Below are 72,089 nucleotides of genomic sequence, written 5' to 3'. Positions count from 1 at the left end.
ATTTCTTCTTGGTGTAGCAATTTTAATGGTCAGTAGTGTAAAAGGCAGCTCTCGGATTAAGTTGAGTTGCGCTGCACGTTTCTAAATCGGCTGAGGATGGGTGTCCCTGGTCCGGTGGACGCAACGTTGGCCGAGGCTCGGTGCCTCCGCGGCGGCAGATGGAGACCTCGGCGGGCGCGGACTGCAAGGCGCTGGGAGCCGAGCCGGCGTATTGATCAGGCGGGCGAGACTGCCGGCCCGCGCCCAACAAGTCCCACGGCTCCCCAGTTAGCCGCAGAGTCCGCCTACAGCCGGCACTCCGCCACTCGGCCAACAGGCCAGCCAACGGCATCGCCGCCAGACACGGCGGCGCCGCCTCCTGTGCCAACAGCCGTCCGTCGACGTTACACCAAGTGCGGGTAGACTCGCTATAACCGAAAGACTGTGTTTGAAAGGCACTTCCGCCACCCCTGTTTTTGAACAAAAACACTAGTTAATGGCTGAGACCTCGCGCGCAGCACGGACCTCTGGCTGTGGTTATGCGAAGGACGAACAATAAGAAATACCTCAAGTCCATGGCTAAAGCCCAAGTCCAACTGGGAGGTGAGTGAGTATCAGTGGTGTTGAGAAACCAAACGAAGCTATATGGTTCCAGAGACCTTGTCAATCCTCAGAAACCTATTGTGTGTACGTGCAGACTGAAGAGACAAATGAAAATTTGTACCAGGACCGGGATTCAAACCCGGGTCTCCTGCTCACTAAGCTGATTCACTAACTGCTACACCACCCTGGCATAGTGAATTTGCACAACTGCACGGACAACCATAGCGTGCTTCGCTCCTTAATCCAAATTCTCATTGATGCCACAGTCCATTTCGTATTCTTCTTAAACCCGAACGGCATTCCAGAGGCTCTCCAACTATATTGAAACAGCACCTCAGTATCGAACGAAACGGTGGATCCCGCTTGAAACCCAGGCATAGATGCTTCAGTCAAATGACACTACCTGGTTCCAGTGATTTTTTCAACTCACAAACATCTATGATGTATTTATGCAGACAGAAGCGACGAATGAAAAATTGTACCTAGGCTGAGATTCGAATCTAGGTCCTCTGAAATGCTATTCGAGTTTAGGGGGGACACCAGCTAGACTGAGGTGCAAATGGGAATTTGCATTGAGGAAAGAGGCGTGCGAGGGTAGGCCATCCAGTTGCGCAAAGATATTATGCCAAAGTGGCGTAGAGCGTGGTTAGAGCATCTGACTATTCAGCAGGAGACAAAGTTTCCAATCCTAGCCTTGGTACAAAATTTCATTCCTCGCTTCAGTATGCATATTCACTTCGTCTTGAGGAACAGCTGAAATCGTTAAAATTGAACAAAGCTTCAGGGTCAGATCGAATCTCTATCAGATTCTATACTGAATCTGCGGCTGAGTTAGACTCTCTTCTAAGTGTAATCAGTCACAGGTTCCTCGAATAAAGAACGGTGCCCAGTAGTTGGAAGAATACATAAGTCACACGCTTTTACCATAAGCGTACTAGAAGTGATACACAAAACTACCATCCAATACCTTTGACATCGATTTGTGATAGTACCTTAGAACATAATCTGAGCTGAAACATAATGAGGTATCTTGAACAGGATGACTCTGTCCATACTAACCAGCGTGGATTCAGAAAACATCGACCATGCCAAGCACAACTCACATTAGTCAATGTTGGAAACGGTCAACTCATAAAATTCCCTGAGAATAACATTTTGTAGCGATATAAAACGGAATGATCACAAAGGCTTAGTCTTGGGTAAAGCGGGAGGTAGACGTCGGTTTACTGGGGAAATGGAATTTACAATAGGCATTGCCTACAAATAACTCGTGCGATCGAGTCTAAAATTTTGCCCCATACCAAATAGGACTACCACGGTGATATTGATAGAGAAGAGCAACACGAATGGTCACACGTGTGTTTGACCTGTGGGAGAGAGTCAGGAAAATGCTGAAGAAACTAATCTGTCACACTCTTGAAGATAGCGTACGTCTATCCTCAGAAAGTCTACGTTCAAGAAGCGGCTTGAACTGACGACTCTAGGATCAATTACAACACGCACAGACGCATTTAAGCTATTATCTTCCCGCGTTCCTTATGTGAACGAAGTGGAAGAAATCCTAATAATGGTACAATGAAGCGTACCCTCTGCCATACATTTCACTGTGGTTTGCAGAGTATAGATGTTATTGTAGATGTAGAAGTTGTCGAACTGCTTTAAGAACTCCAGTTAAAAGTCAAGCACCAAACGTAGTTCAACGTGATAGCATAGGTTATTAAAAAGAGTACAGCAGCCGTGTATGTTATAAGCATAAAGGCTGAATGTGACACTGGCTTGTTGTCAGTGTGCGGGCAGCTTTATTCCGCTCCGGTGACCACGGAGTCACGCCACGTGACGTAACATGGCGTAGGAGAGCGTGCCTGGCCCGTTGCGGTGTGCTCACTGACTGCTGCTCGTCTGAGGCGCCGCCGCTTGCGAGAGCGCCGTAAGTCATGCTACTTGAGTCGCTGGCTATAGAAAACTGCATGTCTCGATCTCTTCATTTTGGCGGGCTTGCAACGAGCAGTTTCCGAATGCCGTAATGTCAGGCACTCATAACGAAACAGAGTTTTGCAGTGCTCGAACAATTCAGTATTCATATTCTGATACCACGACCCTGGATAAGGCAGTCTGAAAACGAAGTTATATTTGTTATACCCACTGATACCACGACCCTGGATAAGGCAGTCTGAAAACGAAGTTATATTTGTTATACCCACTAGCAGCCCCTGAAGACTAGGCGATGTTGACTGGCCCCGGTGTCATCCTCTGATATGTGATGTCATGCGGATGCTGTATGGAGGCGCAAGGACTCACCACACTACTCTTCAGGCCTTTTCGACTTTACAGACCTTTGAGTCACTGTTCTTCATTCCTGTAGTTCCTCAGTTGGCGTTGCGAGGCTGAGTTCAACGTGCAATGTCTGCACTACGTTGCAAGTCTCAGTCGTCTCCAAAATACACTCCTGGAAATGGAAAAAAGAACACATTGACACCGGTGTGTCAGACCCACCATACTTGCTCCGGACACTGCGAGAGGGCTGTACAAGCAATGATCACACGCACGGCACAGCGGACACACCAGGAACCGCGGTATTGGCCGTCGAATGGCGCTAGCTGCGCAGCATTTGTGCACCGCCGCCGTCAGTGTCAGCCAGTTTGCCGTGGCATACGGAGCTCCATCGCAGTCTTGAACACTGGTAGCATGCCGCGACAGCGTGGACGTGAACCGTATGTGCAGTTGACGGACTTTGAGCGAGGGCGTATAGTGGGCATGCGGGAGGCCGGGTGGACGTACCGCCGAATTGCTCAACACGTGGGGCGTGAGGTCTCCACAGTACATCGATGTTGTCGCCAGTGGTCGGCGGAAGGTGCACGTGCCCGTCGACCTGGGACCGAACCGCAGCGACGCACGGATGCACGCCAAGACCGTAGGATCCTACGCAGTGCCGTAAGAGACCGCACCGCCACTTCCCAGCAAAGTAGGGACACTGTTGCTCCTGGGGTATCGGCGAGGACCATTCGCAACCGTCTCCATGAAGCTGGGCTACGGTCCCGCACACCGTTAGGCCGTCTTCCGCTCACGCCCCAACATCGTGCAGCCCGCCTCCAGAGGTGTCGCGACAGGCGTGAATGGAGGGACGAATGGAGACGTGTCGTCTTCAGCGATGAGAGTCGCTTCTGCCTTGGTGCCAATGATGGTCGTATGCGTGTTTGGCGCCGTGCAGGTGAGCGCCACAATCAGGACTGCATACGACCGAGGCACACAGGGCCAACACCCGGCATCATGGTGTGGGGAGCGATCTCCTACACTGGCCGTACACCACTGGTGATCGTCGAGGGGACACTGAATAGTGCACAGTACATCCAAACCGTCATCGAACCCATCGTTCTACCATTCCTAGACCGGCAAGGGAACTTGCTGTTCCAACAGGACAATGCACGTCCGCATGTATCCCGTGCCACCCAACGTGCTCTAGAAGGTGTAAGTCAACTACCCTGGCCAGCAAGATCTCCGGATCTGTCCCCCATTGAGCATGTTTGGGACTGGATGAAGCGTCGTCTCACGCGGTCTGCACGTCCAGCACGAACGCTGGTCCAACTGAGGCGCCAGGTGGAAATGGCATGGCAAGCCGTTCCACAGGACTACATCCAGCATCTCTACGATCGTCTCCATGGGAGAATAGCAGCCTGCATTGCTGCGAAAGGTGGAGATACACTGTACTAGTGCCGACATTGTGCATGCTCTGTTGCCTGTGTCTACGTGCCTGTGGTTCTGTCAGTGTGATCATGTGATGTATCTGACCCCAGGAATGTGTCAATAAAGTTTCCCCTTCCTGGGACAATGAATTCACGGTGTTCTTATTTCAATTTCCAGGAGTGTAGTTCAAATGGCTCTAAGCACTATGGGACTTAACATCTGAGGTCATCAGTCCCCTACACTTAGAATTACTTGTCCGCAGCTCGTGGTCGTGCGATAGCGTTCTCGCTTACCGCGCCCGCGTTCCCGGGTTCGATTCCCGGCGGGGTCAGGGATTTTCTCTGCCTCGTGATGACTGGGTGTTGTGTGATGTCCTTAGGTTAGTTAGATTTAAGCAATTCTAGGGGACTGATGACCATAGATGTTAAGTCCCATAGTGCTCAGAGCCATTTGCACCATTTTTTTTTTTTTAGAATTACTTAAACTTAACTAACCTAGGGACATCACACACATCCACGCCCCAGGCAGGATTCGAACCTGCGACCGTAGCAGTAACGCGGTTCCGGACTGAAACGCCTAGAACCGCTCGGCCACAGCGGCCGGCAATCGTCTTCAGTACAGTGTTCTGTGTATTTGTGACGTGGGATCTAAGTGAATTCGAACGTGGGCAAATTGTTGGTGTTCGTATGGTGGGTGCTGCCGTAACCAAGGGAGGCGATGCGTTTGGTGTTTCTAGAGGCGCCGTATCAAAGATTTATACCGAATACAAAGAAAGCGGGAATACATAATCCGCTAAGTCACAAAGCGAACGAAAGTGTGTGTTGAGTGATCGTGACAGACGGGCTGTGACAAGAAATAAGAGGACGATAGCTGCAAAAGTCACTGGAGAACTAAACGTCACACTCTTGAACCCCGCCAGCAACAACCCAACACGAAGGCAGCTCCTTAAACGGAGACTTGCAGGTCGAGCTGCAATTCTAAAACCACTCGTCAGTGTAACCGAAAAACCGATTAAGCCATAAAACCTGGGCTATGAAGCAATGGAAAAACGTCATTTGATCGGATGAATCTTCTTTCACTCTGTTTTCAGCATTTAATGTGAAAATTTGCAAGTAAAACTCAGTATTCAATAAATTAATAACTTGTATTTCACTGAGTTTCATTTCGGTATATTCACTGCGGCATACGCACGCGCGGCTAACAATCTTGCGGCACTGCGAAGAGACTTTTTGAACATCCCGTATTTATCCATTCCTACACCCTATTAGGCATGGTAAAGTGTTGTGTTTTTGGTGTTTTCATATTTTTATGCACCCCCTGTAAACCTTTCACAGAAGTTACGAGGGGCGTTCAATAAGTAGTGTAACACTTTTTTTTCTGAAAGCAGTTTGGTTTTATTCAGGATTCAAATACACGATATTATTCCTCACTCTTTTGCCTAAAAAAGCATAATTTTCAACATAATCTCCTTTCAAAGTGACGGCCTTACTTCACCTTACTTTTTTTAATTTAATCGTATGGCTAGGGCCCCCCGTCGGGCAGATCGATCTTTCAATTTGATGTCACTTCGGCGACCTGCAGTCGATGAGGATGATGGGATGATGATGAGGACAGCACAACACCCAGTCCCTGGGCGGAGAAAATTCCCCAACCCAGCCGGGAATCGAACCCGAGCCCAGACGATTGACAATCCGTCACGCTGACCATTCAGCAACCGGGGACGGACTCAACCTTACTGGGAGGGCCTGAATGCCTGCACGGTGCCACTCTACTTATCGAAGTCTGATCCAACGTCGTGCTGCATCAATAACCTCCCTTTAATCCACGAACTGCTTCCCGCGGATCCTTCATTGGGCCAGGCAGATGTAAATCGGAAGGCGCGAGATCGGGGCTGTAGGGTGGTTGAGGAAGAATTGTTCAGTGAAGTTTTCTAAGCTGCTCTCGGGTGGGTAGACTTGCGTGAGGCCTCGCGTTGTCATGGAGAAGGAGAAGTTCATTTGCATTTTTGTGGCGACGAACACGTTCAAACCTTGCAGGAGTCACAGCTGTGTGCGGCCGTCCGGACAGGTTTGCCCAACCTCGTTGCGATGATGAGAGCCACCTCGCCAACGACCCGACGTGCTTTTGTTCACTGGAAGGTCTACGTAGACATTCTGCAAGCGATTATGAAAATCTGTGGTGCTCGAGTTTTGGATCGCACTTCCGTTGCCATTTCTAGGACTAAGTATAGTGCGGCTACTTGTCGGAACTTCATGGAAGTATAGGGGCTGAAGCGGGAGTATTTCACGATGACCACAACAAATTTATAAGGTGTACAACTTCGCTTCCGCCGTTTGCCGACAGGTGCCGACCACGGCAAGCAGCGGTCGAAAGAAACAGATTGCACACGTCAAGCACTTAGCTTGGACCTCGGTCAATATAACCTCATTCAAACATTAGTCGATTTGTGCCTGCATCATAAAGTTGTTCTTGATTGAAAATGTCAGTTTACGAGCCTAATTCTCGTCATTTGCTGGAGGTGTTACTGTTTTGTGTCAATATGAAGAAAACAGCGGCTGAGTCTCATCGAATGCTCTCAAGTACGTACGGTAAGGACGCTATTAGTGAAAGAACGTGTCGTGAGTAGTTTCAACGCTTCAAGAAGGTGATTTTAACGTCGTAGACCGGCATAGTGGTGGAAGAGAGAATGTTTTCGCAGATGCAGAATTGGAGACACTGCTGAGTGAAGACTCGCGTCAAACTCAAGACGAATTAGCACGATTAGTGGGAGTGACACAGCAAGCCATTTCAAAACGTCTCAAGGCTATGGGCATGACTCAGAAAGCAAGAACTTGGGTCCTGTGTGAGCTGAAACCAAGAGACGTTAAACAGCGTTTGTGTGTTTGTGAACAGTTGCTTCAGAGGCAGAAACGGAAGTGATTTCTGCATCGCATTGTGACCGAGGACGAAAAATGGGTTAATTACGATAACCCTAAACGCAAAACATCATTGGGGTATCCCGGCCATGCTTCCACGTCGACGGCCAAACCGAATATTCACGACTCCAAGATGATGCTCTCCATTTGGTGGGACCAGTTCGGCGTCGTGTACTATGAGATGTTAAAACCAAGTGAAATAATCACAGGTGCTCGTTATCGAACGCAATTAATGCGTTTGAGCAGAGCATTAAAAGACAAACGGCCGCAATACAGCGAGAGGCACGATAAAGTGATTCAGCAGCACGACAACGCTCGACCCCAAGTTGCAAAATAGGTCGAAACGTACTTGAAACGTTAAAATTGGAAGTCCTACCCCACCCGCCGTATTCTCCAGACATTGCTCCCTCTATCACCTGTTTAGATCAATGGCGCATGTCCTGGATGACCAACACTTCCGATCTCATGAAGTCACAAATTGGATCGATTCGTGGATCGCTTCAAAAGATGAACAAATTTTTCTGTGCGGGATTCGTACAACGCCCGAAAGATGGGAGAAAGTAGTGACCAGCGATGGAAAATACTTTGAATGATACGTGTGTAACTAATTTGGTTCATTAAAGCCTCAAGTGTTGGGGAGAAAACGGCGGAAGCGAAGTTGTACATCTGGTAACATTTTTCAACCGAAATGAACCGAAAAAGATTTGTTGTATTGCGTATTGAACGCGCCTCGTACTTTCGAGTGATCCCCGACTATAAACTAAATCTCGTGGAAGTGGGTGAGTCTCGGGGTCTGGCCTCACCCCTTCATTAATGGAAGCAGGGCTGCGCGGTCGCGTGGCCCGCTCGCGCTCGCGCTGTCGGCCGGCGGCCCGCGCCCTTATCTTTGCTGCCTGTTGTGTACAGACGTTCCGCCCGCCCTAATGGGCTTCGATCCCCGCCGCGCCGAGCCACACTGTCTCGCCCACACACCGCCCACCTGTCTCCTGCCAGCTGACGCGCGCACGAAAAGCTGACCGAAAAGTCGAGAACCAAATGCGGCCACGATAGAAGACGCTGTTCACACTGCGCGGAACGGCCAACCCTTCGTTCTCTCGTCTCTTATTTATTTGCTTCATTTTTTTATTGGCGTTTGTTCTAAGTAACACCAGCTGGTGAATTATTACGTAACTACTACATCTCATGATTTAAAAAAGTGTAGGAACAAAATAATTACGAATTATGCCAAACAAAACACGTCGCATTCATAATTTGGAGCAGTGGGCGGTGTACCATAGGGTTCTGTTACGAATCCTATGTTATTCCTTGTATGGACTGCTCCCTCTCTCTCTCTCTCTCTCTCTTCGTCTCTCTCTCTCTCTCTCTCTCTCTCTCTCTCTCTGCTAACTTTAGTTTCTAGCACTCAGCAACTGGAAAGTATTCAGGATAGATCAACATATTTCGTTCTATTTTCGTTGAGTTAATTTCATCAATCACGTCGCTGAGAGCTTGTTAACCCGTATATAGTACTAGTTTCGCATATGCTATCTGATCAAAAGTGTTTGGTTCAAAATGGCTCTGAGCACTATGAAACTTAACTGCTGTGGTCATCAGTCCCCTAGAACTTAGAACTACTTAAACCTAACTAACCTAAGGACAGCACACACATCCATGCCCGAGGCCGGATTCGAAACTGCGACCGTAGCGGTCGCGCGGTTCCAGATTGTAGCGCCTAGAACCGCTTGGCGACTCCGGCCGGCCAAAAGTGTTTGGACATACCTACGTAATCCGCAATTATTACGAAATAATAATTATGAATTATGCCCAAAAAACGCACATAATTTGGCGCAATGGGTGATGTACCGCAGGGTTCTGATATGGATCCTATATTCTCTCTGGTATAAACTGGTCTCTCTCTCTCTCTCTCTCTCTCTCTCTCTCTCTCTCTCTCTCTGATCACTTAAGTTTCTAGCAATCAGCAACTGGAAAGCATTCAGGATCGGTCAACATATTTCGTTCTATGTTCAGTGAGTTACTTCCATCAATCACCTCGCCGAGGGATTGTTCACGCATATGTAGTTCTAGTTTCACTTATGTTATCTGATCAATAGTGTCTGGACATCCCTATGTAATCCGGAATTGATCACCAGACGTCACGATAGTCGGACATGGGAGTATAAAAGGAAGCGGGAATATAGTGTTGTCAGTTGAGATGTACACTATGTGATCAAAAGTATCCGGACACTCCCTAAAACATACGTTTTTCACATTAGGTACATTGGGCTGACAACTACTTCTAGGCACTCCATATCAGCGGCCTCAGTAGTCGTTAGACATCGTGAGATAGCAGAATGGGGCGCTCCGCGGAACTCACGGACTTCGAACGTGGTCAGGTGACTGGGTGTCAGCTGTGTCATACGGCTGTACGCGAGATTATCACACTCCTAAACATCCCTAGCTGCACTATTTCCGATGTTACAGTGAAGCGGAAACGTGAAGGGACACGTACAGCACAAAAGCGCACAGGCCGAGCTCGTGTGTTGACTGTCAGAGACCGCCAACAGTTGCAGATGGTTGTAATGTTTAATAAGCAGACATGTATCCAGTCCACCACACCGGAATTCCAAACTGCGTCAGGATCCACTTCAAGTAGTATGACAGTTAGGCGGGAGGTGAGAAAACTTGGATTTCATGGTCGAGTGGCTGCTCAAAGCCACACATCACGCCGGTAAATGCCAAACGACGCCTCGCTTGGTGTAAGGAGCGTAAACATTGCACGATTGAACAGCGGAAAAACGTTGTGTGGAGTAACGAATCACAGTACACAGTCTGGCGATCCGATGGCAGGGTGTGGGTATGGCGAACACCCGGTGAACGTCATCTGACAGTGTGTGTAGTGGCAACAGTAAAATTCGACGGAGGTGTTGTTATGGTGTGGTCGTGTTTTTCATGGAGGGAGCATGCACCCCTTGTTGTTTTGCGTGGCACTATCACAGCACAGGCCTACATTTATGTTTTAAGGATCTTCGTGCTTCCCACTACTGAAGAGCAGTTCGGGGCTGGCGAATGTATCTTTCAACACGATAGAGCACCTGTTCATAATTCATGGCGTATGGCGGAGTGGTTACACGACGATAACATCCTTGTAATGTACTGGCCTGCACAGTGTCCTGACCTGAATCCTACAGAACACACATGGGATGTTGCGGAACGCCGATTTCGTGCCACACCTCACCGACGGACATCGATACCTTTCCTCAGTGCAGAGCTCCGTGAACAGTGGGCTGCCATTCCCCAAGTTACCTTCCAGCACTTGACGGAACGTATGCCTGCGAGAATGGAAGCTGTCATCAAGGCTAAGCGTGGGCCTGCACTATATTGAATTACACAGTTACCGATCGAAGGCGCCACGAACTTGTAAGTCATTTTAGCCAGGTGTACGGATACTTTTCATCACATAGTGTAGTAACTGCGTAATGGATCGCTCACGAGAGCTCACTGCCGTCGAAAGTGGACTACTCATTGGATATCAGCTGAATTATAAATCCATCAGTTACATTCAACCCTTCTAAAGCTTGATTGGAATTGCATTCGTAGTTGCGAGTACAGACACCCTCCAACTGTAGAATGGAAGGACGACATTGAAAATTAGCGCCGTACGAGAAATCGAACCCGGATTTCCTACTTGACGGGAGCGGCCGCCTTAACAGTTTCGGCTACCCATGCACATTTCACGGTTGGACACAATCTTCCATATGTCGTCGTCCATTATCCTAAACTCATACACTTATTTTAATTCCCATACATGCATGCATGTCTGAAAAAGCACTACGTCCTACTTCTTACAGACCCAGGCACTGCACTATCGTACCTTCTAACGCTGCCCAATTTGGCTGTTGATTATGTGATTGTATGTGGAAACGCGAAGGTACTCCAAATCACTCGATTCCAATCGTTAACTATCCAATGGCGTCACTCTTTGTGTAACGTGAAGTTACAACACAACATAAAAATTAATTTTTGGAGTATACAACACGACATCGCAGCTATGAAAGCTAATTAGGGATATGGTAATTGAATCCTTTAGCAAAATATTATAAGTTGTACAACAAAGTTTGCAAGGAGTAGTTTCATATATTACGTTACAAAATAGGCAAGTAGGAATCAATTGGCCCCACGTACCACATACGGTATGCGATAAGGAACCTTCATATTGAATACAAATACATGATCTCCACGAAAGCAGCACAATATGAATTTATTGACACTTAATTTCCTTGTTTTAAAATTATTTCATTTCTCTAAATTTTGCTGCCTGTTTCTTAAGATAGTCAAACAGCGTGCAACTGCCTTTAAGTGAACAGATGCAACTGAGAACAAGACATAATTAACAAGAGTGTAGCATAGTAAAATGAATCGTTTCCACAGCACAGAAATTGTTGCATTATTCTTCTTTCCATAAGCTGACATGATAACAGAAAATTCACGTAACAGATACAACACAAAGAATGCTTCCTCGAATGGATTAACAGATACATTAATTTCTGCTAAAGATGGCTGCTGCTGAATCATTGAAAACAACCACAAGTTAATAATGTTCTGCCGAGTAGATGTACAAAATTAGTAGTGTTTTCAATACGCCTATTACCACTAGTCCCAGGTCGGACACATCATTAAACACCAGTGCCACTTAGTGTTTCGCACTGCAGTCTACAGAAATTAATATTGGGTGCCGCTCATTACAAGCATGAAAAATTCTAGAGGAATATATTTAGCAGCAGTTGCGAGAATATAGACATGTTGTAAACAACGTGACGGCTATAATGTCGTATCAGTGGAGATCTCTTTGAAACATAAGAAACACTAGGGTGACCAGACGTCCGGATTAATCCGGACATGTCCTCCTTTTTAGCTCTTTGTCTGGGGTCCGGGAGGATTTTTACAGTGTCCGGCTTTTTCGCTAAGTTGAGCGTAATACAGTTAAATTCACAATTCGTCCCGTTCCATTGCTCTTTTCTTAAAGTATCAATAATTGTTAAGGAATGTATGTATGTTATGTCTATAAATAATAAACTGATTTATAAAAATTGAACGTATGTTTGATGGGGAATACTGCAGATGAGGATACCACCCGTCAGCTTTGGACAAGTCACATGAAAGTAACCAATAGGAGTGACGTTTAGGCAGCCGTCTTTGTTAAATCTTAAATCTACGCGTAAATATAAAAACAATTGATGCCACACTGTCACCACAATCAATGTTTTTAATTTAAAATAAAAAATATTGCTCTGGGACCTGACCACCAGTAACAATTAAGTACTAGTTTTACTGGCAATTCCCGGCAGTCACGTGACTTGTCCAAAGCTGGCGGGTGGTATCCTCATCTGCAGCTGACCCGTTTGGTGTGTCCTCTTTTTTTCTTCCTTTGTCCTCCTTTTTGAATCTGTTTGTCCTCCTTTTTATACAATTGCATCTGGTCACCCTAAGAAACACTGTCAGTTTCCCCTTCGAGAATTTACTGCAGCGCGAAACAAATACTTCGAATTACAACTATTATTATTAATCGCACATAAATAAGAGACACGTGTCTGTGAAAGAAAATGAATGGATGGAACCATTTATTTGAATCACGCTCACCGTTAGTACGCACTTGAGAGCAATCTGTGGCGAGTTTCCAAATCTAGTGCAACATGGTTGGGGAGAAAGACAGCGTAGAGGCCAACGCCTGAACAGAAAGAGCCTTGCTTGTCTTGTTGTAGGACAGATTTCTTTTGGTAGTTGGGGTACACGCAGCGGCATACAGTTGCATTCATATTATATGAATAAAGCCATAAATATGTTGTTCTAATTAAATCTTATTTCTCAACTACGTCAATTTGCACGTGACTATATAGCCCCATTATTTCATGATTAAAGACAGAGAAAGAAAAACACAAGAAGAAAATATAAACTAATTAGTTAAGGAGAGATCGAAGGAATAAAGGATAATATGATTCTTCAGATTAAACAGCTTTCGTAAGAAAAATATTTCAAAGAGAACATTTGAATTTAAAAGTGATATAGCGTTCTTTTGCTAAGTTGTAACTGTAGAGTAATATTAAAAGAAAGATATTGTTTGGATAGGGTGCCACTTCTCATATTCGAGAAAAATGAGTATAAGAAAAGGAACTCAATCTTTTCTCACAGAAGAAAGCAAAAGTAAAGAAAGAAAATATTTACTTGACCTAATACGTCCTTCTAAAGAAACACGAATGCTATATCACTGACTTTACCACTAGGCAGATCTTTAATAATTATTTGACACTATAATAGCGAAGCCCTAGTCACAGTACATAATTTTTTTCCATTAAAAAGGGTTATATTACCGGTTTCAACGAACTACGTCGTCATTTTCAAATGTAAAACATTAGTTGGAGAATATATAATGGGAATTATGACCATACGTCTGACAACAATTACTGGAAGTAAGGAGACCAGGCCACCAAGGCAATGCTGGCACAACCAAGTCGCTACAAGCCATGCCCATGCTTGCACAGCCTTTCATTCCATGTCCTAATGTGGACTATCTGTGTATCTGAAGGAGAGAGAATCGAATATCGTACAATAGCTCTACAGCTGTAGCGGAAAACACAGAATTAATTAAAAATATGTTTAATGCAAATAAATCGACTCTCATATCGAAAACACAATTATAGATAATTACAAATATTGCAAGTAACGGCTGTCACACAAGAACGTTAACTGTTTATCAGAATGAAAACGAACCGGTATCGTAAGACAACACTTCGGCTGTAATGGAGACCACAATAAACAGTATAAATTAAAAAAAATATATTTGCGGAAAGAAAACAAGACCGATAAATCGACTAAATATTGTTATTCGCTCCGGAACAGAATAGACAATATTTTGTTTCTCATAAACAGCAAAAATTAAAAATATAATTTCTCTCATAACCTAAAGTTATCACAACAAATCGCTCTTTAAACAATTCCAAATCAAAATGTGCACTAGGAAGTGACGTCATAGCAGCGGTTACCATTAGATCACTGCTCAAACTCAACTGTTAGTATAGCAAATTTTTCTTCACCAGCAACACCTCATAGTGTAGTCGTGTTTTAGTGTCCCTCAGCTAGTTTCCACAGATGCTCACACCAGCAGCACGTGAATAGCCGACTAGCTTCGACGTTTCCGAGATGCTCGTTTCCAGGCCCTGAGACATATCAGCCTGCCTTTGCAAAGTCGCTTATGTAAGTGGAATTCACCGTATGCGGCTCGTATCGTCGCAAAGAATGATTCTCTATTTGTCTCTGATCCGTTTATACAGGGTGTTACAAAAAGGTACGGCCAAACTTTCAGGAAACATTCCTCACACACAAATAAAGAAAAGATGTTATGTGGACATGTGTCCGGAAACGCTTAATTTCCATGTTAGAGCTCATTTTAGTTTCGTCATTCCAACGTGATCAAATTGTAAATTTTCGCAATCAATATATGTGGGCTGACGAGAATCCGCACGCAATTGTGCAATCACGTCATCAACACAGATTTTCTGTGAACGTTTGGGCAGGAATTGTTGGTGATCTCTTGATTGGACCCCATGTTCTTCCACCTACGCTCAATGGAGCACGTTATCATGATTTCATACAGGATACTCTACCTGTGCTGCTAGAACATGTGCCTTTACAAGTACGACACAACATGTGGTTCATGCACGATGGAGTTCCTGCACGTTTCAGTCGAAGTGTTCGTACGTTTCTCAGCAACAGATTCGGTGACCGATGGATTGGTAGAGGCGGACCAATTCCATGGCCTCCACGCTCTCTTGACCTCAACCCTCTTGACTTTCATTTATGGGGGCATTTGAAAGCTCTTGTCTTTGCAACCCCGGTACCAAATGCAGAGACTCTTCGTGCTCATATTGTGGACGGCTGTGATACAATACGCCATTCTCCAGGGCTGCATCAGCGCATCATGGATTCCATGCGACGGACGGTGGATGCATGTTTCCTCGCTAACGGAGGACATTTTGAACATTTCCTGTAACAAAGTGTTTGAAGTCACGCTGGTACGTTCTGTTGTTGTGTGTTTCCATTCCATGATTAATGTGATTTGAAGAGAAGTGATAAAATGAGCTCTAACAGGGAAAGTAAGCGTTTCCGGACACATGTCCACATAACACATTTTCTTTCTTTGTGTGTGAGGAATGTTTCCTGAAAGTTTGGCCGTACCTTTTTGTAACACCCTGTATAGTTTCCTTACCACGTCGCGAGACCGTGAGGTCACCATGTGGCATTTAGTCTCGCGGTGGGCAGTGGTCGCAATGTTTTGGTTCATCGATGTATATAGTGAATGAAAAATGAAGTCATATGAGACTAGCAAAGATCCTATAAGAGCGTGTATGGGCGCAAGTCTATGTAATTAAACACTTGTGATATCACCAGTGAAGATACTGGAGAGAGAAGAAGCTACCTGAAGCCATAATTTATATGGGGGTGTTCCACATAAAACTGGTACATCTCACGTACCAGTTAATCATCTCTAGTTGGAATTGCTTGTGATGTGACAACACAGTCTCTGAAGTTGGCAACACTGTCTTTGAAGTTGGCAACACTCTCTCGAAAGTTGGCTACACTATTTCAAAAGTGGGCAACAGTGTCTTTTTAAGTTGGCAACGCTATTTCGAAAGTTGGAAGCACTGTTTCGAAAGTTGGCTACATTGAATTTATTTGAACGTTGAGTGCAGCTGTGTGTTCATGTGTCAGTTGTTAAACGCTCATACTGTTGGGTTGGTACGGAAATGGGGCAGTTTGCTTTAGAATAGCGGATTGATATTGTGGAGCGTTACATTAAGATAGGCTCCATCAAGGACCGTAAAGAAATGTTTCAAGTAAAGTATCCTGGTTGGAAACTCCCCATGTTGAGAATGTGCAGAGGAATAACCAATCGACAGTGAGGATCCCTGAAACTACAGGTAGAATTTACATGGACTTTACGTGAAGTCCCCGCAAGTCGGTAAGGAAGTTATCACAGCAGATTGGTGTATCACATACATAAGATACTAAAAGATATGAAATTAAAAACCTCTCGTGTGAGTGTGATGCAAGAGTTGAAATTTGAGGACCAGGAAACAAAGAGTTCATTATTGTATCTGACAGTTAACATCAGTTTCTAAGAGTTACTTGGATCTCTTGCATTACTTCGCGTCATATGATGCCTGGTTTCATTTGTCAGGTTATGTAAACTCCCAGAACTGCAGATACTGGTCGCAGGACAACCCATATACTCAGCACTAAGAACCTCTCCCCTCAAAGAAGATAGGTGTATGGTACGCGTTTTGTGGCATGCACATTATTGGCCCCATATTTTTCAATTAGACCATAAACAGTGTCAGATCTCTAGTGATCTTTGACTCTTTCTATGCACAATTAACAGATGCAGAGAACCTCTATGCAGTATTCCAAAAAGATGGAGCAACCGCTCATACGTCCAACCAAACTACAGCCTTTATGACCAACATGTTCCCTGAAGACAGACATGTCAGCAGGGCCTCTGGCTCCCAGGTCCCCAGAATTAACATGTGTGATTTTTAATTATGAGCACAGTAAAAACCAAAGTGATGCTGACAGTCCTCGCACAGTAGACGATCTTACGGAATGTTACTAGAGACATTAACATCAAGACTGTACAATTACAAGATGTTGCTGGTAATGTCATCACATGAACTCAGTGATGCCTGGATGCCCATGGCCACCACTTCCAACATCTCTTATAAACAGGTAACTACATGTTTCTAACTTTTCTATTATCAGTTAGTTCATTGTTACTTGAATTTCAGGAGTTAAGTGTACCAATTTTATGTGGGACAACCTGCATAAGAAATTAATCTTGCACCGGCAGCTTCACCTGTGTATGTGTACGGCACTATATTAAACACAACTCTTCCTCCCGCTCTCTTTCTCCGTCTGTCTGTCCACCTAATCCTCACACCTTTACCTGTCTGTCTCCTCCCCTTCCCACTCTCTCTCTCTCTCTCTCTCTCTCTCTCTCTCTCTCTCTCTCTCTCTCTCTCTCCATCTCCATCTACATCTCCTCTTCCCCCTCTATTTGTCCATCTCCTCCACTCTTTCTTTCTGATCATATGTTGCTCCCCCCCCTCTCTTTCCACCTCTCCCTTTTCCTTTCCAACTGCGCACCACCCCTTTAAACCTTCCACCTGGCTCATACACCTCCCCTCTCTCTATCCATTTTCTCCTCCCCCTCACTCTGTCCATCCCCTCATCTACCCAGCTCATCTTGTCGACAACCATGCTCCACATGTAGCTCCTGCAGTACACTGCAATAAACTGGCTGACAACTTACCTCTCATGCAGGGCAGGCTACACATCATGGGCTTGAAAAACATTCTTTTGCCCCTGATGTACAGACAGCTATGCAAAGTAGGACGACAAAGCAGGCTGATAATACTCCAACACAACATGCCTAACATACAGAGTAGCCTACATATTGGGTCCCAGAAACTGTATCCCCACAACATGCCTGTTGCACAGAGCAATCTACATGCCAGGAACTGGGAAATACCTTTTTGGCTGTATCTCCACTCTTATTGGAGCTAGAGCTTATAAACCCAATCTGATGATACTCAAGAGGCCTGCTGTTTTTGTGTCAACTTTGGCTGAAATCGATCCAGGGGTTCGGCAGGAGATGGCAAAATTTTCGATTTGTTGATTTTACACCTTAAGTTGTAGTCCAGGCAAAAAGTGGTTGCATTGATCATACGCTATAACGTGCACTCTATTTTAATGTTTTATTTTATGATTAAAATTCTGAAAGTAACCCAGAGCCCTCTTGAAAGCTCGTCCTGACTCTAAGATGCCTGCTATGAAGTTTACGAGAGCCTGCGCCAGAGAGGCGTGCGCGTTCGCGGTTAGCACGGCGCGCCCACCAATCATTCCGGGCGAGTAACGCGCCTGAAAGCGCCCGTAATTGGTGGCGCTAATTCCACCTGGCGATAACTGCCGCCAGGGGCGGGCGGCGGCGCTTGCTCTCACAGTCGATATCCGACCTGGGGCAGAGTCGACTGAAAACAGGCGAGCGCCGCGTCGGGGTCTTAGCCCACAGGCAAGTGCCTACCTACTGGCCCACAATTCCTCTCCCTCTTCACTCATGCTGTACTTACAATTAACGAATCAGACTATATAAAATTTAAATGATATAATACTGGCAACTGGTACTTTCTGTGACTTGTCAAAAGCGTTCAGTATACTCTAGAGAAGCTCAAATACAAGGTCCATTCAATAAATGACAGAAGAAGCTGTATAAAAAATACTAAACTTCGACAAAGTTTGTGCTTCTTTATTATTATTTGCTGGTGTCCTAGAACTTTCATCAAATGGGACTTGCAGTCCTGCCTGGCGAATGGGATGTTGGGAATCAGTGAAACAAGTTGGAGGTACCGAAGCAGGTTTGCACCAATGTGGAGTGTCATTAGATTTCTGTTAGCTGAAGGGTTGAAACCAATCGAAATTCACCAATGGTTGGCAGTGCACGATGACAAAAATTGTTAGAGTCGATCATGGGTACCACTGGGCAGACAAGTTCAAACGGTTTGTAACAATTGTTGAACGTTCGCCACGCCCAGGACGCTCTAACTGTGGTGTCATGGAGAACAATATTGGGTGAGTTCATACGGTAAAACTGGCTTGATGCAGTGAATGATATTGCAGTGGCGATCAACATGTGCTAGATCCGCCAATCACTTTGTTCGTGATGCACTGACGTTCAAGCATGTTTGTGTGAGGTGGTTTCCAAAATAATTTTCAAGAGAAATGAAAGAAAGGCGCATGGATGTGTGCAGGGAGACATAAAGTCCGTCTGCTTACCGCCCTCCCGCCCCTCAATCCCGCCCCGAATTCCCCAGATCTGGCTCCTTCAGATTATCACATTTTTTTATCCCACTGGATGAATCTGTTAGTATCTGAAGTTTCGCTGATGAAGTCCAGCCAGCAGTGTGTAATTGGTTACGCAGTTCACGCGCGCACACACACACACACACACCGCCCCACCCCGCCCCCACCCCCCCAAGCATTCTTTGCACATGGAATGTGGAACTGAAGAGCTCGTCCAGCGCTGGCATCAGTACGTAGGATGTTAGGAGGGTTATCTTGAAAAAAAAAAAAAATTCGCGTTTTTTTTTTTTTTTTTTTTTAGTGATACTTGTACTATGGGATCAGATCTTCCTGGTAACAAGTTTTCATCCTATAGATCTAGATTGGTGAAGAGTGTCGCATTACGAAATCGCAAAGAGTGTACATGACGCACATCGTAGAAATTATCCGAATGGGTTGGAAATCGGACTATGTGACGTACATGAACAGACAAACAAATGATTTCAATCTCAGAAAACTGGACGATTTATTCAACAAGTTAAATGACCATATGGCATTGATGGCTGGGTTTCGAGTCTTTTCAGTTGACGCCACAATGGGCGACTTGCTTGTCGATGATGATGATTAAATTATGAATAGGACAAACCAACGCCCAAGTCACCGAGTGAAGAAAACTCTGACACTACTGAGAATGGAACCTGGGCCCACTGCAAGACGCGCAGACCACTCAGCTGAGGGGATGGACATTCATTCAAGAGAAAGAGCTCCACAAATTGAGCAAATCAATAACGCGCTGTTCCTCATTTCGCCCTTATGCGAGCAGTTATTAGACTTGCCACTGAGTGACAGAGTTGTTGGAGGTCCTCCTGAGGGAAATCGTGCCAGATTATGTCCAATTTGCGCGTTAGATCATCAAATTCCCGAAATGATTGGGGAGACATGCCCATAATGCTCCAAACATTGACAGCTGGGGAGAGATTCAGCAACCTGACAGGTCGAGGTAGGGTTTGACAAGCACGTAGACGAATAGTAGAAACTCTCGCCATGTGCAGGTGGGCAATTATTTTACTAAAATGTAATCCTAGGATGGCTTGCACGAAGGGCGACAAACTGGGGCGTAGACCATCGTCGATGTAGCGCTGTGCTGTAAGGGTGCCACATATGGCTGCCAAAGAAGTCCTACGATCAAAAGAAATGCCATTCCGGACCATTGCTCCTTGCTGTCTGGCCACATGGAGGGCGAGAATCCGGTTGGCATCCCATAGCTGTTGGGAAGACTCCAGATACGTCTTCACTGGTCATAGGGAGTCAGTCAAAGTGGAACTCATCACTGAAGACAATTCTACTCCAGTCAATGAGAGTCTAGGCAGAAGACTTGTCTGAAGACGCCCCAGACTGCAGTGGGATACCACATGACTGTTGCCCGCCACATGGCTCGACATCCAGCGGTACGTCGACGATATGTCGTGGTCCGTTGTGTTGCCCTTTATGGCACGCCATCCTGAGATCACTTCAGCAAGATAATGTCCAGCCCCACAAGGCGAGAGTTTCTACTGCTTGTCTTTGTGCTTCCTAAACCCTGCGTTGCCTAGCAAGGTGCACATCTAACAACTCTATCAAGCCGAATAACTGCTCGCACAAGGGCCAGAGTTGGACCAATTCATTGTTGACTTGCTGCATTTTGGATGAAACATCCAGTTTTTATGAAACCGTAATCATTTGTTTGTGTGGACGTTTACATTCATGTACATTACATCTACCGATATCCATCTCGTTCGGTGCTGCGTTTATTACTTTTTTTTATTTTTTTTGTCCTAGAGTGTACTTCAAGTTAATAGAAAACGTCAGTACGATAACCGAAGTTTCTTCACAGCATATTAACCTTAACACGGCTACACAACTCCACTCGAATTAGCCGTTGTTTTCTGTGTCGGTCTGGTCACCGTAAAATATTTTATGTTGTTTCATTTGACACCAAACTAACGTGAATAAACGATGTTATGTCATTGTCTACTTTCCGCACTCCGATGCGAGATTGTCCAAACCGCGCTCGTCTCCGACTCGTTCCATAGACTTGTAGCAAAGCAGGTTCGGACCCACTCCCATTTTGTTTTGTTATTCGCCTCCTTAAATGATGATTTTTTTGTGTCCTTAATTATCATTGGTGTTAATGAGAGATGTCCCATAAGATAAAGCTGTCATTCTGTAATTCCTAGTATAAGACCAGACTCAACTTTGCTAAATTACATTAGTCAGAATAATTTCCTAATTAATTTGGATAATTTCAAGTATCTAGTTTTGCTAAAGCTCACTTCAATTAACTAACAGCAATTATTTCCCATGCCAGTTACACTATTGACATGTAAACAGATTTAGTTACTATATTACTGATAAAGGAAGGAAAATAACCGATAGAAATACTTAAAATATTGACGTAGCCAACTTCCAGAACATGATAAGAACATCAGCACTTAATTAGTTTCCGGTTTATTATCACTTATATGTATGTTATTGTTTATTTACGTATGTTTGCAGATTGCGTCACCAAGAAGGCTTATTTCAGTCGAAATTCGTATTGTAACATAAAGTTCAGAGAAAAAGCAATTTTTCCGCGATATTCACCAATTTTAGACGTAAAATTCGAATTGTAAATTATCCATATTAACAATGTTAAACTTTAGTAGCCATTTTTGCAAAACTATATAAGCACTGGGCCTGAAGCCATTTTTACAGTCCGTCTGTTCAGAGATTTGGAGCGTGGAACCAGGGTCAGACGAAACAGCAATAACGCAATGGTGCCATGATTTGTTGTGAATAAGAAGACGGACCATGAAGAAGGACAATTAACAAAGATTGCTGATTAATTTTAATATGAAAGTGCCACACGTATCGTTCATCTGGATGAGACTCTTCTGCGTTGGTTAGGTTGTACTGCACAGTGGCCATTGTGATACAATCAGAAGGTCCAGTGTGTGCATTCCTAGTAAATGAGACTTAATTGTGTAATTAAGGCATGGACTGGCCATGACTGATTGGGTGAAGTCTGAAGTTTATGGAAGTAAAACCTGTGAAACCAAATGTGTGTGTCGACCACATCATTGGGTGTAGATAGTGTTGTACGCAGCCATATTCACAGCCAATTTTTCGCAGTGATCGCTGCCAAGAACTACAAGCTGACGTATGACTAGGTATATCACAGACTCTCTGTTACCAAGTGCAACGCAACAAATCGGCAGATACCAACCAAAGCCGTTCCCGTACTTGGATGACGGGGCATCCCGCGCCACCTGTGGGCTATGGTCTAGCAGAGATGAATAAGGGCCAGATCACGTAGAACCTATATCGATACATGCGCCCTTACAAATACCTCGGGAAAATTAAAATCATGGGTTCAACCTCAAAGAGTGCAGACCAAAGATAGGACGAGGCTTAGACCCAGGAAATAATGGCAGTGTAGTTTCAAATTACTTTAGCTATGTCGAGAAAAAACCGGGCTCCAAGTGATCATAGAAAACACTGAAACAGAAGTTATTACAGGTGCCGAAAGCTGGCTAAAGACCCGCCTGGACAGCTAAAAAATGGCTCTGAGCACTATGGGACTTATCAGCTGAGGCCATCAGTCCCCTAGAACTTAGAACTACTTAAACCTAACTAACCTAAGGACATCACACACATCTATGCCCGAGGCAGGATTCGAACCTCCGACCGTAGCGGTCGCGCGGTTCCAGACTGAAGCGCCACTTTGGCCGGCCTGGACAGCTAAGCGCGTTAGCAAGCCGCTTCCGGGATTCGGAGAGGTGCACCGACCCAAGATCGAATCCGCCCAGAGGATTAACGACGAGTACCTGTGGATGGCCAGCCTGGCTGTGGTTTTTAGGCGGTTTCCCACATCCGACTAAGTAAATACTGGGGTGGTACCCACATCCTGCATTAGTTACACGATTCGCAAACATTTCTAATACGTTCTCACATTTTCAGAGGGGACCACACTAGACACAGACAGGTGGGGTACACAAATTGCATCCCCCACAAATAATACCACATCGAGAGTAACGAACTAAACCCTTGATGATACGGGTAGATCAAGGATGAAACCTGGCTTAAGACAGGGAAAAGTTCAGCCAGATATTTTACTATGGACCTAATGGTGTTCAGAAAGGATAGATTAAATGCAGGTGGTGGTAGCGTGTTTGTTCCTGTTACAAGTACTTCATATTGTAATAAAATTGAAATAGATAGCTGCTGTTAGTGTGGGTAAGGGTTACACACGCCAACGGATATAATTGGTTCATTTTGCCGACTCTTCGACTCAGAGAATAGAGCTGCTGAAAGCTTCAAGGAAAATTTGAGTGTCATTTGCAGTCCGTACCCGACTCATATAATTATAGTTACTGGTGACATCAATATAACCTCAATATGACAGCATAACCACGTGTTTAAAATCGGTGGTGGGCATAAAACATCGTGAGGAATTGGACTAAATACTTTCTTCAAAAAATTACGCGGGTAAGTCACATTAGTGTGCCATAGGCCTGAACAACCACGTCTTTCAGCGCTGACGTGCAGGAAGAGAGTCTGTGAGATTCTAGAATGTGGCGACAGGGATGTGGAGCCATGCTACGGTGCAGCGAGTAAGTATGCAGATGTTTTCAGACGTGCTAATGGTGACTGTGTGTTGAAAATGGTTCAAAGAACACATATTGATGACGTTATGAGGAACAGAATACTAGGGCGACTGGAGGCTGTCAAACACAGCAGGCCGTAGCACGGGCCATCTGTATGTCACAAAGTGTGATCTCACGATTATTGCAACGATTCCAGCAGACAGGAAACGTGTCAAGGCGCTACAGTACGGGACGTCCACGGTGTACAACACCACAAGAAGACCGATGTCTCACCATCAGTGCCCGCAGACGGACACGGAGTACTGCAGGTAGCCTTGCTCCAGCCATTGGAACAGTTGTTTCCAGACACACAAACGACTGAACAGACCTGGTTTATTCTCCTGGAGACCTGCAAGGTGCATTCCACTGACTCCTGGTCACAGAATAGCCCATAAAGCCTGGTGTCAAGAACAAGTACATGGTAATTGGAACTGCGGTCCCAGGTTATGTTCACGGACGAGTCCAGGTATGGTCTGAACAGTGATTCTCGCCGGGTTTTCATCTGGCGTGAACCAGGAACAAGATACCAACCCCTTAATGTCCCTGAAAGGGACCTGTTTGGATGTCGTGGTTTGATGGTGTGGGGTGGGATTATGATTGGTGCACGTACACCCCTGCATGTCTCTGACAGAGGAACTGTAACAGGTCAGGTGTATCGGGACGTCATTTTGCACCAGTATGTCGGCCTTTTCAGGGGTGCAGTGGATCCCACCTTCCTCCTAATGGATGATAACACGTGGCCCCACCGACCTGCCATTGTGCAGGAGTACCTTGAAACAGAAGATACAAGGCGAATGGAATGGCCTGCCACTTCTCCAGGCCTGAACCCCGTCGATCACGTCTTGGATGCTCTCAGTCGACGTAGCGCTGCACGTATTCAAACCCCCTGCGACACTTCAGGAGCTCCGACAGGCACTGGTGCAAGAATAGGAGGCTATACCCCATCAGCTGCTCGACCATCTGACCCAGAGTATGTCAACCAGTTGTGCGGCCTGTGTACGTGTGCATGGTTATCATATCCTATATTGATGTCGGAGTACATGCACAGGAAACAGTGGCGTTTTGTAGCACATGTGTTTCGGGACGGTTTTATCAACTTATCACCAATACCGTGGACAAATCTGCGTCGTGTGTGTTCCCTCTGTCCCTATGCTATTAGCCACGTTGTATGGCACCACATTCTGCAATTATGAGCATGAGTGTAGTAAACTCATCCTTGCACTCTTCGAACCACGAACGCCCGCTGTGAGGAGTGAGACACGTTGCATTGTCCTGTTGGTAGTGCAGAGGAAAAAACAAACTGCATGTATGGGTTGGCATGGTGTTGGTACATCGTGCCTTCCAAAATGACGAGGTCACCCAGGGAATGCCACGGAAACATTCCTCAGATCATAACGTTCGCTCCGACAGTCTAGACCTTTACGACCACGGCAGTATCTGAATAGTTTACAAACTCACCCGTTTCGGAAATGCTTTCATCCCCGGCCGGAAAGACAATCATCATGTCCCTTTCTGACGTCAGGTATATCGCTTCGTTTCTGCGTTAAGACGACTGCACTGTTTTCCGCGTCCTCCGACACGCTTTATATACCCTCCACTGTTAGAGCTACCACCTGCCAACTGTGAGCGGTTATTGAACGTTGATGTCGAACATAGGTGGAGGTCATGAAGTGTAAATGGTTGTGATAAGATACTAGACGTTCTGCGTTAAAGAGGGGGGTAACACTTGCTAACAAGCCAGTCATTTTTATTGCTTTCTGCATCATAACGTATCTTATAAACTTGTTTCATGTCCATGTTTAAAAAATGTAATCAATTTCGTGGTACGAGCGACTGTCTAATAAGATATACTATCTTTGCAACGCTGTTTGTTATGGTAAGATGTCTTATGAACGTTTGGGGGGTATGCCAGTTTCCGTTGCTTGATTGCAAGAGATTTCGAACTTCACTTTCTTCTTTATATTTATGACAATACTAGCTACTAATTGTTTAGTTCTTGTTGATTACGTAACTCCACAGAAATCCTACGTAGGATACCAAAAGATCAAACCATGAGCATTTTGGAAGAACTGGAAATTTATGCCCAGACAAATAGAAATCCAAAACACATCCTAAACGAACAGACCGATCTCAAACATAAAAATTATCTCGGAACACTTACAGAAATAACAGGAAAAGAAAAGTGATAAACACAAAACGACAAACGAGAAACAATAGAAAACATGTAGATCGCACTTCTATAGGAAGTAAAAACGTGGCTTATATTAACAATATAGTATATAAAAGAACTTACATTCCAAGGTGATTTATCGACGTAACTTCATCGGAGGTAACTACACTATAAGAGAACACTCATGGTACTGTTACATTCAATCAGGGCAACTTTTTACCAGTCAGGGTGTCTTAGCAACACCACTTTTGTTTCAAATGACTGCTGCTCGTCTACTTGGATTATTTTGCACTATAAGTAACAGTTTTATACCTTCTTGATTTCTAGCTAGTATTTCAGTTGTTTTCCAACTTCCTACAAGCTCTTGCTCTGGTGTGTGTGTGTGTGTGTTGGGGTTTATGGGCGCTCAACATCGAGGTCATCAGCGCCCTGACACACAGTAGAAGGAACGAATGTGGAGAGACCTAATAAAACTGAAAAACACACTCAAAGCAGGAAAAGAGGGAAAATACGACCTGAGAAGGTAAAACCTAAGGTAAGGGATAACATAGCGACAAGAATGACACAGGAAATCGTCATTGTCTGGCCACTTACATAAAATATGGGCGAGCTTGTCACACAGGAAACAAGTTAAAATCCCCTCCCTAAAATCTTTGTAAAAACATTCGACATGGCACAGAACTTTAAAACTTTAACCACATTCGTCCGAGTGTTGCCTAAAAGAGTTGGCAGGTCCGCTGGCAAGGCAGCCGCGGCCCGCTGATCAGAAAATAAAACGCAATCCAATAAAACGTGGCGCACAGTGACCTGGACGCCGCAAGCACCACACATTGGAGGGTCCTCTCGCCGGAGCAGGAAGCCATGCGTCATAGGGCTGTGGCCTATTCGAAGCTGAGTGAGGAGAACCTCGTCCCGTCGATGGGGCTGAAAGGAAGTACACCACACACGCGTTGTGGGCTTGACTAGACGGAGCTTATTGTCAGTCACTTCCAGCCACTCATCCTCCCACCGACACATGACTCGGGAGCTCAACAGCGAGGTGAGTGCGTGCAAGGGGATAGCACACTGAGATACGTGTGGATCAAGACACGCTTCCTTGGCTGCGAGATCTGCCCCTTCATTCCCAGCAATGCCAACATGCCCCGGAACCCAGCAGAAAGCTACAACCTTCCCCAGTCGCTGTAGTCGGAGGAGGGCATCCTGGATGGTCTGGACTACTTTAACTGCCGGATACAAATGGTGCAATGATTGAAGGGCACTGAGGGAATCGGAACAGACAAGAAATTTAGGAGAGGAAGAATGTCTCATCTGCTCCAGCGCCCGCAAGATCGCAGACAATTCTGCATCAAAGACCGTGAAAGGCGGAGGCAGTCGGACCTTAAGGACACGATCCGGAAAAACAACGGAGCAGCCAACGGAATCCCCTTGTTTCGACCCATCCGTAAAAACCGCTACATAGTCGTGGTGCTCAGATAAAACAGCAGAAAATGCTGCATGAAAAACGGTGCTGGTGATTATCCTTTATTTGTGTTGTCTGTGAACAGAGCATCTGTCGACATTGATTTAATTTGAACAACGCCAGGTAGATAAAACTATATCTTCATATTTCAAAGTAAACCTGCAGTGTTTAAGTAAAACTCTTTGATTTCACATCTTAGTAACACCTGATTTCCTACTGGCACGATGTAAATTTATCCAGAACACTATATATGGAAGAAATTCTTTGTTTTTTAATAGTGGTCTAAACTTATCCTGAATGACAGTGTAACTTTGTAACAGGATTAAAATTGACATTTTACTCTAATAGGGCGTAGTTAGTACACATTTTCACTTTTTCAAACACTAAGTAACTATAGAAGTAAAATGTTACAGTGTATAATTTGTGTCCATTATTTAAAAAAAAACAGTAAAAAATGGTACAAATTTACCCCGATTGACTATACATAGACGTAGAATAAAATGACGTACAAATGTAATGTCACAAGTGACACTTGATAATGGCATATACGCCGAAGCAAAGTGAGGTGAACATATGTAGTTCATGTCGACATTATTTAAATTAAGTAGCAAATCAAACCCATTTAAATTGGGAAGGAAATTAGATGACTGTGGAGTCGCACAATGTTCTTCATATTTCATCTTTACTAGGTCGAGAATGTTAACAAGAGTAGGAATCGGATTCCATATGACTACAGCGAGTAGATCTCTATAAAGTAGACCTCATAAAGATTCAAAGCCCATTTGTACTAAAACAGATACAACGTTTCCTTTAAAAGAATGCATTGTTTCGCGGCGATACGTACTGATAAAATTCTCTCCAGCTTCCAGCCGCGTTGATTGGTTTAAAATCTACGAACTTTCGGTCGAATACTCCTCGGTCATTGTCAAGAAGTGACCGTCTTTTGGTTGCTGCGAGGAGTACTCGGCCGAAAGGTCGTGGATTTTAAACCACCTAAAGCGGGTGAAAGCTCGAGAGAATTTCATAAAGGTTATCCTTGTAAACTAAGGTGATACTTCTGATATCATTTTGTGATTAATCTGTGGATGAATAAACAACTAACGAACTATCTATTTGTACACGATAAACACTAAAGTCAAAATTAAATGGTAAATATAAATGATTTGCTCTGCAAGGAACTTGCGCACTTGGATGAGCTGCGAGGATGAATAGCTGCGTTAGAAAAATAACCAACAGATTAACCAAAGTATAGTTGTCAGATCACGCTGCATATTTGCTGAGATACCACTGTGCCAACTAACTGCCAGGCAAGGTTCTACGTCAGACATATCTCGGAATCTCCACCCTGCTAGGTGTTGATATTTCATTACGAAGTTGATAAACTACAAGACTGGTCACCTTGAAAACTTAAAAAAAGAAAAACAAGAAACCTTATTTCATCTCAGCAACTGAAATTATGATAGTAAATTTCAATGGGGATAAATTATGAGAGGTTAGTTTCGAATCTACATTAGTATTCAGCAGCCACCTCTCGCTAGTTTAAAAACTGTTTCTCTACAGGATAGTGTAAGACTGAGCATCTGTATTGTTCATTTAATTCGTTGTGCATACAGCATATATTCTACATACACCTTTCGAACTGTGCTCTTAAGCCAAGTGTCAGATGAAATGCTAGTCAACACCGCACTGTGCGTGGCGGAAGGTAACTCGTCCCAGTGTTAGCGGCTTTTTGTTCTATTCCATTTATGTATTGACTCAGGAAGAAGTAACTGTATAAATGCCTCTGTTTCCACCCTTCACCATCTTATCGTATTCTCATAGTCTCCACGCGAATTACACAGGATATCCATAAAGTCCCACCATCATTTCAAAAAATACTAACTTGGAAACTATTGGAGACAGAGCAGTGTCGCATGCTGTAAAACGTTTACCAGCTGTCAGAGTTCGTTTTCTGTTGCGCGAGAATTTCAGAGTATGTCTCATTCGACACTCGTAGAACATCAACAGCTCTGATCGCTTCACTGCTACACGAAAGGTAGCAATGTCACTGACTAGTACTGCGTACACGCAAATCTTGACGTAATCACACATGAAAAAGTATAATTGCGTGACATCGGAAGAATGCGGGTCCAGAGCGAAGGGACTATCACGACCTAACCACCTGTCAGGAATTGTGTCATTCAGCACATCCCGCGCGTATGTGGGTGCACCCTCTTGGTTTGAAGATCCTCTGCTCCTTCATCCCTCAAAGCTTTCCATTCTTCTGCTACTGCATTTCTTTCCCCCATTCTAGTCAATTGTTCCTTTATGTTCTTCCTGAAACTCTCTACAACCTCTGGTTCTTTCAGTTTATCCAGGTCCCATTTCCTCAAATTCCCACCTTTTTGCAGTTTCTTCAGTTTTAATCTACAGTTCATAACCAATAGATTGTGGTCAGTGTCCACATCTGCCCCTGGAAATGTCTTACAATTTAAAACCTGGTTCCTAAATCTCTGTCTTACCATTATATAATCTATCTGATATCTTCTTGTATCTCCAGGGTTCTTCCATGTATACAACCTTCCTTCATGATTCTTGAACCAAGTGTTAGCTATGATTAAGTTATGCTCTGCGCAAAATTCTACCAGACGGCTTCCTCTTTCGTTTCTTAGCCCCAATCCATATTCACCTACTATGTTTCCTTCTCTCCCTTTTCCTACTCTCGAATTCCAATCACCCATGACTATTAAATTTTCGTCTCCCTTCACTACCTGAATAATTTCTTTTATCTCATCATACATTTCATCAATTTCTTCGTCATCTGCAGAGCTAGTTGGCATATAAACTTGTACTACTGTTGTATGCGTGGGCTTCGTGACTATCTTGGCCACAATAATGCGTTCACTATGTTGTTTGTAGTAGCTTACCCGCACTCCTATTTTTTTATTCATTATTAAACCTACTCCTGCATTACCCCTATTTGATTTTGTATTTATAACCCTGTATTCACCTGACCAAAAGTCTTGTTCCTCCTGCCACCGAACTTCGCTAATTCCCACTATATCTAACTTTAACCTATCCATTTCCCTTTTTAAATTTTCTAATCTACCTGCCCAATTAAGGGATCTGACATTCCACGCTCCGATCCGTAGAACGCCAGTTTTCTTTCTCCTGATAACGACGTCCTCCTGGGTAGTCCCCGCCCGGAGATCCGAATGGGGGACTATTTTACCTCCGGAATACTTTACCCAAGAGGACGCCATCATCATTTATCCATACAGTAAAGCTGCATGCCCTCGGGAAAAATTACGGCCGTAGTTTCCCCTTGCTTTCAGCCGTTTGCAGTATCAGCACAGCAAGGCCGTTTTGGTTAGTATTATAAGGCCAGATCAGTCAATCATCCAGACTGTTGCCCCTGAAACTACTGAAAAGGCTGCTGCCCCTCTTCAGGAACCATACGTTTGTCTGGCCTCTCAACAGATACCCCTCCGTTGTGGTTGCACCTACGGTACGGCTATCTGTGTCGCTGAGGCACGCAAGCCTCCCCACCAACGGCAAGGTCTATGGTTCATGAGGGGGGATTCACATGTATAGAAATGTAGAAAGTTGCTTTATCTGAAAAGAGGCACTTTTTGAAGATAGTCATTATTGGCACCTAAGGGGGGAGGGGGGGGGGGGGGGGGAGGGCAGCATGGAAAGCGCGAATTCGCAACACAGAAGACAATTGTTTGGCTGCAGTGCTTCGTCCATTAGCGCTTTGTGCGTAAAAAGGCGTGCTAACCGCTTATGTAACACTTTATGGACAGTTGAACTTGCTTCCCACATTTCACGTGATGCACTACGGACAGACCTTTGATGGCTGTGTTGAAATGCAACTTGTACTCCGTCAACTCGTGCTTCAGACACAGGCTGACATCCACTTTGAGGGAAGACTTTGACACTGCCTGTCTCTTTAAAGTATTTGAACGACCTAATTATGCCTTGTTTTTGCCGGTGGTACCCTCCCGCATTGGCGTCAATAATGGCGCTATACCGTTGTTACAGACTTGGACTCTGCATACCGTTGACTGGAGTTGTAAAACGACCGTAGACTGCTGTAGACTAATACAAGTAAGTGTAGTACGGCAGTTTTCCAAGTATCTTTGGTCAGTTAAGGTCACACTCGCATTATCTTTACATTAGATGTGTTGCATACCTACCAGACGTTATTGGTCGCTTTCTTTACATAAGCGGTCAGTCTCTTAATAGTTTCCCCTAGAAACCAAAAGTGATTAATTGTCTCTGAGTACGGACATATAATGGGCAAAAATGGTCTATGGAAAATTATTGTTCATAGATAATCTCCTGTCTGTTACTTAAAAATAAAGAGAATTTATAGCAAAACGGAAATTGTCAGTGTTTAATTCAGGTTTTACCCTAAACTTGTTTATTTCTAATGTGAAACAGAGAGATCTTGTAGTAAAAACAACAAAAAAACAAAAAAACGATTATCATGTAGCACTAGAAAACCCAATTTTTTCACAAAAGGGCAAAATTTAAAATACGCAAAACAAAAACATGTAAAATATCGCCTCAGTACTTCGTTGAACTTATATAAAACGTGTTTCTGTTAGGATAAATAACTTTCGCCTTTATCAATATCAACACGAAGTTATTGCCTTTCATCATGTTGAAGACAGTTTTATTGAGTGCAAAATAACAACGGTAATTATGTAGATTTTTTATGGTTGTGCACGTAAACTTGCATTAAATGTAATTGCTTTGATTACATTAAAGCGCAGAAGCTACGTGATGAACTACTTTTCATTACTTATAAAATGCACTTTATATTTTGTACGGATATAAAATACACAGTGGGCTAACAATGAATGATGTTAAGTTCTACTTACGTGTAAAAAGACAAGCAGATAAATAAACAAACGAAGACAAGTCGTCAGCTCCCAGTTTCTCTCTTACATAACCATTTATGTTTCTTTCCCTACCAATGCTATCAATACTACCGGTAATCCTACCATTAGACCGAGCGAGGTGGCGCAGTGGTTAGACACTGGACTCGCATTCGGAAGGACGACGGTTCAATCCCGCGTCCGGCCATCCTGATTTAGGTTTTCCGTGATTTCCCTAAATCACTCCAGGCAAATGCCGGGATGGTTCCTCTGAAAGGGCACGGCCGACTTCCTTCCCCATCCTTCCCTATTCCGATGAGACCGATGACCACGCTGTCTGGTCTCCTTCCCCAAAACCAACCAACCAACCTACCATTAATTGCGTCGTTTATGAACTGTACCAAAACTACCGAACCCTAGTTTTGGTAGAGTGCAACTCTACCACTGACACATCACGCCTTCTCCTGGTCAAATCTGCAACAAAGAACGAAGGAAAAATAACTTTGAGGGCTGTTAAACGTTTTATAACAAACCACGATTCTCAATCTCTAATACACTCCTGGAAATGGAAAAAAGAACACATTGACACCGGTGTGTCAGACCCACCAGACTTGCTCCGGACACTGCGAGAGGGCTGTACAAGCAATGATCACACGCACGGCACAGCGGACACACCAGGAACCGCGGTGTTGGCCGTCGAATGGCGCTAGCTGCGCAGCATTTGTGCACCGCCGCCGTCAGTGTCAGCCAGTTTGCCGTGGCATACGGAGCTCCATCGCAGTCTTGAACACTGGTAGCATGCCGCGACAGCGTGGACGTGAACCGTATGTGCAGTTGACGGACTTTGAGCGAGGGCGTATAGTGGGCATGCGGGAGGCCGGGTAGACGTACCGCCGAATTGCTCAACACGTGGGGCGTGAGGTCTCCACAGTACATCGATGTTGTCGCCAGTGGTCGGCGGAAGGTGCACGTGCCCGTCGACCTGGGACCGAACCGCAGCGACGCACGGATGCACGCCAAGACCGTAGGATCCTACGCAATGCCGTAGGGGACCGCACCGCCACTTCCCAGCAAAGTAGGGACACTGTTGCTCCTGGGGTATCGGCGAGGACCATTCGCAACCGTCTCCATGAAGCTGGGCTACGGTCCCGCACACCGTTAGGCCGTCTTCCGCTCACGCCCCAACATCGTGCAGCCCGCCTCCAGTGGTGTCGCGACAGGCGTGAATGGAGGGACGAATGGAGACGTGTCGTCTTCAGCGATGAGAGTCGCTTCTGCCTTGGTGCCAATGATGGTCGTATGCGTGTTTGGCGCCGTGCAGGTGAGCGCCACAATCAGGACTGCATACGACCGAGGCACACAGGGCCAACACCCGGCATCATGGTGTGGGGAGCGATCTCCTACACTGGCCGTACACCACTGGTGATCGTCGAGGGGACACTGAATAGTGCACGGTATATCAAACCGTCATCGAACCCATCGTTCTACCATTCCTAGACCGGCAAGGGAACTTGCTGTTCCAACAGGACAATGCACGTCCGCATGTATCCCGTGCCACCCAACGTGCTCTAGAAGGTGTAAGTCAACTACCCTGGCCAGCAAGATCTCCGGATCTGTCCCCCATTGAGAATGTTTGGGACTGGATGAAGCGTCGTCTCACGCGGTCTGCACGTCCAGCACGAACGCTGGTCCAACTGAGGCGCCAGGTGGAAATGGCATGGCAAGCCGTTCCACAGGACTACATCCAGCATCTCTACGATCGTCTCCATGGGAGAATAGCAGCCTGCATTGCTGCGAAAGGTGGATATACACTGTACTAGTGCCGACATTGTGCATGCTCTGTTGCCTGTGTCTATGTGCCTGTGGTTCTGTCAGTGTGATCATGTGATGTATCTGACCCCAGGAATGTGTCAATAAAGTTTCCCCTTCCTGGGACAATGAATTCACGGTGTTCTTATTTCAATTTCCAGGAGTGTAGTTTTCAACTTATGCTTCTATGGACAATGGAAATGAGCGTTTGGCGTCATTGGTCGGGAGGCCCCTTGCGGGGCAATGATTCTATGAAATGATAGCGTGACATCATGATTCCCAATACGCTGGTAATGGCACAACTCTCGCAGAGACTTCCCCAAATACCGATTCTCTAAATTCACCCAACAGAGCTTCGCGAGAACAACACCTCCTTTCTTTTGCAAGATTGCCTTTTAAGTTCGCCTATCATCTCTGTTACACTTCCGAATGGACTTACGATCATAGCCGCACATCTTCAGAGTTGATGGCGCTAGCGTCTGGTACATCGTTCCCCTTACAGAAGCGCTGCACTGTTGCAGAACCCTTTTATAATATCTAACTCCTCCATTCGGCTTACCTATTACACGTTTTTCGTGTTCAACTCATTTCAGACCGCTCCTCAGTATTACCTCTACGTACAGTGCCGGCAAAAAAGTGAAGCACGTAGAAGAGTGGGGGAAAAGATATGTAACTTCACTGTTTGAGAGTTATTGTAGTTATTACAAAATCCCGAGTCAAATTTATGAAGTACTTGGCGGTATGAGCCCACTTATCAGTAAGACTTCCTCCCCCCTGGCCCAGATACATGCACTGATTCGGTTGGAATGTGTGTTGAAAAGCCGTTGTATCATCTCCTGATGCAAGCTGGCCCATAACAGTTGGAACCGATCCTTGAAATCCCGGCAATTGGGATGGAGTTGAAGTTCGAGCTGGTTCCAAATATGTTCTGTCGAGGACAGACATGGAGCTCTTGATGGCTTTGGAAGTACCTCAACATCACACAGACATGAAACTTCCTGGCAGATTAAAACTGTGTGCCCGACCGAGACTCGAACTCGGGACCTTTGCCTTTCGCGGGCAAGTGCTCTACCAACTGAGCTACCGAAGCACGACTCACGCCCGGTACTCACAGCTTTACTTCTGCCAGTACATCGTCTCCTACCTTCCAAACTTTACAGAAGCTCTCCTGCGAAACTTGCAGAACTAGCACTCCTGAAAGAAAGGATATTGCGGAGACATGGCTTAGCCACAGCCTGGGGGATGTTTCCAGAATGAGATTTTCACTCTGCAGCGGAGTGTGCGCTGATATGAAACTTCCTGGCAGATTAAAACTGTGTGCCCGACCGAGACTCGATCTCGGGACCTTTGCCTTTCGCGGGCAAGTGCTCTACCAACTGAGCTACCGAAGCACGACTCACGCCCGGTACTCACAGCTTTACTTCTGCCAGTACATCGTCTCCTACCTTCCAAACTTTACAGAAGCTCTCCTGCGAAACTTGCAGAACTAGCACTCCTGAAAGAAAGGATATTGCGGAGACATGGCTTAGCCACAGCCTGGGGGATGTTTCCAGAATGAGATTTTCACTCTGCAGCGGAGTGTGCGCTGATATGAAACTTCCTGGCAGATTAAAACTGTGTGCCCGACCGAGACTCGAACTCGGGACCTTTGCCTTTCGCGGGCAAGTGCTCTACCAACTGAGCTACCGAAGCACGACTCACGCCCGCTACTCACAGCTTTACTTCTGCCAGTACATCGTCTCCTACCTTCCAAACTTTACAGAAGCTCTTCTGCGAAACTTGCAGAACTAGCACTCCTGAAAGTTTCATATCAGCGCACACTCCGCTGCAGAGTGAAAATCTCATTCTGGAAACATCCCCCAGGCTGTGGCTAAGCCATGTCTCCGCAATATCCTTTCTTTCAGGAGTGCTAGTTCTGCAAGTTTCGCAGGAGAGCTTCTGTAAAGTTTGGAAGGTAGGAGACGATGTACTGGCAGAAGTAAAGCTGTGAGTACCGGGCGTGAGTCGTGCTTTGGTAGCTCAGTTGGTAGAGCACTTGCCCGCGAAAGGCAAAGGTCCCGAGTTCGAGTCTCGGTCGGGCACACAGTTTTAATCTGCCAGGAAGTTTCATATCAGCGTACACTCCGCTGCAGAGTGAAAATCTCATTCTGGATCACACAGACAGTTCATAGAGATACATGCCACGTGTAGACGACATTGTGTTGTTGAAAAATGGTACCACGACCCTGTTGCTTTAGAGTTAACACAAGAGGGTGCAGGATAACTGAGGCGTACTAGTGCTGTGAGAGTTCCGTAAGTCCCTACGAGCCATGATCTGAAGTCATACCCGATGGCTCCCCACACCGTCGCTCCAGGAGTGACACCACTGTGCCCCTCCAAAACATTGGAAGAGTGGGACATCTTCCCACATCACCGCTATACTTATGGTTGATGGTCATCTCTATGGATGATGATCATCCCCAGGAAGTGAAGATCTTGATTCATCACTGAACTCAGTGCGATGACATTTATCAGCAGTCCATGCTTCCCGGTTATGGCACCATACCAAACGCAGGTATTTGTGGTGTTGATGTCAGCTTACCCTTGGGGTAGTAATTCCCTAGTCCTACTGCTGCTAGTCTCCGACCAATCGTGTGGGATGACACAAAATTTAGGAAGTGCCTTACTTGCCCTCGTATGGCAGGCACAGATGTGAAGGCGTTACGATGTGCTCGGTGCACAGGACGGCGATCCTCACGTGTGGTGATGGGATATGGTTGACCGAAACCTTGACGGGAATATGTCTGCCCATCCAGTCCAACATCCGTCCACTGCGACATCTGAATGCTGCACAAATCTGGATATTGCACGATTCGACAAGCCAGCCAAATGGTGACGCACAGTGAGGCCACACAGGTGCCGATAACGCTGTCTCACACGAGTACTCGGCATCTCCGTGTCCTTCACAGTGGTCACTTCCCACCTGACATTGTTCACACCCCTTACATACTATATCAGGCCTAGTTACAACACTAAACACGAACAATCTAAAGTAGTACCGTGGCCGTTTTACCTGCCACAGAGAATTGCAACTGTAATCATTTACACCCCCACAGATGGTATGTACACGTACGAAATTACACTGATATCCGAAAATTCTTTTGGGTATTTCATATTTTTGTAGGCATGGCACTTTTTTGTGTCACAGTAAAATTATCGTCGTGCTTAGAGTTCCGTACCTCAACCGGTAAAAACTGAACATTTGTGGGATCACTTTGTTTTGTCGGTCTGTCTGTCTGTATGACTGCTAAAAACCCATTCTCTCAGGAATGCGTACGTGTATCAAGTTGAAATTTATGTCACATACATAGGTCTATTGTTTTTTGGTGGTTGTAAAAAGTTAAGCTTCTAAGTCAGTGCAATCGGAAGATATGGCTTTATGGCACATAATTTGATACAGGCAAGCTCTCTCATTACAGCCTATAGGGCACTTGCCGTTGATCTAGAATCATAAAATTTTGGCTAGAAGCAAGATTCCATAAGAGAAGGTAAAAATTAGAAAATTGTTAATTTGTAATTATATCAGACGAAAAACTATTTCTTTTGTCATTTTCTCCTGAGTTCAGAATTAAAACATCTCAAAGGTCTTGGAATTCCCGGGACCAAAATCTTGCCAGTATCAATGTCGATAACAGACAAAAATCACCGAAATTCTCGATTCCCGTTATGGGTGAACTGTCTATGTTTGTACAAAACCATCTGTGCGCCAGTCGTACTAGCACATGGCCTTTCTTTTTTCTTTTTCTTTTCACTTTCATAAAGCTTGTTCTTACATTTCCTGCCCCTGTTGAACATAAGCACTCACGTGTTCACAGACACGCAGGTTCTACAGAACTATTTTGAGCAGTTTATTTCTTCACAAAAATTACACGAGACAACGAATAGAAGTAGAAGAAGAACATAAGACGAAGCAGGACCGTGGATGCCCCACAGCGCACACCGCTGCGGGCAGTGGCCGAGTAATTAAGGCGGGACGGAGCGAGATTGCCTAACCCCCCAATTAGGGCGTGTGACGTACTGCAGCGCGCGTGACGTCGCAGCCATCGACCAAGATGCTGGGGTCGTGGGTCGAGGTAAGGCTAGCGGCAAGTTTTTTTGTCTGACTGTGAAACAGTGTGCGTTTTTGGTTAACTAAATGTACATTTTCTTGATCTAGTTCTCGTTTTTGTCAGTGCGCCTTGTTCAGTATTTTCCCAGTGTATGTATTTCATCACTTCATGGGACAGTTTGAAAGGTCTGTGAAATACTCATCTATAGATGCTGTATATTTCCATCGAACTCAAAATATTTTGTAGCCACGAAGCAATGTGAGGTGCACAGAATTTACAACTAGTTAAAAGATATTTTAAAATATTTTGTGTAAAATCTTGTAAATAATTGTAGAGTCCGCTTGTAGCATCTGGTCCTCATTTATTGTGAGATCAAAGTACAACCGGTTTCGCGATAAGGTTCGCAGCTTCAGATTAATCTACAACAAAATATATACGACTAAGAGGCCGTTAAGTGCAAAAACTAATGAAGGAGTACACGGTGAAGAATAGGTTGTATAACCCTAACTCTGTTCCTTCCAGCTCACGAAACTAGTTCCGAGAGGTTTTTCTAATCCGCCCACTTAACTGTGTAGTCAGCGCTTCTGACTGCTATGAAATAGACACAGCTTCGATTCCCGACCGGTTAGGAGATTTTATCTGCTCCGGGACTGGGTATTGTGTTGTTCTTATCAACATTTCATCATTATCGACATGCAACTTTCACTACGTGGTGTCAGCTGAAAAGATTTGCAACTCAGCAGCCGTACTCCCTCAGGTGAAAACTCCTGGCCATCAATGCCATACGATCATTTCAGAGGAATTACATATTTATTTACACATTATTTTTTCCCGTAATTCAGGGTGAGCCCTTTGCAGCGATGGCCAACGTGGTTTCTGCACGTATTCACAGGCGATTGGTGGCAGTGTGTGGAGAGAGTACACCATCACGAAAAGTGCTCTTACAATACAACAGCCGCAGGGAGTAGCCGTGCGGTCTGGGACGCCTTGCCACGGTTCGCACGGCTCCCCTCGTCGGAGGTTCGAGTCCTCCCTTGGGTATTCATGTGTGTGCTGTCCTTAGCGTAAATTAGTTTAAGTAGTGTGTAAGCCTAGGGACCGATGACCTTAGCAACTTGGTCCCAAAGGAACTTACCACCTACAACCGACAACGCTCGTCCTCACTTGAGTCGGTAAACCGCAGCTGTCATCGCTATATTTCCATGCCCACTGTGTTCTCCTGACTTGACCCTTTCTGGCTACTACCTATTCGGGACTATGAAGAAGTCTCTGCACAGACATCGTTTCACAGACTTCCAGGAACAGCTGTTCTGCTGTGAGCGCGACAGATTCGACGAACGTTTATCGAGGAGGTCCTAGAGACGTTAAAGGTCCCAAGTCACCGACGGCAATGGTAGTTTTCGGACTTGTATGGGGACGAGCGTTGTCGTGTTGGTTCAAATGGCTCTGAGCACTATGGGACTTAGCATCTGAGGTCATCAGCCCCTCGAACTTAGAACTACTTAAACCTAACTAACCTAAGGACATCACACACATCCATGACCGAGGCATGATTCGAACCTGCGATCGTGGCAGTCACGCAGCTCCGGACTGAAGCGCCTAGAACCGCTCGGCCACAGCGGCCGGCGTTGTCGTGTTGCAAGAGCACTTTTCGTGACGGTGCACACGCTCCACACACTGTCACCAATCGCCTGTGAATATCCTCAGTGTTTATACACTCTTTTCAAAGATGACACGTCGTCCAGCACCGTCCTTGATGATCACACTCCACATTGTCCGCTCGCGTGATGGTAGAAGTTGCGTAAAGGGGCTGTACTGTGCAACGATTACACTCGACGTGATTGCCCTGCCACCTACGGTTAGACCATAGTACTATGTGCTTTCATCTCTAAAGATAAATCAAATAGCGCGCCATGAATGATGGCAAAAAATAAAGTGTAAATCAATCTGGACCTCCGCTCGTACCTGGACGCATCAGTAAGTGGCCTGCACTCCCTTTTTTATCCTTATTCTGACACAAGATGGCTAAATCTCTTAACTGACAGAAATCAGCAGCTATATAATTCAGGCTGCAGATTTATGCCTTGCTTTAATCCCATGCCTTACGTCAATTGGGGAATTTCAAATGGGAGGTAACCTACTCGACATATTCTTCAAAATGGTTCAAATGGCTCTGAGCACTATGGGACTCAACTGCTGAGGTCATTAGTCCCCTAGAACTAGTTAAACCTAACTAACCTAAGGACATCACAAACATCCATGCCCGAGGCAGGATTCGAACCTGCGACCGTAGCGGTCTTGCGGTTCCAGACTGCAGCGCCTTTAACCGCACGGCCACTTCGGCCGGCGACATATTCTTCTTACAAGGTAAACTCCCCATCGCACCATCCTCATATTTTGCGGCAAGATGGCCCAGTGGATAGCACCTCAGAAACTGAACACAAATCAAGCATGAAAACAGGAAGAAGGTGTACTGAACTGAAAAAAAAAAAATAGAAACAGTGAACGATCCAAGCTCATGATCTGCCACATCGAGTGAACCGCAGGCAGTACGGCATCGTGGTTGCATAGTCACGGTATTGAACTACAAAGCAGGAGATCCATGTTCAAACCTCCCTCGTCTCCCATTTTTTTCACAAAATTATAAACTTTCCGTCCGGTCATTTGAGGTGTCTATTCTCCTTCTATAGTCTCAGGAATTGCCGTACCATACACTGGTTATAGAATATGAGTCATGCGCTAAGAATATACATATTTCCGTCGCAAGTAAATGTTATAAATAGTGCTAGCAGACGAGATGCCGCACAGACCATTAACAGAGATGAAAACAATAAAGAAACGGGAGTTAACTATGTTGCAACAAAAGAATGAAAGAGACGAAACCTCCAAATTGGGGCACGAGAATCATAGCATGGGGTACTTGTGTAGAACAAATACGAGGTACGTACGTCTGGACGCCCTTCCTTACACCTCGCTGTTCCAAACGGAAGGTACACCACGACACACACACAAATTTGAATACGGTGGACAGACACGTCAATGACCGTACGGGCAGTTCACGATTTTCTAAAATTAATTTATATGTATAAATGGAGTTGTAGTGTTGGCAGAAGAGCCAACACTGTTTTTCTAGAGGAGGCCGAAATGCACGCGTTTAATTACACGCTGACTGGCGTGAGGTCTGGAACAGGACAATTTCTTGAGAACTGCAAATAAAGTATGTAGTTGATATAATACTTAACTTTAATCCACAATTGTAGAACATCGCTCTTGATGATACATGCTTCACATAATAAATATCAATTGAATACGGCGCCTTGCTAGGTCGTAGCAAATGTAGCTGAAGGCTATGCTAACTATCGTCTCGGCAAATGAGAGCGTATTTGTCAGTGAACCATTGCTATGAACGTCGGCTGTACAACTGGGGCGAGTGCCAGGATATCTCTCTAGACCTGCCGTGTGGTGGCGCTCGGTCTGCTATCACTGACAGTGGCGACACGCGGGTCCGACGTATACTACCGGACCGCGGCCGATTTAAAAGCTACCACCTAGCAAGTGTGGTGTCTGGCGGTGACACCACAGGAGTCACAAAGAAGATTTGAATATGGATTTCCCCTTTCACAGTTCAACACCGTGGCCACATAACAAGGGCGTCGTGGCTGTTCAACTTCGTTCTATGTTGCACGTCTTGAGCTTGGACCATTCGCCGTTTCTATTTCGCTTCTTTTTTCACAGTTCAGTACACCTTCTTCCTGCTTTCACGCTTGATCTGTGTTCGGTTTTTAACGGGCTATCGACTGGGTCATCTTACCGCAAAATCTGAGGGGTGTGCGATGGGGAGTTTCCCTTGTCAGCACCTTTCAAAGAGCTCCATTCCCACTCTCTGCAATAGCAATAGGAAACTTCTATAAGACAAGTCACAACATATTTCTGTTTACATTTATGTCTGTCTAAACACAAACTGTAGCCAACTTACAGAATTGCTTTCGGTTTCGTTGTAGGTGTTGTATTAATTAGTACGGAACGGAGTCCCTGTAGGGAAGAAGAATGATGAGCATGCAACGCCTAGAGCAAAATTTCTTTAATTTCCTCTAATATGTAAACTCGAACGACATTTTGCTCCTCGGTCAACGCAAAACTGTGAGAGAAAAATCTTTTTATGAAGTCAGGGCCATGCTTACCTCAAAGATTATGTTTAACTTAAACTCATTTCACGGAAATTGTAAAGAACTTAGTTTATACTACCAGCTTCTTTTTATATTGTCGTTTAATTAAGCCATCTATTAATCAAGTTATGTATTAGTGCAGTAGACACTGTGACAAATTTTGGGGCAGTCTGGGTAAAGTGCGCCGATAGCTGAATTTACTGAGGCAATTGCTCGCGTAAAGTGGGAGATCGAGATTCGAGTCCCGGTCCGGAACAAATTTTTATTTGGTTCCAGTAAATTGTATAGCTTTGGTGGTACCGTATTCGTAATCTGCAAATTCATTTCAGGATGACAATCAATTTCATTTTAATAATGGAAAAACGTTAACAGAAGTAAGAACATTCATCTCTGTAACAATATGTGGTACGCTGTCCAAAAGTAAAATCATTCAACGTGAAAAAGTCGTCTGTCCAAATCCTCGTTGACCATGATGGGACAACAAAACAAAGGCGCTTCTGAGTTAAGGAGATCACAGCGCATTTTCACGTTACGTTATATTAGTCGTATTCCACTTTTGCACCAGCCCCGTGGAGAGCCTTTACGCTGAGACTGCTAAACCTCCGCTGTCCAATCGACGAGCTGTGCTACTGAGACGTTACGCAAGTCATCTGTCTTCCATGCTTGCTCATCCGATCCATGCATTTTTTCGACGCCTCCTTGGATTTAGGGTATGCAGGCCGCCCTTCCTCTCTACTACCACTGGGGGTCCGCTTACGTCAACTGCTATATTCTCTTTCCTTCCACTTTCCTAAAACTTTCTTGACAAATGGCAGTACAGCGCCACCTTGTCTTCGCCCCCGGACCTGCCTGCTCCGTGACCTTTGTCAGCTTCCCAAGGATGGTACCCCCCCCCCCCCCCCTATAGTTAATCGTCGGGCATTTGCTGCTCTATGCCCACAAATGGAGGATGCCACATTTATTTACACTGATGACTTAAATCCCCCCCATGACCCATGGACCTTGCCGTTGGTGGGGAGGCTTGCGCGCCTCAGCGATACAGATAGCCGTACCGTAGGTGCAACCACAACGGAGGGGTATCTGTTGAGAGGCCAGACAAACGTGTGGTTCCTGAAGAGGGGCAGCAGCATTTTCAGTAGTTGCAGGGGCAACAGTCTGGATGATTGACTGATGTGGCCTTGCAATACTAACCAAAACGGCCTTGCTGTACTGGTACTGCGAACGGCTGAAAGCAAGGGGAAACTACGGCCGTAATTTTTCCCGAGGGCATGCGGCTTTACTGTATGGATAAATGATGATGGCGTCCTCTTGGATAAAGTATTCCGGAGGTAAAATAGTCCCCCATTCGGATCTCCGGGCGGGGACTATCAAGAGGACGTCGTTATCAGGAGAAAGAAAACTGGCGTTCTGCGGATCGGAGCGTGAAATGTCAGACCCCTTAATCGGGCAGGTAGGTTAGAAAATTTAAAAGGGGATATGGATAGGTTAGATATAGTGGGAATTAGTGAAGTTCGGTGGCGGGAGGAACAAGACTTTTGGTCAGGTGAATACAGGGTTATAAATACAAAATTACATAGGGGTAATGCAGGAGTAGGTTTAATAATGAATAAAAAAATAGGAGTGCGGGTAAGCTACTACAAACAGCATAGTGAACGCATTATTGTGGCCAAGATAGACACGAAGCCCACACCTACTACAGTAGTACAAGTTTATATGCCAACTAGCTCTGCAGATGATGAAGAAATTGATGAAATGTATGATGAGATAAAAGAAATTATTCAGGTAGTGAAGGGAGACGAAAATTTAATAGTCATGGGTTACTGGAATTCGAGAGTAGGAAAAGGGAGAGAAGGAAACATAGTAGGTGAATATGGATTGGGGGAAAGAAATGAAAGAGGAAGCCGTCTGGTAGAATTTTGCACAGATAATAACTTAATCACAGCTAACACTTGGTTCAAGAACCATAAAAGAAGATTGTGCACATGGAAGAATCCTGGAAATATTAGAAGGTATCAGATAGATTATATAATAGTAAGACAGAGATTTAGGAACCAGGTATTAAATTGTAAGACATTTCCAGGGGCAGATGTGGACTCTGACCACAATCTATTGGTTATGTGCTGTAGATTAAATCTGAAGAAACTGCAAAAAGGTGGGAATTTAAGGAGATGGGATCTGGATAAACTGAAAGAACAAGAGTTTGTACAGAGTTTCAGGGAGAGCATAAGGGAACAACTGACAGGAATGGGGGAAAGAAATACGGTAGAAGAAGAATGGGTAGCTTTGAGGAATGAAATAGTGAAGGCAGCAGAGGATCAACTAGGTAAAAGACGAGGGCTAGTAGAAATCCTTGGGTAACGGAAGAGATACTGATTTAATTGATGAAAGGAGAAAATACAAATATGCAGTAAGTAAAGCAGGCAAAAAGGAATACAAACGTCTCAAAAATGAGATCGACAGGAAGTGCAAAATGGCTAAGCAGAGACGGCTAGAGGACAAATGTAAGGATGTAGAGGCTTATCTCACTAGGGGTAAGATAGATACTGCCTACAAGAAAATTAAAGATACCTTTGGAGAAAAGAGAACCACTTGTATGAATATCCAGAGCTCAGATGGAAACCCAGTTCTAAGCAAAGAAGGGAAAGCGGAAAGGTGGACGGAGTATATAGAGGGTCTATATAAGGGCGATGTACTTGAGGACAATATTATGGAAATGGAAGAGGATGTAGATGAAGATGAAATGGGAGATATGATACTGCGTGAAGAGTTTGACAGAGAACTGAAAGACCTGAGACGAAACAAGGCCCCGGGAGTAGACAACATTCCATTAGAACTACTGACGGCCTTGGGAGAGCCAGTCCTGACAAAACTCTACCATCTGGTGAGCAAGATGTATGAGACAGGTGAAATACCCTCAGACTTCAAGAAGAATATAATAATTCCAATCCCAAAGAAAGCAGGTGTTGACAGATGTGAAAATTACCGAACAATCAGTTTAATAAGTCACTGCTGCAAAATACTAACGCGAATTCTTTACAGACGAATGGAAAAACTGGTAGAAGCCGACCTCGGGGAAGATCAGTTTGGATTCCGTAGAAATATTGGAACACGTGAGGCAATACAGACCCTACGACTTATCTTAGAAGCTAGATCAAGGAAAGGCAAACCTACGTTTCTAGCATTTGTAGACTTAGAGAAAGCTTTTGACTATGTTGACTGGAATACTCTCTTTCAAATTCTAAAGGTGACAGGGGTAAAATACACGGAACGAAAGGCTATTTACAATTTGTACAGAAACCATATGGCAGTTATAAGAGTCGAGGGACATGAAAGAGAAGCAGAGGTTGGGAAGGCAGTGAGAAAGGGTTGTAGCCCTTCCCCGATATTATTCAATCTGTATATTGAGCAAGCAGTATAGGAAACAAAAGAAAAATTCGGAGTAGGTATTAAAATCCATGGAGAAGAAATAAAAACTTTGAGGTTCACCGATGACATTGCAATTCTGTCAGAGACAGCAAAGGACTTGGAAGAGCAGTTGAACGGAACGGATAGTGTCTTGAAAGGAGGATATAAGATGAACATCAACAAAATCGAAACTAGGATAATGGAATGTAGTCGAATTAAGTCGGGTGATGCTGAGGGAATTAGATTAGGAAATGAGACACTTAAAGTAGTAAAGAAGTTTTGCTATTTGGGGAGCAAAATAACTAATGACGGTCGAAGTAGAGAATATATAAAATGTAGACTGGCAATGGCAAGGAAAGCGTTTCTGAAGAAGAGAACCTTGTTAACATCGAGTATAGATTTAAGTGTCAAGAAGTCGTTTCTGAAAGTATTTGTATGGAGTGTAGCCATGTGTGGAAGTGAAACATGGACGATAAATAGTTTGGACAAGAAGGGAATAGAAGCTTTCGAAATGTGGTGCTACAGAAGAATGCTGAAGATTAGATGGGTAGATCACATAACTAATGAGGAGGTATTGAATAGAATTGGGGGAAGAGAAGTTTGTGGCACAACTTGACAAGAAGAAGGGACCGGTTGGTAAGACATGTTCTGAGGCATCAGGGGATCACAAATTTAGCATTGGAGGGCAGCGTGGAGGGTAAAAATCGTAGAGGGAGACCAAGAGATGAATACACTAAGCAGATTCAGAAGGATTTAGGTTGCAGTATGTACTGGGAGATGAAGAAGCTTGCACAGGATAGAGTAGCATGGAGAGCTGCATCAAAGCAGTCTCAGGACTGAAGACCACAACAACAACATGACTCAAAGACCACGTTTGGTGTTGCGAGCGCCTATATTGTTGGCGACGCCTCTCTTAGATTTGGGCTTCCCGACTAGTGTTCGGATTTTACTACGGAGCTTTGCGCTGTTCTCCGGGCTGTCCAATGCATCTGTCGCCATGAGCGCCTACAGTATATTACGAGGGGCGTTCAGAAAGTAAGCTCCGATCGGTCGCGAAATGGAAACGACTATGAAAATCCGATAAAGCTTTGCACAGATGTGTTGGGTAGTGTCTCTAGTATAACCCCAGTTAGCATCACGTCGCTCTTCTCATTTCTGAGCTCGCAGTGAGTGCGTAAAGATGTCTAGAAAATAGTGTCTGCCGCCAAGTACGAGGGCCTGGTGAGAAATTTCGCCTGAAGCTATGCAGCTAGCATTACATAACTGTCGTGCTGTTTCTTCTTCAAGACAGTTCTCAGCCGCATTCTGCAGGGGCAATGAAGATGCTCCTGCATCGTTTTCAAATGGAAATGTGAGATTACCCACAATACAGTCCGCAATTGTCTCCCCCTGAGTTTCATCTCTGGTCACATGAACCGCTGTCTTTGAAGACAACATTTTGACACAGACAACGAGGTGTAGGCCAGCGTGGAGAATTGGCGGAAAGCACTGGCGGCTGCCTTCTATGATGAGGCTATTGAAAAGTTGGTACAACGCTATGACAAAAGTCTAAGTCAGAACGGCGACTACGTAGAGAAGTAGCTGAAAGGTGTAGCTAATTGTTACAAGTAAAACATTTCTGATGTTCACTGTGGTTTCAATTTGGCAATCAATCGGAGCTTACTTTCTGAACAGGCCTCGTATATGCTCGGATTCGCTCAGCTCTCTTCTCAACTTCCAAGCTCTTTATCCCGTCCACCCTCTGATCCACCGGATTCAGAACTGCCTCCACATGCTCCACTTAAGGGGCGTCTCTGTGGCATTCCTCTGGGTCCCAGAGCACGTTGGTATCCGCGGAAACGAGGCAGCCGATATAGCGGCAAAGGCTGCCGTCTCTCTTCCTCCGCCCGCTGTTCGCATGGTTCCCTTTGCCGATCTACAGAGCGTTTTACGTCGTCGTGTTGGTCTTTTATGGCACACACATTGGTCTACACTTCCCGATAATAAATTACGGAACGTCAGATCCCTGTGCTTGGACCTCTTCCTCCCGGTCTCGTCGTCGAGAGGAAGTAATCTTAACTAGACTCCAGATAGGGCACTATCTTTTTAGCCATCGACATCTTTTAAGTGGCGATCCTCTCCAGCTTTGTCCCCATTGCTCTCAAACGTGGACGGCGAGACACCTTTTACTTCAGTGTCGCTATTTTAATCCGCTACGCGCCCGTTTATAGCTGTCGCCTGATCTATCTTCCCTTTTAGCAGATGATACACGCTCAGCCGATCGCGTCCTTGAGTTTATCAATGTTAGTGAGATGACATCGGTCATTTGAAGCTCCTTTTTGGAGAACCCCCCCCCCCCTCGATTTCCTTGCCTTTCCTTGCCGGCCGGAGTGGCCGAGCGGTTAAAGGCACTACAGTCTGGAACCGCACGACCGCTCCGGTCGCAGGTTCGAATCCTGCCTCGGGCATGGATGTGTGTGATGTCCTTAGGTTAGTTAGGTTTAAGTAGTTCTAAGTTCTAGGGACTTATGACCACAGCAGTTGAGTTCCATAGTGCTCAGAGCCATTTAAACCATTTGAACGATTTCCTTCCGTTTTCAGTTTCCCTTATTCTTGAGTTTCACTCCCACTGCTGCTGATTTAACATTCGGTTTTTTACCCTTCCCTAAGCCACTGATTGGGCGCTTATGACCGTAGCAGTTCTGCGCCCTAAAACCATAAAAAAAACCACGTAGAGTGGTCCCTTTGATTTGTAAAGAAGACAAGAATGTTCATTCTATTTCATTTAAGTGCGATACAGTAAAATGACTGCATTGCTCTATTAAATCCTAATTCTGATTATCAACTAAAAACTATGAACTAAAACACTAATCTTAAGAGTTTCTGTGAAGTGGAAGGAGTTGCCCGACAGAACGTTTTTTAATTCTACAGCTTTTGGTGTTGCTGACCAACTGTCATAGTCGAACAATAATTTTTAAATGAACACAGCCATTTGAGTGTGTTGTTCTTTATTTAATTATGACTCAGGTTTCGGCCTTTATGCCATTTTCAAGTGACTGGATTAATGTCGTTAACACATATTGTAGGACATCAAGCTCAAAGTTGGCCATAAATTAAGAAAAATATTCGCTCCCTACAAAATGCCAGATGTAAAATCATTATCTTGTAAAAAGACCAATATGCATTCATATATGCATATACACAGTGTACGTGCATATATACATGCTGCGATGTGGTTGTCAAACCCCTCAGTTTTTTAAAGAGGGAACTGTAGTATTAACTCCTGATATAATTCTTAGAACACGCTTTTGTATTCTTAAAATACTTCCCTGTGCGTTGAGATACGCCAGAAAAAATTCCATAACTCAATACTACGTGGAAATGTGAATAGGCCTATAAACCAGTTTTCTTTTTCGTTTCTCTGATCTTTTTACAAGATGATAATTTTACATCTTGCATTTTGTGGGAGCGAATATTTTTTTACTTTTTAGTCAACTTTGAGCTTGATGATCTGCAATATGTGTTAATGACATAAACTCAGTCACTGTAAAATGGCGTAAAAGGCCTAATTCTGGGTCGTAATTAATAAATAACGATATAGTCAAATGGCGGTGTGTTCATTTAAAAATTGTTTAATTCTGCAGCTGCATGATTACTCTGCAAATCAAATTAGGTGCTTGACACAGAATTCATCGGACCAACTTCATGCTATTTACCTGCTGTTCGCTCTCGAATAGCACGCGGGAAGAACGAACACTGAAATCTTTCCGTGAGAGATCAGATTTCTTTTATTTTATAATGACGATCATTTCTCCCTTTGTAAGTGGGTATCAACAAAATACATTGGAGACTGAAACTCTGTAAAAAAGAGACACCACAATGAAAACTGCCTGTATTTTCATGACTGCCACCCCAGTTGGCGTTTCATACCCGTGCTACTCTCTCCCGTACTTCGCAATAATACGACACGACTTGCGCTTCCTTAAACCTTTTCGATGTCCTCCGTCAATGCTATCTGATGCGGATCCCACACCACACAGCAATACTCCAGAAGAGGGCAGACAAGCGTAGTGTAAGCAGTCTGTTTCGAGCAACTGTTGCATTTTCTAAGTTTTCTGCAAATAAATCACAGTCTTTGGTTTGCTTTCCCCACAATATTATTTAAATGATCGTTCCAATGTAAGTTCTTCGTAATTGTAATCCCTATGTATTCAGGCGAATTTCTAGCCTTTGGAAGTGTTTGATTTATCGTGTAACAGGAATTCAGCGGATTCCTTTTAGCACTCATGCGGATGACTCCACACTTTTCATGATTTAGAGTCTACTACCACTTTTCACATCATACAGATGTCTTGTCTAAATCACTGTGTACTTTGTTTTTGTCATCTGATGACTCGGTGAGTCGGTAAATGACAGCATCATCTGCAAACAATCTAAAAGGGCTGCTCAGACTGTCTCATAAATCGTTTATGTAGATCAGGAGCAGCAGAGGGCCTGTAAAACTTCTTTGGGGAACGCCAGATATTACTTCTGTTTTATTTGATGATTTAATGTCAGAGCTGCATCAAACCAGTCTCAGGACTGAAGACCACAACAACAATGTCAGTTAGTACGAACAGTCTGAAACTCTCCCACTTTATCTACATGACATGTAATTTTATCTAGCAGGTAGTCGAATACATGAGTATCATTGCATCTGACTCATTTCTGTACTGATGTTAGTCCTTCAGATTTCTGTGGAGGGTTTTTGTTATCCTAGTTCTATAATAGTGTTTTTCACTCTTTTTTGAGAATAGAGAGATATTGGTAATGACATAGAGCATTAATGCATATATATGTTATCGGCCAAACCCGATTTCAGGATGAACTAGTTTCGCCTAGGTCAAAGTCGTTCATCCTGTTACCAATAGGATAAAAGAGTTTAGCCTAGGTCGAATCGGTTTATCCTAGTTAGAGTTTACATGCATTAGGATAAACTGGTATAACCTAGTCTGAACTACTTTCACCTAGTTTGTATCTTCTATAAGTTTTTCAAATTATACTGAATAAAGGAATAGAAATAAAGTAGTCAATATGATTCATTAAAGTTCTTTATTAACTAATCAGTAATTTCACATCTATCGCTAGATCAACTTACATAATCCATTCACAGAAATCACCTTATCTGCAATTTGCTTATTTACTTATTTTTGCAAGGTTTACTTTGGTGGCACTTAGAATTGCAGAGTACTTTGTTTTTCTTACAATTGCATTTGTTTGTTGTACGGTTTCTCATGCAACTGCATTTCACGAAGCCTTGTCCTGATCCAACAGAATGTTTAGTGGCTGCAGTCCTTAAAGACATTTCAATATCCTGGTTAATATCTCCCACATCTAAAAACTTCTGAATGCAGACGTCGAAATCAGTTGTAGGAAAATAAAAAAAGAAGTTAAAACAAATATTTTTAATATAATAATATGGAAAATTTTAATAAAATTATACCTGCAATAATGTTTTTGAAGTACGCCATGTTTGGTGCCAATTTGTATAGGCCCTCATCCGTCTTTTGAAATATTACTCCAAACATGTTTCGAAGCTAATCTCTCCCTTTATCTACCTGCTAAGGAGACTGCCTGCACTACGCTTGTCCGTCCTCTGTTAGAATACTGCTGCGTGGTGTGGGATCCTTACCAGATATGACTGACGGAGTACATCGAAAAAGTTCAAAGAAAGGCAGCACGTTTTGTATTATCGCGAAATATGGGAGAGGGTGTCACAGAAATGATACAGGATTTGGGCTGGACATCATTAAAAGAAAGGCGTTTTTCGTTGCGACGGAATCTCCTCACGAAATTCCAGTCACCAACTTTCTCCTCCGAATGCGAAAAATTTTGTTGACACCGACCTGCATGGGGAGGAACGATCACCACAATAAAATAAGGGAAATCAGAGCTCGTACGGAAAGATATGGGTGTTCATTCTTTCCGAGCGCTATACGAGATTGGAATAATAGAGAATTGTGAAGGTGATTCGATGAACCCTGTGCCAGGTACTTAAATGTGATTTGCAGAGTATCCATGTAGAGGTAGATGTAGCTGTAGATGTACGTCTGGAGTGGGTATGGTTACGTTGTCTCCAATGCAGCTGGTGGATGAGATTTGTCAGTTTCTGTCAATTTTCTCAATATTACCATCATCACTGTCTTCGTACTGTTCAGTATTGCTCTCATCTTCGATTGCCTTCTTTAGGTCATCTGCACCGTGAATATCATTTATGGTTTCTTGAGACAACGAGGAAGTGGAAAGTCCTGCTCTAGGTTCGATTCCGAATAATGCTTTGTAACATGATTGTTTTATGCCAGAGTGGTAAGCTCGATTTTTCATAAATTGGACGTGCCTTAATCCTTCCGACCACTTCGTCGAATTGTTGTCCTTTAACTTATCATATTTTCAAAATTGTTGTCCTTTAATCAAGCACTTATCATATTTTCAAAGTCGTGGTTGGCACGTTCAACAGAACCCTGACTCTGGCTGTGCCTTGGTTTTCCATGCACAATTTTCAGTTCTGACCAGAGGTTTGCCAGTTCACTTACAACATTATTTATAATATAACTTGAAAATGCAGCTCTTCGGTTGCACAGGTAAAAAATTTTCAACTTTACCTAGGTTTCAACTGCTCTAAGCCAGCCTTCATCAGAAGTAAAAAAAATTTACATTACCTATAACAGAGTTGTGGAATAATATAAAAATTATTAAATTAAACATATGTAATAAAATTACATCTGCTACGGTACAGTAGACAAAGAAAGCATACTTACATAGAGTAAATAGTTATGAAATGGTTTAGAGCAACAGAGCTCACGTTAAAGATAAAAATATATTTGTACATTATAAAATTTTCCTAGGAATGCACAACTTGATTAAGACGCGCCGCTAAGGCTCGCGTGTGCGGCCGGCACTGTAAGCAGCATCAGACTGACAGGCGCGCGCGCCGTCGATGTTAGCAAGGCGGCACCTTGTATCGCGCCATCTAGTATTGAATGCTTGTAATTTACAGTGACAACAGCTGTCAGAAGCATTGGAACAGGAGTGCACGTAATGTGCTGATTACATTATGTCAGATAGTATGTAACAGATCGAAAGTTGAACAAAATATTATACTGTAAAACAGGGAGAGAGAGAACAATATTTAAGGCTACAGTACGGGAAGCATAATAGCAATATTCCGCGTTAAGTGATTTTAAGCAAGGGCTTTACACCATCAAAGAAATTTTTATCACGTAATTGTAATTGCTCATTGTGGATTAAATGGTCGTTACGGGAAAAATGTTTGAAAATTTCCAACTGTTCAAGAATATCAAGTCTGAAGCCTTTCTTCTCCGTATGTAAGATACTAATATCATGAACATCTCTAGGTTTGTGTTCTGTGATAAGAAGGTGGTCAGCGAATGACGAATTATGTACGTTCGTACCTTTTTTCCCTAATAGGTGCTCTTTATATCTAATGAAAAAGCTCGTCCAGTCTGTCCTATATAATAAGCCGAGCAAGTGTCACAGGTGATTTTATAAACGCCTGAGTTTTGCAGAGGCGACCGTCTTGGTTTTAAATTATGGATAAGATTATTTTTGAGAGAGTTGTTGGTAGAGAAAACTATGTTGCAGCCATATTTATTTTTAAGGAGACGTTGCAATTTGTAGGTTATTGGCCCTACATACGGTAAAGAGAAGTATTTCTTCAAATCGCTAGGCTCGTCAATAGTGGTCCCAAGCGTGGTAATTCTGTTATTGGTTTTCTGTCTGAAGACATCATCTACTATATTTGGTTCGTAACCATTATTAACTGCAATGGTTTTAATTAGATTCAATTCGGTTTTTAAATTTTCAGAGGACAAAGGGGTAGGGATTGCTCTATGAACAGCAGAGTGAAAAAATGCTTTTTTGTGAGATCGTGGGTGTGTGGAACAGGCTGGCACAATTTGGTCAGAAAAAGAATCCATACGAAAAATATTGAAAGAGTTTTTGTCATTCACTATTGTCAAAGTTAAGTCTAAATAATTTTACTGACGGGAGCTGTTTTCAAGTTCACATGTGAAGGTGATTTTTTCATGTAGTTTGTTAAAGATCTCGAACAGGTGGTTAATGCCATCGTTCGTTCCGTTATAGACGATTAAAATGCCAGGGCGAACTACATTTCTACTAAGCAAATTACATACATCATGAGCAATTCTGGTCTGTTGCGATCTTTCGATTTTTACACTATCTAGACCAGTTTTAAGTTCAACAATGATATTTTCTATTACATGCTGATCAGATAAGTTTGGTTTGACATTGTATTTTAAACCTTTTCTGAAAATGTCAATTATGACATTATTAATGTAGTTATGACTCTATTAATGTTAAACTTAGAAATAATGATACTCTCATAACAAAATCAGATAAAGGTAATTCTCTTATTATTGCTACAAAAGATGAATATGTAGCAAAAACTTTAGAATTTTTTGAGGAAAACAATATTTCTGAGCTACAGGTAGATCCTACCCCAATTTTACAAAAAGAAATTAGATCTGCGGTCAATGATGCAAATTCCTTACTTAAGCCATTCCAGAAAAAACAGCTGATTAACATGAACCCCCAGCCGCCTAAGCTTCGGTCCCAGTTTAAGGTCCACAAAATAAATCACCCTATTCGGCCTATTTCTAATAGTATGAACAGCGCTTACCACTATCTAGCAAAAGTCCTTCATGATAAATTAAAAAGGTCTTATGTTTTTCGAAATAATTACTCTATAGCTAACAGTCAGAGCCTTATCAACAAAATAGAAGACATACACTGCGACGAAAACACAAAGATGTTCTCATTTGATATAAAACCTTTATACCAATGTGCCTGTACTAACGACTTTAGATATAATGGAGAATAACTTACGTTTGTTCAAAAAAGAACTCTCTGAGGAACAGATCACTGATTTCATTAACCTAATGCAGATCGTAACAAAGTACAATTATTTCGAATTCAATGGACAGCCGTAGCAACAACCTGATGGTCTTGCTGTGGGCAATCCCTTAGCTGGCATGCTAGCAGACATTTTTATCAACTCTCTAGAAAAGACATTTTTCAGAAATTTTTCCACTACCACCCTAGGAATTGTTTCATATTCTAGGTATGTTGATGACATTTTAATCGTCTATAACGGAACGAACGATGGCATTAACCACCTGTTCGAGATCTTTAACAAACTACATGAAAAAATCACCTTCACATGTGAACTTGAAAACAGCTCCCGTCAGTTAAATTATTTAGACTTAACTTTGACAATAGTGAACGACAAAATCTCTTTCAATATTTTTCGTAAGGATTCTTTTTCTGACCAAATTGTGCCAGCCTGTTCCACACACCCACGATCTCACAAAAAAGCATTTTTTCACTCTGCTGTTCATAGAGCAATCCCTACCCCTTTGTCCTCTGAAAATTTAAAAACCGAATTGAATCTAATTAAAACCATTGCAGTTAATAATGGTTACGAACCAAATATAGTAGATGATGTCTTCAGACAGAAAACCAATAACAGAATTACCACGCTTGGGACCACTATTGACGAGCCTAGCGATTTGAAGAAATACTTCTCTTTACCGTATGTAGGGCCAATAACCTACAAATTGCAACGTCTCCTTAAAAATAAATATGGCTGCAACATAGTTTTCTCTACCAACAACTCTCTCAAAAATAATCTTATCCATAATTTAAAACCAAGACGGTCGCCTCTGCAAAACTCAGGCGTTTATAAAATCACCTGTGACACTTGCTCGGCTTATTATATAGGACAGACTGGACGAGCTTTTTCATTAGATATAAAGAGCACCTATTAGGGAAAAAAGGTACGAACGTACATAATTCGTCATTCGCTGACCACCTTCTTATCACAGAACACAAACCTAGAGATGTTCATGATATTAGTATCTTACATACGGAGAAGAAAGGCTTCAGACTTGATATTCTTGAACAGTTGGAAATTTTCAAACATTTTTCCCGTAACGACCATTTAATCCACAATGAGCAATTACAATTACGTGATAAAAATTTCTTTGATGGTGTAAAGCCCTTGCTTAAAATCACTTAACGCGGAATATTGCTATTATGCTTCCCGTACTGTAGCCTTAAACATTGTTCTCTCTCTCCCTGTTTTACAGTATAATATTTTGTTCAACTTTCGATCTGTTACATACTATCTGACATAATGTCATCAGCACATTACGTGCACTCCTGTTCCAATGCTTCTGACAGCTGTTGTCACTGTAAATTACAAGCATTCAATACTAGATGGCGCGATACAAGGTGCCGCCTTGCTAACATCGACGGCGCGCGCGCCTGTCAGTCTGATGCTGCTTACAGTGCCGGCCGCACACGCGAGCCTTAGCGGCGCGTCTTAATCAAGTTGTGCATTCCTAGGAAAATTTTATAATGTACAAATATATTTTTATTTTTAACGTGAGCTCTGTTGCTCTAAACCATTTCATAACTATTTACTCTATGTAAGTATGCTTTCTTTGTCTACTGTACCGTAGCAGATGTAATTTTATTACATATGTTTAATTTAATAATTTTTATATTATTCCAAAACTCTGTTATAGGTAATGTAAAATTTTTTTACTTCTGATGAAGGCTGGCTTAGAGCAGTTGAAACCTAGGTAAAGTTGAAAATTTTTTACCTGTGCAACCGAAGAGCTGTATTTTCAAGTAATATTATGAATTTCGTCTACGGTTGCTGCATTATCGTCCATGTTCAAAATTGTACAACATTATTGACAAATTTTATGACATTATGAAATTGAAGAATGCACGGCAACCCTACAGTTAGGAATATACCATTCAAATTATAAGCCACTTCTTCAGCCCTCTTTGATGTTAACACACGAAGGACAAATTTTGTGAAATGGTCTTGGTAAAATAGAATGAACTTTAAATTCCCGTCTGGTTGTGTTTGAAAATCAATCAAATCGTCTTGGCATCTGCTATTCATTTCCGAATGGAGAATTGGCTTTGAAACTTGTGTTTTCTCGTGTTGAAAAACATCACACACTGATAAATAGTGGCATATAATCTTTGTGATGTTGGCGTATTTTTTTAATGTCTCTGCTAACATGCTATTGCGACCACCATGACCCACAGCTACATGACCTGAGTCAATCACAACATAAAATTTCAGCTAGAACGAAGTATTTATATTCCCTTCACATCGTACAATGAGTGTTTTCACATCACCAATTTTCCAAACAGCAAATCATTTCATTCTTCTTTTTTGTAATGACGTTCTTTTTTTTCAACTTTTCCGCATCTTCTACTTGTTTAACCAAATCCGCATATTCGTCCACTGATAACACAGTATAAGACTGTTTGTTTCCACTCTGCAAAATTTCCTCCAGAAACTTTTCTCTCCCCAGCTTTTGATTGGCTTGTCTACTACACGAAGGCTGATCGATGATGAAACGCCTCACAATAACTATTCTAGGATTATAGTAAAATCTTTTAAGCGCAAACAGGAAACTTAAGACGCACACTCGTCGATGCAAAATACCTTTCAAAACATAGAACAGTGCGAGCGTAGAGTGGTTGAGAGGCGCGAGTGGCGAGCCAGAGATGATTCGGGGATTCCCCGTTCGTACTGGCAGCGACATGCGTTCCGACTAGGCAAAATTAGTTCAGACTACGAATTACCAGTTTATCCTAAAGCATGTAAATTCTAACTAGGATAAACCGATTCGATCTAGGCTGAACTGTCTTATCCTATCAGTAACAGGTTGAAAGTGTTTGACCTAGGCGAAACTAGTTCATCCTAAAATCGGGTTTGGCAGGTAACATATACATGCTGTGATGTGGTTGTTAAAACACTGTTTTTTTGGAGAGAACTGTAGGATTAACATCTGGTATAATTCTTTGAATACGCTTTTGTGTTCTGAAAATACTGTCCCTGTGCGTTGAGATTCAAAAAAAAAAAAAAAAATAAAAAAAAAAATAAAATAAAATAAAATAAAATTCCGTAACTCATTACTAAGTGGAGATATGCAATATAAACTACTTTTTTCTTTTTTAAATTGCCTGTAACAGTAATCTTACATACTGTACTGCAAACACAACTGAACTGAGATACTTCATTAATTCCAGGCAGCGAGTTTACCTACTAAAGTAGCTGTTTATGTGCGGACCCAAAAACTTAACACTCACGTTCAACCGTTTCAAGGCTACGACAGTAACTGATATATGTAAATCAGTGACCTTGAAAATGAGTAATAGCGCGTTTTTGTCGCTTTTGACACCACTGTTGCTGTAATGTTTGCTCTCACTGTCGTTACCAGTGTTGACTTGTGAATTAGTGATGAATTGTGTTAATAGTTTATTCCACTAGAGGAAATCCTCTCCGAATTTACGAACGACACAGTAAGTTGATGAACAGTTTGATTTTGCCTATTATATCAAACGATTCTTCTACAACTACCAGTTATCTTCCTCTTTTAATATTCTCTCGCTGCACTTTAAATGAGCTCTCTAATAACTAAATGTCCGTGTTTAGCGAAGAGAGCGTCAGTACGAAATGTTCTGAATCTTTTCTTGTGACCGAATGAATGAAAGTTTTTAATAAGGGACTACATTTCTGCTTTTTACACAGCTTCATAAACCGGAATATCCTTTCTGAGAAGATAAGGTTGACGATGGATTAAACGTACTGCCATAATAAGAAGTATTATCAATCACTAAGTTTGGTGGGAAATTTGGGATTAACTTGCTTTTGAGCCATTTCTCCAAGCTTTCAAAGGTTATGATACTATACAGGTTGATTCTAAAAATAAAATAAAGAATAAAAACCAAGCACTGATAAAAATGCTGTTTACTAAAGACAAATAGCGCCATTGCCGGTTTCGAACTGACATCGGCTGTTGACGTTTAAAATAACATTTAGCTTATGATTCACATGTAATGCGACTATTTTTTCTTGTGGTCAACACCACATGCACAGTATAAACTACATGTAGAGTAAAATGCAAACACCTGTCCAAGGATGAAACTGTCAGTTCGAAATTCGTAACGACTCTATTTGTCTTAAACAAGCAGCATTATTAACAGTGGCTGGATGCTGTTTTTTCCTTTCCTGTAAGAATGTATCTATATTTTTACGCACTCACAGTCTCACCATGAAAATTTTCGAAAAGATATCACGATATTGTGATAATAATGTAATATGAACATTAATTATATATTTTGCTCAAATCCATTATCAGTACTAGTTTGCGCAATAATAGCCCGTTTTTCTCGCAGACCGATGCTAGTTAGCGTTTCCCCTTATCATCACTCCAAGAATGATGAGTATGCGAATAGTGGATGTACATGAAAGACCTATTACTTCTGTGCGCTGGAATGACTTCGAAATATAGCAACTGTTCTTTGCTAACGTCTTCTTTTCTCATGTATAATGTTTGCTTACTTGCCATTTTCTCCGTCTACATCCTAAACCACTGATACTTTTTGAAGATCCTATTTACATGCGTGAAAAGATTTCCTTTTCAGGGTTCCGTTCTCAATTGGTAAAATCGAAACCCTTATAGGATTACTTTGTAGTCCATCTCTCTGACTGGCTGTTAGGAATTCTTTTTCTAAGGAATAAGTAGACTTATCAAGCTGAAATTTGTCACGTACTAAAGTCCGTGGTTCCTTTGCGATGTATAAAATTTAAACTTGTAAGATACGTCCATTTATGTCACATCTACACATCAAAAAACGTTTTACAACACCCCGGTTCCCAGAACTCCTGAAGATAGACGTTGACTGAGGATACTGTATCACATACACAGTCCCTTTGACTGTTCAGAGATGTCACTAAACCCGCCCAAAGATGTAAACAACCATGCATGAGCAGCGCCTATTAGATATTACACCAGGAAGGAGGTACACGGCTCGTGTTGCCTGCAGTTCATCCATGCCTAGACGGTCAATTCCGCGGTTCTATCGCGTCCGCATTGTTACTATGTGCCAGGAAGGGCTCTCAACAAGGGAAGTGTTCAGGCGTCTCGGAGTGAACCAAAGCGATGTTGTTCGGAGCCAGCCGGAGTGGCCGTGCGGGTCTAGGCGCTACAGTCTGGAGCCGAGTGACCGCTACGGTCGCAGGTTCGAATCCTGCCTCGGGCATGGATGTGTGTGATGTGCTTAGGTTAGTTAGGTTTAATTAGTTCTAAGTTCTAGGCGACTGATGACCTCAGAAGTTAAGTCGCATAGTGCTCAGAGCCGTTTGAACCTTTTTTTTCTGTTCGGACATGGAGGAGATACAGAGCGACAGGAACTGACGATGATATTCCTCGCTCAGGCCGCCCAAGGACTACCAGTGCAGTGGGTGACCGCTAACTACGGATTACAGCTCTGAGGGACTCTGACAGCAACACCACCATGTTGAATAACGATTTTCGTGCAGCCACAGGACGGCGTGTTACGACTCAAACTGTGCGCAGTAGGCTGCATGAGAATTTCACTCCCGACGTCCATCGTGAGATCCATCTTCGCAATCACACACCATGCAGCGCGGTACAGATGGACCCAGCAACATGCCGAATGGACCGCTCAGGATTGGCATCACGTTCTCTTCACCGATGAGTGTCGCATATGTCTTCAACCAGATAATCGTCGAAGACGTGTTTGGAGGCAAGCCGGTCACCCACTGCAGTGGGACACAATGTCCAGTGAGTGCAGCAAGGTGGAGGTTCCCTGCTGTTTTTGGGTGGCATTATGTGGGGCCGACGTATGCCGCTGGTGGTAATGAAAGGCGCCATAAAGGCTGTACGATACGTGAATGCCATCATTCGACCGATAGTGCAACCATATCGGCAGCATATTGGCGAGGCATTCGTCTTCATGGACGATGTGCCCCATCGTGTACATCTTGTGAATGACTTCCTTCAGGATAAAGACATCGCTCGACTAGAGTGGCCAGCATGTCTCCAGACATGAACCCTATCGAACATACCTAGAACAGATTGAAAAGTGATGTTTACGAACGACGTGGCCATCCAACATCTCTGAGGGATCTACGCCGAATCGCCGTTGAGGAGTGTGACAATGTGGACCAACAATGTCTTGATGAACTTGCGGATAGTATACCACGACACATACAGGCTCTGCAGCAATGCAGGAGGACGTGCTACTGGGTATTAGAAGTACCGGTGTGTACATTAATCTGGACCACCACCCCTGAAGGTCTCGCTGTATGGTGGTACAACATGCAATTTGTGGTTTTAATGAGCAATAAAAAGGGCGGAAATGATGTTTTTATGATGATCTCTATTCCAATTTTTGTACAGGTTCCGAAACTCTTGGAACTGAGGTGATTCAAAACATTTTTTGATGTGTGTATTTTGACACTCGCAAATTCACTCATCAAAACCTATAGGTTACTGTCTGTTGAACAATGACAATGAAGTTAGATAAGACGCAAGATTTCACAGTACAAGTAAGGAAATAATCCGAGGACTGTCAATTTGTAGTATATCGCAGAGAAAATATTTTTTTCCATTTGTCATTTGTTTCGTGTATGTTAAGACCAATTTCTTCCAGCAACGGTAGACGTATCAAGTTGAAATTTTCGTCACATACTAAAGCCTACAGTCGTTTGGTGTTGTAAAAGTTTTAAGTTCTTACGTTAATGCAATCAAATGATACGGTCATTTATACCACATTTGTTGATATCTTGGTAGTATAGATGTCGGTAACAGGCAAATATCGTCGAAATTCTCGATTCCCAGGATGGATGAACTATTCATACACATAATTAACTTTGTACAGAACCCTTAGTGTGCGAGTCCTATCCAGGCCTTTTAAAAATGGAAAATAATGTCCTAAGTGTTGGACACAATGATTAGTTTTCTGTAACCTACATATTTTCCATCCAATAACACATATACAGTGTCTTTTCATAAGAACGTACGTGGTTTTAGAAGATGGCTGCGTGGAAACAATAAGGCGGACAGGAAACAGACACGTGTCACTGGGTAGAACATCACCACTCTCTTTTTTTATCTCACATTACAGGTGCTCAAAATGAACACCGTTTGTGACGCTGCATATGACAATGTCATGCGTGGAATTCACTGCTACCGCAGCCCAGAAAGTCACATTGCAACAGCAGCCAGTTTTGGAAATCTGTTCATTGAGTTGCCTGAATGCAGGTGAAAATAAAGTTGTTGTGGCAATGCGGAGCAGGTGATATGTCCCCATCAGGAGCGGCCAAGAATCGGGCGCATGAGCCGTGCCCCAGTGCGAGTGCCAGAGCTCTCTCTCCTGGCTGCACACTTCCACACCGTCACGCCGCACTGTCTGCATGTGAGGAGGAGAAACTGTGAACACACTGCATTTAAATGGCAATGCAACCATCCTGCATTTCGTTCCCTCTCTCTGTCCATCTCCTCCTCCTTCCCCCCCCCCCCCCCCTCCCCCCCCTCTCCCCACCTCCTACTGCCACCTCTCTCTGTCCACATCCTCCTTATGTCTCTCTGTATCCACTTACTCCCCCCTTTCTGTTCATCTCCTCTTCCCCCTCTCTGATCTTGGGCCTTGTATATTGTTATTGCCCATGAGCCCTTGATAGACAACTGAAGTCGCTGAATGGGTAAATTGGTTGGGATCATTGTTATACGGCGTATGTAAGACTCTCCTGCCACTGTATCTGTGAGGACAGTAGCTTCTTCGACAGTATTTTGTGCGGCGGCGGTGCACAAATGCTGCGCAGCTAGCGCCATTCGACGGCCAACACCGCGGTTCCTGGTGTGTCCGCTGTACCGTGCGTGTGATCATTGCTTGTACAGCCCTCTCGCAGTGTCCGGAGCAAGTATGGTGGGTCTGACACACCGGTGTCAATGTGTTCTTTTTTCCATTTCCAGGAGTGTATATCAGTTTCAGTCACAGTAACAGGGCATTTAAACCACTGGATATATATATATATGGGATAAAGAATTTGTCCAGTGCCTTATTGCTCTAATTGAACTAGTGTTAATTACAATAACAGGGCATTTAAACCACTTGACAAATTATATATATATATATATATATATATATATATATAAAACTATTTCCTCATTTGGTTTCTCCCTGCATTCAGTTTTCACAGAAAACAGGAAAGTTGTATTTATGGCTTATGGCTAATAGTCTTATGATTAGAATATATATATAGGATGAGTCACCTAACGTTACCGCTGGATATAGTTCGTAAACCACATGAAATACTGACGAACCGATTCCACAGACCGAACGTGAGGAGAGGGGCTAGTGTAATTGCTTAATACAAACCATACAAAAATGCACGGAAGTATGTTTTTTAACACAAACCTACGTTTTTTTAAAATGGAACCACGTTAGTTTCGTTAGCACATCTGAACATATAAACAAATACGTAATCAGTGCCGTTTGTTGCATTGTAAAATGTTAATTACATCCGGATATATTGTAAACTAAAGTTGACGCTTGAAACCTCCGACGTCCAGTTGCGTGTTGTAACAAACACGGGCCACGGTCGGCGAGCAGCATCTGCAGGGACATGTTTACGATGACGACCGTGTTACGAGTGTGGCTGTAGTGCATTGTTGTGGTTTGGTCTAGCTGTCGCAGTGCCCGCATGTAGCGCTTGCTGCTATTGTTATTCTGCATTCGTCTCCGCACGCAGACCAACTGTAGTACACCGTGTTACCAGACGTCTGTGATAGTGTAGTGTTGTAGCAACTGTGACCATGGTGTATTCGAACTCTGAAAAGGCGGAGATGATGCTCATCTATGGCGAGTGTCGACGAAATGCAGCTGAAGCCTGCAGGGTGTATGCAGAACGGTACCCGGACAGAGAGCATCCAACGTGCCGCACATTGCAAAACATCTACCGCCAACTGTATGCAACAGGTATGGTCGTAGCACGCAGACGGGTCCGTAACAGGCCCGTCACAGAAGAAGCGGGTGCAGTTGGTGTGATAGCTGCTGCTGCCATGAACCCACACACGGGACATTGCGAGAGCCGGTGGACTGAGTCAAAGTAGTGTCATGCGCATACTGCATCGCCACCGCTTTCACCCGTTTCATGTGTCGCTTTTTTTTTTGGTCATCAGTCTACTGACTGGTTTGATGCGGCCCGCCACGAATTCCTTTCCTGTGCTAACCTCTTCATCTCAGAGTAGCACTTGCAACCTACGTCCTCAATTATTTGCTTGACGTATTCCAATCTCTGTCTTCCTCTACAGTTTTTGCTCCCTCTAGTACCATGGAAGTCATTCCCTCATGTCTTAGCAGATGTCCTATCATCCTGTCCCTTCTCCTTATCAGCAATTACATGGTGATGACTTTAATCATCGAGTGCAATTCTGTCAATGGGCATTAACAGAGAATGCGTTGCAGTTCTACCTGTTTACCGGTGAAGCGGGTTTCACAAACCACGGGGCAGTGAATCTACGGAACATGCATTACTGGTCCGTGGACAATCCTCGCTGGCTCAGACAGGTAGAGCGACAGCGACCGTGGACTGTAAATGTATGGTGCGGAATCATTGGCGACCACCTCATTGGTCCTCACTTCATTGCAGGGGCCCAAACAGCTGCAACATACATCGCGTTTCTACAGAATGATCTGCCAACGTTGCTCGAAAATGTCCCACTGGGAACGCGTCGACGTATGTGGTATCAGCATGATGGTGCACCTGCACGTTCTGCGATTAACACTAGGCTGACCCTTGACAGGATGTTCGACGGGCGTTTCATAGGACGTGGAGGACGCATAAATTGGCCAGCCCGTTCTCCTGATCTTACACCTCTGGACTTCTTTCTGTGGGGTACGTTAAAGGAGAATGTGTACCGTGATGTGCTTACAACCCCAGATGATATGAAACAACGTATTGTGGCAGCCTGCGGCGACATTACACCAGATGTACTGCGGCGTGTACGACATTCATTACGCCAGAGATTGCAATTGTGTGCAACAAATGATGGCCACCACATTGAACATCTATTGGCCTGACATGTCGGGACACACTCTATTCCACTCCGTAATTGTAAACGGAAACCACGTGTGTACGTGTACCTCACCCATCATGGTAATGTACATATGCATCAGTGAAAAAGACCAATAAAAAGGTGTTAGCATGTAGACGTAATGTGCTGTTCCAGTCTCTTCTGTGCCTAAGGTCCATCACCGTTCCCTTTGGATCCCTACGTAATTCGGTGCTCTTCGATACACACGATCGAACAGCGGAGGAGTGGTACTCAAAAAATGGTTCAAATGGCTCTGAGCACTATGCGACTTAACTTCCGAGGTCATCAGTCGCCTAGAACTTAGAACTCATTAAACCTAACTAACCTAAGGACATCACACACATCCATGCCCGAGGCAGGATTCGAACCTGCGACCGTAGCGGTCACGCGGTTCCAAACTGAAGCGCCTTTAACCGCACGGCCACACCGTCCGGCAGTGGTACTCAAGCGTCAAGTTTAGGTTACAATATCTCCGGATGTAATTAACATTTTACAATTCAACAAACGGCACTGATTACGTATTTGTTTATATGTTCAGATGTGCTAACAAAACTAACGGGGTTCCATTTAAAAAAAACGTAGGTTTGTGTTAAAAAACATACTTCAGTGCATTTTTTTATGGTTTGTATTAACCAATTACACTAGCCCCTCTCCACACGTTCGGTCTGTGGAATCGATTCGTCAGTATTTGATGTGGTTTACGAAATATATCCAGCGGTAATGTTAGGTGACTCACCCTGTATATATTGTGGGGTCCGATTAGCTGGAGAGCCGTAATCAAGACAGCTAGCTTATTGAATGTTTCAAAAGCGACTTTTTCAACAGTCACGACAGCCTACACAAAACATGGCAAGACAACATCGTGTAAACGTAATAGCGAGCGTAAATCAAAACTAAATGACAGAGATCGCCGTACGCTAACACGAATTGTGGAATTGTGTCATAACAATACAAAACTATGGCAGCTGAAGTGACTGCAGAGCTCATTAGCCATCTTCGAGACATCTATCGACACAGTCCGCCGTGGACTCCATAAAGTGAATATTCACGAGCGAGCTGTTATACTGAAACCATTAGTGACGACAACCAATGCAAAGAAGCGTAAAACAGGGCGTCAGGAGCATAAATCCTGGACGGCTGATCAGTGAAAACACGTCATATGGTCCGACGAGCCAACGTTCTCGTTATTTCCAACATCGGGCCGGGTTTATGTCTGAAGAACGCCAAAGAAGCGTAAAATCCTGATTGCTTGATTCCAACAGTTAAGCGTGGAAGTGTGATGGTGTAGGCAGCCATATCATGGTATTCTGCTGGCCCACCATTACTCTCAAAGGCCGTGTTTTCGCCAACGATTATGTGAACATTTTAGGTGATCAGGTGCACCCCTTGATTCAAATGTTGTTCCCCAACAATGATGCCATATTTCAGGACGATAATGCACCCATTCACACAGCCACGACAGTACAATCGTAATATGAGGAGCATGCAACTGAACTGCAGCGTCTTCCCTGGCCAGCACAGTCCCCGGACTTGAACATTATCGAACCCTTGTGGGCGGTATTGCAGAGCCGACTCCAGGGCATATTTGCGCCTTCCTCGTCACTACAGGAGTTAGAAGAGGTTCTGATCGAAGAGTGGAATAACATCTCACTGGAGACTATACGGTCATTATAAGCCAGTATTCCAAGAATCGGAGCTGTATTACGTGCGAATAGGGGTCCAACCCCTTATTAATAAAGCATTCCCAAGTAAGTACAAGCGTTCACATTATTTTACATATCCCCTGAACGTAGACCATTTCTCAGATTTTTGCGCTCAGGTTGCCACCTAATCGTGACTTACTTAGTTTCATAATCGAAAAAAGCCATTCACACAAAAACGCTCGTCGAAATATTTCACCGCGCTTGCCCTAAATAACATACACCTCCCGGATAGTTTTAACGTAAAAGAATTTGACTTCTAAACAAGAATTACACTACAGATCAATCGGCTCCATCTGCACATGCACAGGCGTGCTTTCGGCTGAAACGGTAAACGGTCTTGAAAGTAGCTCGAAAACTGGGCCAAGAAGGGCAGAGTTCTGAAAACGTTTAGAAAACTATCCTTTTCCCTTTATAAATCGAAAAATCGTCCTAGGCACGGCTCCTTATTTGACCAACATACTCTGCAGTAAAATATAAAGTCTCCGTAGTCTTTGTTGAATTCCATCGAAAAGTGTTGCATGCAACTTCAGAAAACTTAATTATTCTTACCACCAATTTCATCACGTGCTGCATGCCGGCAAATTTAGCATAAAGTTCTTCTTTATGTACAGCATAATGAATCCCGCCTGTCGATCGGTGTAATATTTTGCTCTTTCATCGTCAATTAAACCTTCAAATTATTTCTGCGTGGTTTTTTTAATGTCGTTTCTTAGCAAATTTAGAGTATCCGTCAATTATCTGAATGTATAATACAAATTGAGAATTCTCATCCTTCACTTGAGTCATTCCCATTCATTTTTAAATGCTTGAGGTGGGGCATCTGTAGACTGACTCTTTTTGTACAAACAGCCCCTGTACCTGTGAACTTCCTTTCCGCCACAAACCAATAGCGAAAGGTAAACAGCGCTGACACCACGATTCTGCCGAACAGAAGAATGTCGTGCCGATGAAACGTGTCAATAGTAAATGAAATGTTGCGGATTTATTGCGTACCTTCCGATAAGTGCCGAGCAAAGTCGAGACTGGTGGAGCCTCGGCCCACACACGACAGTGCTCGCGTGCAGTTTAGCACACCGTGGCCGACCCTAGTCTACATGTTCTAACACACCTGCTCCTTGGCGGCGCGCTCTGTTACTACGCTACGGCACATATTACGAACCGGAACTACCGTTTATCCACTGACGCGTCATTTTTCTGTATGTCTTGTAGTTTCTGCACAGTCATCTTCTGAAACTCGGAGATACAGGGTGATTATAATTAAAGTTCTAGTTTCAAAATGCTTCAAGGGAGTGTAATATCAGCCTTCCTGCAAAATAGTGACAAAAGGACTGAGATGGGTAACAATCACGTACCCTCTTCTCCAAACGCTCAGTAATGTTGAGAGCTGGTGACTGTGATGGTGCAAGAGATGCAATGATTCATTCTCATGCTCACAAAACCAGTCCTGGACGATGCGAGCTGTGTGAACAGAGGAACTGTCATCTTGGAACACAGCAGCACCATCGGGAAAAAACCATTGTACCATGAGATGAACCTGATCAACCAGAATGGCCACATGATCTTTGGCAGTAATTCGACCTTGCAGAGTAATCATGGCACCCATGGAATATCACAGTACGGATGCCCAAATCACCATCGAACCCTCCACGAGGCCGACCGCGGTGGTCTAGCGGTTCTAGGCGCTCAGTCCGGAGCCGCGCGACTGCTACGGTCGCAGGTTGGAATCCTGCCTCGGGCATGGATGTGTGTGATGTCCTTAGGTTAGTTAGGTTTAAGTAGTTCTAAGTTCTAGGGGACTGATGACCATAGATGTTAAGTCCCATAGTGCTCAGAGCCATTTTTTGAACCCTCCACGACCCCGTCACTCTTGGGACGTAAACTCGGCCAGAAGTTGGAAACAGTGTGAAGCAAGACTCATCAGAACAAATGACTTTCTTCCATTGCTCCATACTCAAGGTTTTATCTCTACAGCACCACGTATTTTTGCTACGGGTATTTGCACCACTGATGGGTGGTTTTGGAATTCCATCTTGTGAGTTAACGGGCGAGTTGTGACGTCCTGGAAATATTATATGCTAGGAGTTGGGGCGGCCGCAGAGGAGGCTCGTCAAAGCCGTGGCCCGGCAGCGACACGTGGTGCTAAACGTCAGCTTGGCAACTGCGTGATGCCACACAACGGCCGGTCCAGCCGCGTGGCTGGGAATTCCGCTGTGACGAGGGCGCCGCTTTGTGTTGATGAAGGAGACACGCTGGGAGTGCCAAAGATGGCGGACTTGTGAAACCGTCGTGGCAGACATTTCACAGTTAGTATAGAAATTAATAGTAGCCAGATGTATCATGATACTTCAAAAAGAAACATGTCCATTACCATTTTTTGCACGACGATTCTGATGGTGTGATCAGATTTTCAATATCTTTATTAGTTTAAAGTTTAGTATCTGACTGTAAATTATACCGCCGTGTCTTTAGAAAGCTATTTATGTAAACCTAAATTGGTATGAATTACAGGCATATAACTTAAATAGTACATGAGTTATTGGAGGTCAAAGCGGCTGGTTACTATCGATCGCGTCAGGCCATAAGTACTCCACAGTTACACGAAAAAACGGTAGAAGCATGCTTATAAATATATTGATTCATCCATATCTTTGTTAATATCCAATATATGCTATTCATGAAGAAACTGGTCAATTATTTACTGTGTGTTAGAAAGCACAGAGACATTAGGCTCCTGGCCTACCTTTTGCTACCTTTCTTTTGATATATGTTTATTTAATTGTTTATATATTTAATAATGTGTGTTAGAGCGTGTTTATGGCCCAGCCTTAGTAATATTTATTTAATTTCAAGTTATTTAAATGTAAGTCCAGAATTCGTATGTGTTTAAATTTGTGTGTTGGTGCGTTGGCTTGAAGACATAGCGCGAGCGTTCTAGCCAATCACAGCGCTCGTGAATGGGGAGACTGGATGGAAGCGAGTTCGGGAGAGGGGACACGGGGCAGTTCTGGACAGGATGGCACAGTCGGCGCCGCTAGAGAGAGTGCGGCGCGACGGACAGCCGGTGGATTGACTTGGACAGTGGAGCAGTTTGCACGTGGTCACGGAGATAGAAATACTTTGGAGTGCCGACTTATGCACTTGTGAGATTTCCGTGGCTTCTACCGTGAAGACGGAGTGTGCGTTTAGAAGTGAATATCTCGCGAGCTGTGTTGTTGTTCATAACTAATTACGTGCTGTAGGAATCTATTGTTTCCCTGTTATTCAACTTATATTTTATTTAATTACTGGACCATCGACACCAATAAGCGTTTTGCAGAAATATACCTGCAGTCATGGACTGTGCAGCTGGTCCCGGCGGAGGTTCGAGTCCTCCCTCAGGCATGGGTGTGTGTGTTTGTTGGGCTATGTTGGCTCTGAGCACTATGGGACTTAACATCTATCGTCATCAGTCCCCTAGAACTTAGAACTACTTAAACCTAACATCACACAACACCCAGTCATCACGAGGCAGAGAAAATCCCTGACCCTACCGGGAATCGAACCCGGGAACCCGGGCGCGGGAAGCGAGAACGCTACCGCACGACCACGAGCTGCGGACCATGCGTGTTTGTCCTTAGGATAATTTAGGTCAGGTAGTGTGTAAGCTTAGGGACTGATGACCTTAGCAGTTAAGTCCCATAAGATTTCACACACACACACACACACACACACACACACACACACACACACACACACACACACAGAAATATACCGTATTCTCAAAAGTACTTCTACTATCGCACTCATCATTTGGAGTCATTAAGATAGTGCCTTCAGATTTTATTTAATTGCAATTTTTCATTCGTAAACGGCTATGTTACGTTCAAAATTCGCAATTCCTGAGTGACTGGAACTTCGACCATTCGATTCGTGTGTGTATTCTTGTCGTATACTGTAGACTCAGCAGTAATGCGGCAGCTACGTATCCCAGCCCCTAGACAACGAAACCAGCCAAAACTTTAGTATTGCATCTCTGAGTCGGAGGGTGCGTAGTTAAATTTGAAAGCCCGCAATCTCCTCCTGCAGTTCCCTGCTTACAGAATTGCCTTCGTGTTGTTTTGTTCCTGTCAGGGTTTGCGAGAGAGGCATTTTAGTTCTATAGTGTCTTTTGCAGCTGTCGTCCTCTTATTTCTCGTCACCATCCTCTTCAGTGATCGACTGTCATAATCACTCAACACAAATTTTCATCCTTGTTGTGTCTTAGCGAACGATGTTTTTCCGCTTTCCGTGTATACGGTATAAACTTCCTTTACGGTGCCTCTTGCAACACCAAACACTTCGGCTGCCTTGTTTTCCGAAGCACCCACCATACGAGCACCAACAATTTGCCCACATTCGAAGTCACTTAGCTCCGACATAAAACACTCGCAACTACAAAGGACACTATTCTGGTCACGACTGACACTTTGCAACGTATTAAAGACGTTCCACCGGCATCAAATGCAACAGCGCAGCCTCAAGGCTTGGCTAGCGCCTGCATTTATCTCCAGGGACGCCTTTCTCGCGGTGTTCCTACATGTTTCTCCCGCCTCTGTACACCTGCAGCAGAAGACGAACATCAGCATTTGAGCAGCATTGCTGAGAATGTGATTCGTTCAATTACGTGACGTGTAAATACGATCTGTGGGTCTCTGTCTCATTACACAGAAAAGAGTGACTCCAGATCATTGGAACGTTGATAGCGCCGTGTGTCTATGATGTGGCACTCGTCTAGATTGCATCAATCAGCTTCCATTTGAATGGTAATCTGACAAGTGAATAATCCAATAAAATCAACTTCAAGGAATACTATGCTTTCATGTTTGACAAGCACTTGGTAGACCACTCTAGCGACAAACTGGCTCCGGCAAGTTTGTCAGTGGTTCTCGACGGCGCATTCACAAAATGTACGTTTTGTACATTGCATGCTACACGATACGCCACCACTCAGGAACTCAAGTAAATACTGAAAACTTTTCCAACGATTCACAGGTGGGACGTGAGTCACAAGAAAACGCAAACACAGTCTTGTCGTTCACAATGATTTATTACAAATATCCCCAAAAACAGTTGTACAAAATCTTTTACAAATCGGCCATCTAATAGCCGCTAATAACAAATATAATTAAAAAACCTTATACAGTCTTTGTACGATTATACGGATTGAAACAAGTTAACTGAAGATCCTTGCTTTTAGCAACAAAAAAATAAATGAATAAATAAATAAAAAATCCCAGATAAATATAGACGACAAGCGTAATTGCCCACAAATTTAACAGGAATTTACCGGGACTAAATCCCCATTGGTAATACAAGCAACAGTACAGAATATTAAATAACAAATTTTAAGTAAAAGAGCCAAATCCCGACGAGAATCTTAAACCAATGAACAGATCACAGAACAACGAAATTTCACCAATTATGTAGTGACTTATTCCTCTGAATTCATTCGTGAAATCCCTTTCATGTATGACAACAATATTTAGGCAGAAAAAACAGTATTTCTAATAGTCAGTTTAAATTCCACGCAAGAGCGGGCACAGTCCAATGGATGACCCACCCTAAGAGAAGAGTGACCAAATTACTAGGAACAGGGGACGCACCTTAACACATTAACGAGAGGAATCTCCAATAATTAGGGGATAGAACACTCAACTTCTGTCAACTATTGGGACGAGCAACTACTCTGACAGGATAAAGCCAA

Source organism: Schistocerca americana, chromosome 8, assembly GCF_021461395.2.
Source record: "Schistocerca americana isolate TAMUIC-IGC-003095 chromosome 8, iqSchAmer2.1, whole genome shotgun sequence".
Taxonomy (NCBI): Eukaryota; Metazoa; Arthropoda; class Insecta; order Orthoptera; family Acrididae; genus Schistocerca; species Schistocerca americana.
Note: the sequence above shows the minus strand (reverse complement) of the source record.